The following is a 65,202-nucleotide window of genomic DNA, read 5'->3' as shown; positions in this document are numbered from 1 at the left end:
TTTGTTAATTTATTTCCATTTCTTTCTTTTTAATTCCTTTTTCTTTCACTTTCTTTCAATTGTAAGAGCCATAAAAGCAAAATGCAAATGTTGAGAATTTTTCCAGCGATGAGCTTTCTTTTACTAGTTTTAGTTCAAGAAACGTCTTCTTTTTCTTTTATGAGACAACAACATAGAAGAGAAATGGAAGTAAAGCTTCAACAGACAGTAGCTATCCTATCTAGTGACATTCAAGTTCCAGAAACCAAACAAGTGATTCATTAGTCATTCCAAGAGATTCAAACAAACATATATATTTTTTCATTTATTTATTTTATGGGTTTCGATTTTCTTAAAGAAATGAAGAATGTTTTATCCAATAGACCAGTTTAGTAGTGACAGTGGTTGTGGTTTTTATTTATTTTTTAATTCTAAGAATACAAAATATCACATTAAAACAATCGTTTCTAGACACAAATTAATATTTTTTTATTTATTTTTTAATGGGTTCAATCTTTCTTTTGTTAAAGAATGGGAGAGTGTTTTATCCAATTGGATATGGAGCAGATCCAATTAGTGCAAAATCATTAAATATACCCCAAACTTTATGCCTTTTAATAATTATACACAAAATCCAACTTAACCTCTCAGTCACTCCAATTGTAACTTTTTCTCACAATTGTACCCTAATTCAAAATTGGTCAAAATCAGTGAATAAAATATATAAAATGTGAGTCTCATAACTCATACTTGAATTAACTTAACCCAAGAAATAAGTTGGCTAAATTACAAATAACCTTAAATTCTGGCGGTTGTAACAATTGCATTCCAAAACAACTTTAATCGTTAGATACCCTAATTTTAACTTTTTATCACAACTGCATCTCGAATTCAAATTATGGCTAATATACTGTCATAATTGCATCTTGAATTCAAATTAGAGGTCAAAATTTAATTACATTTCCATCCTAAATTTAGATTTTATCTTATTTTAATAGGGAACCCTAGATTACTAGAGAAGAAATAATCAAAAGGAGATAAGTTCAAAATAAAGCTCTGCAATGGCTTCAGAATAAAGCAAAGTACTTGTAGTTTCTATTTTTTATTCAATAAATTTGTCTTAATTTATATTTGGATGCTTGGAGGTCTAAGCTTGTTTTTGTGGTACACCATGTTTTCTCGAGTAATCTAGGGTTTACACATCAAAATGAGATTAAATTTTGAACTTAGAGTTTAATTATGATAATATATTTGCCAGAATTTGCTTTATTTCGAATTCATCTCTTATTGATTACTTCTTGTCACAATCCAAAACCGTGGGCCGGACCTGGCACAAGACCCAGGTAAGCTTAAAGCCCCCGAGGACCGTAGTAAGTCAGACTCACAACATCCATTTCTTTAGACCGTCTCTAGGAACAATAAGCTCATAATGCGATGTTGTTAAGCCATATTGTCAATTCGTATCTCTGGCCAGCTTTAACATTTCACATAATTCATAGCTTGAGCATGTATTTTGCATACCATTCACATCGTCCATGATATGGGCAAACTGGTCCAGTAGTACCTTTAGAGGGACAAATAGAACTCCTCAAATTTTCTAAACAGCATATTCACAGTTTTTACATGATAAATTGTGATATAAGACTTCCTAATTGCGGAGCTCAGTAAGTATATGTTGATAGATTTTTATACATAATATTGTATAATCAACTATTATCAAAAACTAGAAATTACTATTACAACTCTGCGAAGAAAGAAGCAGAGCTTATTTGGATCAGCGATTTGTCTACCTCCTGGGAAAAATTTACGAAAGGAGTGAATTTCACAAACTCAGTGAAAACGATCACACAGGATGCATAACACAAGCACATGCCACCATATCAGCATTCATAACTAATATCACCTTCAAGTAATCACATTAAATGGAGATTGGTTAGTGGCATCACAAAACCCCTAAGAAGCCGTCCTCGCATATGGCATGTCCTCTCATACGTGTGCACGAGGGAGCCGATCACCATACATGGCCAACCGCTCTATTCCTCACTTGACCAGTCCTCGGATTGTTTTTCCATTCTCTTTATTTTTCATTACCAATAGGAGGTCACCTTGTGGTTTTGCCATATCATATGTAACGTAATTCATTAGGTGCACACAGGGGTGTCAATCTCCCATACATGGCCAACGGTCCCAGACTGTTCTCACAATCCCATGGTGATCCACTTAATCCCAATTCCACCTGCAAACAAGGCACAGTATAACCACATCGCAAGTAATCCGATCAACTCAAATAATATAGTAAATCGCATAGGAGATCAATAAGCACATTTGAATATAATTATGTAATGTATATAATTATATTAATTCTCATAAGCTTATAATATTATAATTTATATGGTGGAAAATAATGTAAGTAATTGTGTTTTATAATGTATTATTAAAAGAGTAAAGGCTTAATATCATTTGTGTGTGTGTGTGTGTGTGTATATATATTCATAAGATGTGAAATGGTCGATGCATGTATGCCAATGATTGTATGCATCATTTATTTTTACTCATAGTGATAAAAGAAAGAGCAAGTAACTTAGACTCTGACTAGCAGAAGCAGTAGACGAACTCGAACAATCTAGATAAAACATAATTATAAAGGAAACACTACATTATGTAGATGGCTTTCCTTAAATAAGAAATTAAAGAATTAATCTAAATCTTATTGATATTTCTGGCAATATTTCTGCTAAAATAGGACCTTCCATTTATCCAAATATTAACAACATATATTCATCAATTATTTCTCAGATAGCCCATCCATCGGCCAATCAATAATTCCAACATCCAACAGTAAATTTTATAATCAACTCTTAGTTTATAGATTAAAATGACTTGCAATATAATTTCAATAAATCCTCATATATTCCTACTTTATCTCAATATGGGTTACTGTCACGACCCATTTTCATGGGCCGGACCGGCACTAGGGCCCTGGTAAGCTTAAGGCCCCTAAGGCCCGTAGTAAGCCTGAATCACTAAAATTTCACTTTCTCAATATAAATTTCAAACATTCAGCCCATATAAGTATTCAAAACAAATTTCGTAATTATATTATATCTCGGCCTAAATTTAACATCTTAAACATTTCACAGATCGAGCCCAATTTAAAATACATCTCTTTTATAATACGGGCTCACAGAATTATTTCATCTACATTAATACACGACTAAAAGTTTATAAATTCTACAACTGCGGAGTTCATAAGCAGATAGATTCTTGTACATATGGCTACATAATTTAAATAATTGCTAACTCTAAAATTTATTTTCTAGTTCTGCGAGGAAAGAGACAGAGCTTTAACTGGGTTTTAAAGAATCTATTTCCTGAAAAGTTAAACAGAAGACATGTGAGTTTATTAATGAATAATAGTTATTGCACAACACATGCATTCACACAAACGTGCACATGTTTCAATCTAGTCATCCGACTAGTTATATGCTCACGCAGACAGCCACACAAATGGCATCACAACAGCACTCACAATTATTAACATCTTCACATAATCACATTACGTGGAAATTAGTCAGTGGCGTCACCGAAACCTCCAATGAGTCGTCCTTTCACATGGCTCATCCTCTCATAACGTGTGCACCAGGGAGCCGATCCCCCATATCCGGCCAATCGGTCTAATGCTCACTTGACCAGCCCTCTCATTGTTTTCCATTCTCTCTTTTCTTTTCCATACCATCAAGAGGCCACCCTGTGGTTTCGATTAAGATCCATATCATCAGATGCACACGGGGGCGCCAATCTCCCATACGACCAACGGTCTCGTAGACCGCCCTCACAAACCCATGGTGACCCACTTCATCCCAACTCCACACATACAAGGCGTAGCATTATCACAACACAATTAATCAAGTATTGCAATTAAATGCAAGCATAGCAAACAATTAATTAACATGATGCAAACACACAAGTAGACTTTCATAGTTAATTATAATTAAATAGAGAAATAGTAATCAACAACATATTATTATAATAATTGATCCATCGAAAATAAATAAATAACTAAAAATAAATAAATAATAATAATAAATAATAAAATAATTAGAAAACTTTATTAAGTTAAAGAATTAATCTAATAAACTAATTAATTTAATTATTGATTAAGACTAACCTAGGTTCTATCGAAATTTGGGCGGAATCTCCCCTAGAATTTGATCAAACCATAATTCAATAACAAATTTTCAAAGCCCATCCATCGGGCAATTCACATCAACTCATCCCATCCGCCATAACCATAATCATTCATTTAATCTCTTACTCAATTCACACAGTCCATTCATCAGGCAGTCAATCCAAATAACTCATCCTCTTTAGGCTACATACGTCATCCATCACACACACACACACACATATGCACTAGTAACTCCAAACCAACTAATCAACAAGTCATCATAGCCTTCGAGCATATTTCAACGGTATTATTAAGTATTCTATACCTAATTACCAAATAACTATACATTTTATATAAAACTTGATTCGCCATGTCAAATACAGATGCTCTCATTGGTAGTTTCTATATTATACTTACTCGTCTAAGCCTTAGATTTTAATTTCCCTCTAACAATATTTTAATAAAATTCCTAAGTTAACCAACATAAACATTAGCTAAGAATTCTCATTTCAATATCAAATCTTCTAATTATAATTAATATTCATGAAATGTATTTAGCAATATTCAATTTAATTTACTTAAATACTCAATTAAATTCATTAATTAGTTAATTCAGAATTTATACGAAAAATTGCGAATTGAGTCTTAGAGTATACCGATTGAAAACTAAACGACGGATCCACAGTCCACAAGAGGAGAGGAAGATTTTTCCTTTTTGTGCCTCGCCGGCCGGTCGCCGGACTGCTGCCGGCGCCGCGCATGCTGGCCGGAAAAGTTAGAACCGACCAGAATTTAGACACGATCATACCATTCAACTCAAAATCCACTAAGAAGTCCATTTCGATCATTGGTTTAGTGAGATCAACCCTTTAGTTGGCCGAAACGGGCTTGAAAACCGCCCCTCACAGCCGTTCATGGTGGTTCCTCAAAACTCAAGTGAAATCGCAAATCAGTGGAGGGGAAACGTTCATGTGGATGAGAGGAGTCGATTGAAACCACCCCCAGCACTTAAGTCGACGGAAATGACGAGATTTTGCCAGAAAACTCCATCACACGGTGACGCGGCCTTCTAATCGCGATCTCTCTCGATTCAAGCTCTTATCACACGAACCGAGGCCACCGAAGTGATTGTCTCGTCGAGCTCTTAAGCTTAGAGTCCTCACTTGCCAAAAATGATGGCCGTTTGGCCGGAAAACGGGAAGGAGAGGGAGGAGGGGGCTATTGCGCAATGGATGAAGAAGAAGAAGAAGATAAGAAAAACAAAAGAAAGGAAAAATGTAGAGCTTCTGGACCATTCCGATTCGATTCGAATCGATTTAGTGTAATTCAATGATTTGGCTCAATTTGCTTGATTCTCGGGTTTGGTTTGATTTATTTAATTATTTTAGTTATGTTCCTAAACATTTCCTCATTTTACTCAATAATAAAAAAACAATAATAATAATGATATTTTATTTTGGGATAATTAATTTATATAATAGTCACACATATATTTATAATAGATTAGCAACTGGAGTTCCATTTTTTTTTCGAAAATTTTAAGTGTTCTCAAATCGAAAATTCCAATAATATATTTTTTGGCTTGGGCCCAACTCGCAAAATTTGGGCTCGAATTGAGACTATGCTATACTTGTAGACCACACAATCAAATTTTCTGATTTTTGATTAATAAAAAAATTCAAAAGTTTTAAAAATAAAAATTCGAGGTGTTTCAGTTACTTTCTTAACTAGACATCAAGCAATAAATCTTTATATAACTTAATTCATTATCTTCTTAATTCATATAACATAATCCGAATTTTAAAATAACTATTACCCTTCCATCAATCAATTCTCCTTTTCTTAGATTACCTTTTTTTTTTTTTTTTTGGTCTCCAAGATAACTCGTTAAATATTTAATTTATTTCGTTACTTAATTCTTAATCCGTAATGATCACTAGCTTAAGGAACTAATTTCTCCTTAAAGAACGAATATATTTATATAATGAAACTAAGGTCCAAAATGATTTAATTATACTTTCATCCCTTTTTCATTTAATTACTTATACTCCTTACTTATTTTATGGTCAACACATCTTAAATTGATATATAATAAAGTTATGGTCCAATATAATTTCATTTCGCTTCTAATTCTCTTTTTCCTTAAATGTATATATTTCTCAAGATCAAGAATCAACTTGATATGTTTCACTTAATTTATCTAAAACTTATATCATAAATCCACACTTACTAAGATTCTTAATTAATTCATATAACCGCAATTAACATTTGCTTTAATTTGTTAAAGCTTCTAATCCAATCAATATTTGTGGAATATATAGGAAAATACCAAAATTAAATTAGCTAGCAACTAGAAATTAATTAATTTTCTAGAAAATAATCAGAATTGGTTCCAATACCCAAAACACAACACTGTCGGAAATTGCTTGGCCGGAGACAGTGGTTGTGCTCGTCGGAAAGTCAATTGGAGATGGCTGACAGAACTGTCAGTGGCGAGGAAGGGACAAATCGGCTAGCCTCAATGAGTCTCGCCGGAAAACGACAGGACCACGCTGGCGACAGAGGCATAGAAACATTTCTCTGCTGCCTCGTGGGAAGAGGAGAGAGAGGGGAGAGAGAGATCCCTCAAGCTGCGTCGTCAATGGAGAAGAACCGCAATCGACCATTCACACAAAGCTCGCCGGAAAAACAAGAAAAAAGAGAGGAGCGAGCTATCGATCGAAGTCGCAGCTCCTCTTGCTCGCAGCACTGAAACAGAAAGGAAAGGGAGAGAGAAAGAGACCAGCGGCGTTGATGGTGAGTAGGAGATGGCGGCAATTGGTTCAACGCCGGTCAGCCAAGGTGTGGCTGTGAAAAATCAAAGAGAGATAGAGAGATCGGTGCCGCTGAGAGTCAGAGAGGAGGAAAGAAGAAGAAAAATAAAAGAAAGAGAGGTTTCTGGGTTATTCTGGTTCGATTCGAACTGATTTGGTCCAACTCAGCCGTTTAGTTTGGTTTTCATTTGTTTGTAAGATTTTTCATTCCGGTTTGAAGATTTCCAACTGGTTTATAGGTCTGATTTAGTAATAATAAAATATTTGCTTTTTAAATTTCATTATATAATCCCATTGGTTGAAATATAAAAATTAATTTTTAAAATAAAAATCTATAAAATTGAAATTCGAGTTATTTCACTTCTTTTCTAGTAATTTAGGGTTTTGCTCTATTACAATAGATAAAATTTGAATCTAAGGTGAAATTGTAATTGAATGCGACCTCTAATTATAACAATATATTTGCTATAATTTGAATTTGAAGTGTAGTTGTGATAAAGTTAAAATTGGAGTATCTTAGTGGTTTAAGGTTATTTTGGGATGCAATTGTTACGATTGCCCAAGTTTTGAATATTTAATATAATTTAACCAACTCATTGTGTGGGTTAAGTTTAACTCAAATATAAATTGTATGACCCATATTTAATATATTTTATTCACTAATTCTGACCGATTTTAGGTATAATTGTGACAAAAAATTTCAGTGGATGCCTAAGGGGTTAAGTTGGATTCATGATGAAATTATTACAACATACAAAGTTTGAGGTATATTTAATGATTTACCTGCAGTTGGGTTGGGGGCACAAGAGAACTGTGATGCCATCCTAAATGCGATAAACAATGTGTTTTCAATTGTAAAATAGGATTGAGAAAATTCTTTTTTTTTTAATATTTTTTGGGTCCCACAATATGGGTTTGTCTTTTTCATATAAAATTAATGGAAAATCAATATTTTTTGGCCGAAAGGACTACATTTTGAGATGGAAGCAAACATCAAAGATATCCGAATAATTTAGCCAAAATACATGAATGAAATTATTAATTTTGATCAAAAATCAAAGACGGAATAGTAATTTTTTATTTTTTTTCTTTTATTCAACACTCATCACCAATATGACATTTTTTTCTTTTATGTGACACGTCATTGGAACGTGTTTTCAGTTCTTTTTGCGCAAAATTCATAGTTAATATTGAAAAATACAACTCCAACGGTTATAATAGATTCAGTAAATTTGAGGATGCCACAAAGTTAAACGCGTAAATTTCAAGAGCAAATTTATACACGTAGTCATTCAAAGACAGTAAATTAAACTTCTAAGAATGATAGAATAGAAATCAAACCTCTCTTAGCTGGTTTTAGGACAGTTTTTGATATCATCATTTTTATTCTGTCTCAATTTGGCAATCGAAATTAAAACAACTTATTTCAATTTTTTTTTCAGTTTTAACATGCACAAATACTAATTAGTATTGAAAAATACCAAATTAACAAAAGGTCTTGAAATTTTTTTAAGAAAATACATTAAAACAAAAAAAAAAAAACTTGAGAATGTCTTTAGTACCAATTTTTTACAGTTTCATACCAAAACTGTCAATTTTAAACCGAAATCATCACTTCCAATTTCAAGGATCAAAACCAAACTATAGTCACGCAGTTTTGATTATGGTTTAAAAACTGAAGACGGATTTGATTTTGATTTAGAAGCAAACATTGTTCATGTCTACTCTGTACTGACAAAACCTTAATGCAACAATTGAAGTTGGTCGCTACGCCGCGTTGCCATCAAACTCCGTTCCTAATGTTCTTAAGCTAGCAATGAGAAAACCATGACCGAAAATGTTGCTAGTTCTCACACACCGGAAGAAGTTCCTCCGCTTGATGATACTAGGGATCTGTTTGGTTTAGCTATTAATACCAATCCATAACTGATTGTCGGTTGCTAATAACTGATGGAGGTTGGTGTCCTGGTCAATTTTAATAACAATTACAGTTAAAGTCAACAACTGACTACTACGGTAGATTAGGATTTGGATATTGAGATGGAAAGCGAATGTGTACTAACTAGCTTTCATAACTAAGGATTGAGCCTTCTATTCTTGATCCAAGTTCAACGTATTGGCTTGTCATAAAAGGTTTATCGCTTCTAAGATCAAGATTATTTACAGATCAGAGATTTATTAATGATTATAATTATAATTGCAATTCTCAATATCTCTATACTTCTTTGAGTTGTTTTTAACTTTCAGAAGCTTTTAATTCTTTTTTCCGGATTGGGTTTTAATGTTGGAAGCTAAGAAAATTGAAAAAAACAAACAAAAAAAAAAAAAACCCCAATCTGGCTCTAAAATCCCAAAAATTTGAATTATTAGATTCACAAGATTTGGCTACAATTTCTTATCTTTTTAGGAACAGAAATTGCAGCTAAATTTACGGGATATTTTTATTGATTGAACGATTATTCCTTGGGACGAATGCAAATATTAGAGATAAAATAATATATTTACAAAAGGAAAAGAAAAAAAAATTAGTATCATGCAAATCTCAGAGACTAAACAGTAATTACCCTTCTATATATTAAAATTTATAGAACTATTTTACAAGAGTAAAATAATATTAAACTTCATGTAATTAATTCAGAGTAAAATATCTTCTTTTCAAGCTAAACATGTCAAAAGAATTCAATTGGTTGATAAATGAGAAAGAGGAAGATTTCACAACTACATCAATCTTTCAGCTTTACAGTGATACATAGGCATTTTATAAAATTTACTTGCCAATTTTCTAATCCTCTCTGCCTGGTTTGAGGGGGAAAAAACCAGAAATCTACGTCAATTAGAACATTCCTCTCCAGCATAAGATTACTTGAACTCACCTCCCTTCAGTCTCACTTCAAACCAGAAACCTCAATTACTCAAAGATAACCACAAGTAAATTAATCACCGAACATGTTTCCACTTCCATTTTTTTCTCTTTTTTTTTTTTTTTTTTTCTTGATTCCTCTAATCAATCCTCGTATAACTTCTATAACTTCTATAACTTGATGACAATCAATGAAATGATCATATTGATAATCAACAGCTCAGATCTGTATCTACCACGCACAGAATTTACTCTACGAAGAACACGTGGTGGTCTTCGCTTCTCAACAACTGGAATGAGGTCTTCATAAGCTGCATTTTGAAAAAACAGTTAGACCCACAAAGAACAGGTAATGCTGAATGAGCAACGAGCCACAGATTTCATGTACACAACACAATGCTTAGATTTGGTTTGGATCCCCAACACCTACCAGATGAAACCTTAGTTCACAAAACCCCTAAGTTCTGTTTTGACATTGAAGAACATCTGAAAAACAGTCTTAAACCAGTGTGTAGTAGTTTTAGAACTTCAATGACCAAAATATATAAAATTCACTTCAAAAAGTTTAATGACTTCTTAATATACATTCTCACCAAAATGTTTTTCTCAGGCCAAATATATAAATTTACCTGAACTTTCTACTTAACTTTATGACACTTTTAATTTTAAGAGGGTCGTACCTTAAAATTATGAATTTCGAGAACATAGTAAGTGTTAATGATCAATTTTGTAAAATTGAATGTGTCAAACAAATTAATTTCTCAAGTTGAATTTCACAAGTGTAATTTTATAAATTGAAATGTTCAATAGGTCGAAATAAAAGTTGAGGGTGACATAAGATGAAAATAACAAGTTCAGAGGTGAATACATATTCTGCCTGTTTTTCTCAAAAGCAGTCCAAACAGTGGGACTAAGCACACAAGTTACATGGAACTGCTTTTATACCTAGAAATATTCAGTTCATGTGCAAAAAGATACTAACATTTAAGAAGAAATGGATAAAGTAAGAGCACATTGCAAATGGATGAAATCTCAAACACCAATCAGAGGCAGAATGGTTTTACATATATAGAAACTGTTAGAAGTTGATGAGACTTTTAATTCGAAGGTTCATGAATCCAAATAATCAAGTTTATCCTAGATACATTACTTAGATACAATGTATTTTATTAATTAAGTTTTCAAATCTTTTAGTTTTGTGTGGTTGATTTTATTGTAATTTCTTATCAAGAAGCATCCATAAATAGATGTTTGTAAAGAAGCAAACAAATGGCAAATTTCAAGAATTCCTTCTCGTCTTCTACTCTCATCTTCTAAGTTTACTTTTTCATATTTTTCAGTTTCAACAGTGGTATCAGAGCTTTCTTAATCTTTAAGGGCTGTGTAGTTCTTTTTTTTTTTTTTTTTCCTCCATGTCAAGATATAGTTTTTTCTCCAGTTTCTCTGGTGCAGGAGCAATCCTAGTCCTACATCTTCCCCTGCATCATTCTCCGCCAGTGTTTTCTGGAGGAAACTAACAAGTTTGGGCCATCAAAATGAAGGCTTACCTACGAGCAATGTCTCTATGGGAAGTTGTTGAAACGATGAAGAACCACCACCGTTAAGAGAAAATCCAACCATTGCTCAATTGAAGAAACATGAGGAAGATTTAGCAAAAAAACCAAAAGCTTGACTTGCATTCATTCAATAGTCTCTAAAGCAATTTTCTGTAGGATCATGGCATATGAAACACCTAAAGAGGCATGGGACAAGTTGAAAGAAGAATTTGAGGGAAATAAGAGAGTTGAGGCAGTGAAGTTGTTTACTCTCAAAAGGGAGTTTGAAATGTTAAAAATGAAAGAAGGTGAAATGGTGAAAGACGACTCCTCTAGGATTATGCAACTGGTGAATCAGATTAGATTGTTTGGAGAAAAATTTGATGATTCTAAGGTGATCGAAAAAAATTCTGGTTAGATTACCAGAAAGTTTGAAGCCAAAATTTCAGCCATTGAGGATCGTTACTCTCTTGAGTTTAAAGATACCTCTTGCACTATTTCTAATCCTTATGGACGTGAAATAGCTGAAGTCAAGTAGTTGACAATACTTGTCCATTTTGTTTGAAACATGGGAATCATCATGCTCTAAGTTGTAGTTCTAACGAAACATGGTTATAGCATAAGAGATTAGATCATTTCAACCTAAACTCATTAAATTTATGCAAATTCATGGATTGTGCTTGATCCGCCTAAGATTATGTTAGCAGCGTATTTGTGAGTCATTTCAGTTTGGGAAAATGCATAAACAAGCCTTTCCAGTCAATCAGTCTTGGAGAGTGACGAAAAAACTACAGCTAGTTCACACCGGTGTCTGTGGTCCCATGAATATTCCATCTTTAAACCAAAGCAGATTCTTTATTTTGTTCATAGATGATTCTACCAAATTTACATGGGTTGATTTCCTCAGTTGCAAGTTACAAGTTTTTGACATGTTCAAGAATTTCAACGCCATGATTGAGAATCAAAGTGGCGAGTAAGTTGAAGATTCTGAGATCAGATAATGGGAAAGAATGCTGCTCCAAATATTTCACAGTTTTTCTGCAAAGGTCGGGCATAGAGCATCAATTTTCAGTTAGCTATTCTCCTCAACAAAATGGTGTAGCTGAGAGGAAGAATAGGACAGTTGTAGAAATGGCAAGGTGTATGATAGCAGAAAAGAAATTGCGAAAGCAATTTTGGGCTGAAGCAGTTTACTTCAGTATATCTCCTCAACAAATTGCCCACTAGATCTGTGAAAGGAATAACTCCACTTGAGACCTGGCATGAATCAAAACCTTCTCTCAAACATTTAAAGGTTTTATGTTCTGTCTGCTATGTTCATATTCCAAGTATAAAGCGAAGAAAGTTGGATGAAAAAGCAAAAGTGTGTTTGTTTTTGGGGTACGCTGCCACTCCAAAGGGTATAGAGTTTCAATCTCAGCACCAAGAAAGTAGTAACTTGCAGAGATTTGACAGTTGATGAAATGGCAATTTGGGATTGATAAAAAGAAAAAGTTGAGAAGGAATAAATTAAATCTGACTCATCCAATGCAGAAATTGAAAGAACTAGTGAGTTGATATTGCAAAAGAAAATGATCCCGAGTCACTAATCCTTAAAACAAAGTCATTACTAGAGATATATGAAAGTTGCAACATTGCAACTCAAAACCCACTAGTTATCAAGAGGCTGCAATGCATGAAGAATGGAAGCAAGCCATGAAAGAAGAAATTGCAGCGATTGAGAAAATCAAACATGGTTTTCACCCACAACTATGGGGCAGAAATGTGATTGGAGTAAAATGGGTGTTTAGAACGAAGTACAATGCTAATGGCATGGTCAACAAATACAAAGCAAGGTTAGTCGTTAAAAGGCTATGCCCAGTTGGCCGGAGTGGAGTGTGGAGATACATTTGCTCCTGTGTCTAGACATAATATATAAGGTTACTATTAGCACTTGCAGCACAAAACAGATGGAAAGTGTTTCATCTAGATCTGAAGTCTGCTTTTTTGAATGGCTTACTTGACGAGGAGATTTACATTCACCAACCAGAAGGTTTTGTAGTCAACGGAAGTGAAGAAAATTTACAAGCTTAAAAAAGCTTTATATGGTCTCAAACAGGCTCCCAGAGCCTGGTATGAAAGAGTTGACTCTTATTTACTCCTTCAAGGCTTCAGGAGGAGTGAAAATGAGGCTACCCTATACTACAAACATCTTTGTTTTTCCTCTTCATCTTCTTTGTGGTTGACAAAATCAGTTGAATTCATAACCTATATAACAAGTATTAACTTAACATGAAGATTATGTAAATCGGGTATCACTATTAAGAACTTAGAAAAATTGTATACCAAACACATTTTTTTTTAACTGTAATCATGTCAGAATGGAACCTATCTATAAGAGATACCTTAATCTTTACACCATACACAAGATTTTCATGGAGATAAAAATAGGAATTGAGAGTCTTATATTGTTATGTATTCAAACTATACCACTGTAAACATTACATAAAAAGATGAACTCAACCGCATTTTTTGAACTTAATGAAATTATCCATTCAAGTTATTATATAAAGCCATTACTGATGTACATCAAATGAAAGAACACAAACAACAAAAGAAGCACTTGGGACAGTATCAAAATCCAAAAACATGATTACATTCCTACGATAAAGATGTTGCTAGGTCATAAGAACCTGACTGCAGTAGTTCAGGATACAGGGCATGTACATAGCATATTATGATACCCATTATGGAATGGAATCTCTACCTGTCTCTCACTCTTTTCCAGTGACTAATTAACAAAGGAAAATTGTTGTGAATGAAGTTATAATAATTGAAAAAAATGAGTAATGTATGAATCAACCATAGCACCATTTCATAAACAAGGAGGGAAATACATTTCGAAACTGAAAAATTAGATAACATCAGATACATGCTTATACTATGCACAAATTTAATAAAAATATTTTTCATATATTTAATTTGAATTTTGATATTCCACTTTTTAATAATAAATTTATTTTCTAATATGTGTAATAGTAATTTGTAGATAAATAATTCAGGAACTTGTTATATTTCAAACTTGATTAACAAATATACTTAAATATTTTGCAAACTTTAATATACTTAAATATTTTGTAAATTTTAACTATAATTATATTAAACCATTTTTTGTTTTAAATGAACCCCTTGCATAAACTGTCGTAACCACAAATAAACTTTGCATGTATCTGATTTAGCCCCCTAATTGACAGTTACACAAAATTAGATTACAACAACAATAACTTAGACTCACACTAGTTGGGTTCGCCACTTGAATTATTTGTTTGCAATATCAACTGATCAAATTAATATTTAAAATAGCACTACAAAGCAAATTATAAACGGAAAATATTTCTAAGTACCTTTTGGAGAAAAAAATTTCAAAAAGAAGATCTCTAACATCTTTGACATATTAATTTTAAATTATTTGATAAACTAATAAACAGAGCAAAGCATAAGATACGCAATACCAACTAACTAGGGTCTGTTATATGAATCTTTTGTCCATTCTATTCATAGCTATATCCTTACTAATGTTCATGGTAGATCGTTAGCGACAATTCCCTTCAAACAGTTCTAGGTTGACCTCTTCCCTTTTAAGCAGTATCACCACTAAAGTATCACATGTATGAACTGAAACATGTTGGGTTTACATAATACATGACCATCCTATCTCAAACGTCCTTCTCTCATTTTATCTCCTACTTGTAACTTTTATCTAATATGATCATTTTTAATGTCCAACCTTATGTGACCACATATCCATCTTAGCATTCAAATTTCCTCAACATTAATCTTCTGAACATGTTGGTCACTCAATGCTCGGTATTCTCTCCCACATAGCATTGCCGGTCTTACCACCGTCCTATTCAACTTACCTTTCACCTTGTTAGATATCTTCCTAGCGTATGGTACACCTATAGCATTCATCCATTTCATCCATCCTACTTCTATGAAAAATATCATCATCTGTGAGACCCTCCTGGAACATAGAGTCTAGACATTGAATTGTTTGGACTTAGCCACCAACCTACCATCTAATCTAACCTCACTTTCCTGCTTCTTCCTTAAACCAAAATCACAGTCCATGTATTCCATCTTACTTCTGCTTAGCTTAAAATCCTTATATTCAAGAGTCCTCCATAGTTTCAACTATTGATTAATCGTTCACTAGTTTTATCAATCAAGACAATATAATCTATCAATAACATACACTAAGAAACATCCTCTTATGTATTACTAGTTAGCTCATCCATTACTAATAAATATGGGCTCAAAGCAAATCTTAAAGTAGCCCAACTTTCATATGGGCTCAAACGGACCTTCATATGCTTCAATGCCTCCTTGACCTTATTGTGTCTAATTCTACGAGTATACCTAGGGTTTCTATTTGTCACTGAGGCATGAAGGTCCGTGAAGTCCTTGTGGCTTTCATTGAATAACTGATCAAAATAGCACCTCCAACTCTCTTTAATCCCTGTATCTCCTTTTAACACCTAATGGAAATCATCTTTAATGCACTTAACTTGGCTTAAGTCCTGACCCTTTTTCTCTCTCAGCCTTGCAAGCTTGTGCATATCCTTCTCCCCCTCTTTTATTCTCAGCTTTTGGTACAAGTATGCGAATGCTTTATCTCTAATGTGCTAACTGTCTTTTAGCTTCTCTCTTTGCTCTCTTACATTCTTCAGAGGCCTCATCACTAGATGCTTTCGGCAATTTTCTATAGTACTTTCGTTTTGCCTTAATGACTTTTTGTACATTATTATTCCACCACCAAGAATCTTGTACTCGAGGCTCTAACCCTTTAGATACACCTAGCAATTCGCTTGCCACTTTCTTGAGGCAACCCGCCATTGCTTTCCATATGTCCTCCACATTAGATTGTGAAAGATTATATTCATGTAACTAACCCCAACATGGCCAATCAAGCTAGCATGTGCAAGAATTCCACAGCAATCCATCCATCCATTCTGTAATCAACCATTTCAGTTCAACCTCTTCTATTTCTAGATTCCAGCCATCCTCCACCTAACCTGATACCTAAAGCTAATGACGAATAAAAACAAAAGGATAGCATAACTAAGACAAAAGGTGAGAAACATATACAATGCATACGGGTCCTTTATTTTTATAAATGAAAAGTAACAAAAACTGTTTTCTTGGTCTCTGCATGAGATTTGTGAGTTCAGTAATTTGATTTATTTCTTTTTTATTCATTTGTTTATTGGTGAAATATGGGGCAACAGAATTTTAAGCGCATTTCCTTATATCATTTTCCTTTTTGTTTGCTTGCATGGAGATAATAAACAAGAAATTAAAGAAAAGGAGTGAGTTCTTCATCAACTGTATTGTAATTGCAGAAGTTTGTGTAAACTCAGCCATATTTTCCATTTTGGGATTAATTGATGAAACTAATCTCTTAAGGAATTGATTGCATATAATAACAAATAAAAATGCACCAATAGTTTAAGGGCTTATTTGGACTTTATCCCCATAAATTTGTAAGCAAAACTATAGCCAACATAAGAATGTATAGAACATACCCCTTTATATCTCTCCTTGTTCTTCTCCACCTGCAAGTATAATTCTAATTTCTTAGTCAACTTTTGAATAAATGAAAATAAAATATAAAAGTTGTGGAAAAAATCATCAGATATCAACGAAGTCAGACCATTAAGGAAGAAACTACTTAGAAATTATTTAGATTTCATTCTCAAACTTCATGAGTTTAATGAAAATACTTAGAAAATATTTTCTTAAGAAAACACTTTCTTAGAAATAACTTATTTACAGTTATTTGATTGTACATACTTAAAATCAATTATTATCTAGCATTTGCAGTCCACTTTATAGCATAAATTTTTCTTTCAATAAATAATTTATAATTTTTCTACCTAAAAATTGATATGTTATAAAATTTGCAAGAAGAGGGAGCAAACTGTGATTGAAACAGGTGGCTGCTGATGGAAGGGGTGGCGTTTGAGGTTTCCGACAATGGTAGACTAGTAGGTATATGTTTACGTGAGTCTCTTTTTGTAGATTATGAAAGATGTGGAAAATACTTTCCCATTCTGAAAAGTCATTTTTCTAAAAATGGCCAGGTTTCCCTTTGATGAACGCAGTATCCACCGAACAATTTATCCAAGTAACTACTCAAATATTAAAAAAGAGCACAAACTATTCTCGAGAAAAGTTCTTTTTTTTTTTTTTTTTTTGGGGGCAACACAACCAAAGCCTTAATTATCAATAAACAACCCCAAAAATTGTCTTCATGATTATTTCTACAAAAGTGGGGCTAATGTTAAGGGCTGGGGTATTGTTTGCTTCAACTATGAAGAAGATTTGTCAAATGAGCTATCAGTCCCAATAAAACAAAATTTGCATGGTGCAACAGGGTAAAGGGGAAAAGGCTCCAGAAGAAGAGGAACATTGTTTGATTCTCGAAATCATGTACAATGTGATTCAACAGTTGAAGGTGTTACACAGACTTGTGCACCAGCAAGCCAAGGCTAAGTCAGGCCGAGTGATTTCCAACTAGGCCCAAGTCCACCCTACCTCAAATGATGTAAATGTAATTAACTCTCAGCTTATGTACAAGTCGAATTATTTTTTGGGTTGGGACGGATCCCAAGCCCATGAACATATTAAACACTAATCTCCTCTATGTTGTGAGCAGCATTCTGGCAATTATTAAGATGGAAAGAGTAGACTGACATCACACCTCAATGTTTCAAACTTCAAGTATGGAAAAGCCAATCATATAGGTTCTTAATGCTTAATGAAACAGAATTTGCATCTTGCAGGAGGCAAATGAAGAAGAATCACCATTAGAAGATTGCAAGGAAAATTGCATTTATGTTTTGCATTAAAGCATGCCTTAAGGATGGAGGAGTTGATTAGCAAAACCTTCTCCTCGATATTTGAAACTTTGGTTACAAACAGACATAGTAATTAAAGGCGCAAAGGGCTGCTGTAGCCTAGGCACTAACCTCCAGAGGAAGGCGCGCGCCTAAGCGAATTGAAGCGCCAAAAAAAAAAAAAAGAATAAAATACATAAATCTGAAAAATATATTTTAAGATATCAATCAAAAAAAAGGCGAAAAAAAGTAGAAGACATGGAAACACACATAAATCCGGAAAAAATGGCAATTTGATATGTAATATTTTGAGATATTAGAGTTTAGGCAGAAAAGAGTATAATCAAAAAAAATGAAAACAAGAAAAGAAATAGAAAGCAAATATAGGTAGAAAAATTGAAAGAGTTATATCTGGATGGAATGGGGCTAAAGACTAGATTGCAAGAAGTGACTGCTAGATGAAGGAGTGGAGGTTGGATCACAAACCACATCACCGGCTTTTGTGTTGCATTTTATTTCTTATATATATATATATATATATATATATATATAAGAAATAAAAAAAAAATAAAAAAAAAAACCCTAGGTAACTTGTTCTAGAAAACAAAAAATAGAAAGGCGCGCCTTTCTCAAGCCTTAGGAGCAAAAAAGACGCAAAAAGGTGCATGCATCTACCCAGAGGCAATAGCCTGAGTGAAGTTGCCCACCTCAGGACTGTTGAGGCACAAGCCCTTGAGCCTTAAGTAAGGGCGTGCCTCTCTAATAACTATGCAGACAGAAGCCAATCAATCTATGGTGGAAATTGCACATGTGAGGTACCAACATCCATAGGCAAATGCTTCAACTTTCCAACAAAACTACATCCTTAATGGCTTAGGCAAATAACTCAACTGTTCCAAAAACTAATTATTTGCAATTAATGTCCTTCTTGATTGAAATTCAGTCCTTCACTAACATAAGTGAATGGAGAGAACACGTCTACACCTTTTTAGTTACAATAAAAATAATACCTTTTTGAGTTGAAAAAATGTGTTGGACACTAAGAAGAATGAAGAAAGAAGGCGTAAATAGCAACTGCAATGAGGTAATGGAGCATTTTGATAGGAAATACTACAAAATTTACAGCAAAAAGCTACAAGACATCTAAGCAGAAAAAGCAAAATAGCAAGCTGGAAGGTCAAAAAAGCAGAATCAGCAACTAGAAGCAACAAATTGGCAGTCAAAAAAGCCAAAACAGCTAGCTTTCAGTTACAAAAAGTACTGGAATTGGTTCCCCCAAGAGAAATAAGCACAAAAATAAGGAACTTCACATGAAGTGATGTTGAGAAGAAAATATAAGATGATTTTGCTTCAAATAACTTGTAACAAATCATAAAAAAAATGGTTGTGCTACTTACTGCAATAAAGATGCTACAAGTGTGATTCATTGGTCCCACATGAATCAAATTCCTCGAAAAAGAGCAACTAACTCATTTTTATGGAGTTGACTAACAGATAGTGAAAGAGTGTACCAACTACAATTTCCAAAGCAGCTCTAGATATATTTGTCAAAATGAGAACCAAATTGAGAATCCAAATCCTCATTTTTCAAATTGCAAATCAAGAATTAAATCATACTATTCAATGTAAATTCTCAAAAGCTGAATTATCATACTTGAAAGAATAAATAATAAAGAAAAGGGATGATGAGTTAAATTAGAAAGTCAAAAAAATATGCATCTAAAACATCACAACATTACAATAAATTATTTGGGGGTGGTTGCCGGTAAAATGGAAGTTAAATTTGGAGGTTTGAACTTATTGTCTTATGGACTAGAATAAGGAAAGAATCAATTGAGCTGATTGATTAGCCTGATTCTCTGCCAATTTGCTCAATCTAGGAACATTTTCATTTTCCCAATAGATTCAAATTGCTACAGTGAAAAAATAAATCCAATCATGGGATTCGACAAATATAAAAATCTAATAGTGGCTCTGAATGCAAGAGTTTATACGTACAAAATGGGGAAAAATAGAAGGGACAAAGGAATAACTTTACTGTACAAGATGTTGAATTTAAATTGCCTCTAGCTAATGTTGAAGAGACGAACTTTCTCATTCCAAGTTCAAAGGAAGCTTTAAAGAGTTATCATCGCTATCAACAACTGATAATGCAAAATTTAGTTTGCATCCAATTTTCAATTTTCAATAATAAGAATGCACTAATATATATCATCTATTTGCTACTTACTATAACATTTTAAGCTCATTGTTGAGTTTTCTCTAGCCTATGGAAAATGATACAGATGACAATAAAATCAAGAAAAAAAGAATCTTTAGACTTGGGTGGTATTTGATAGAGTGTTAAAAATTTAAGAACTGAATTTCAAGCATTTACTGAATAGAAATGCAGAATTCCCAAATTACTAAATTGTTTAGAAGACAAAGTTTTGGTTGTAATGAATTCAAATTTTAATTTAAATTTTTTGACTTCTCAGATTAAATGAATTTTAGCTTAATCGAAACTTTTAGGTAACATGTAGATAAGCATTATCAAATAATTTAAAACCAAAATGTCATGGAAATTTTACATTAAGATAATATCAAACACCACCTTAAAAACTTAAGAGTTATGGTCTAGATATCACACATTGAGCTTCTTTTGGAAGAACATTTAGTGGAGTCTTACAAAGTCATACATTCATGATTGTATCAAACAACAACAACTAAGACTTAATCCTAAACTATTTTGGGTCAGCTATATGAATCCTTTTCCGCTCCAGCCTATTAATCCCAAGTTCGCACTAATGTCAAGAAGTACTAAATTTTTTTGAAACAACTTTCCTCGATTTGGTTCTAGGTTTACCTCTACTCCCTTTTAGCACCCTCCATCATCAATGTAACACACTTATAAACCAGAGGACATGGAAGCCTACTAGGACATGACCAACCCATATCAGACATCCTTCCTCTGTTCTTATCTCCAACTTATGCTATTTGCACCTTTTGTCGAATGTGGTTATTTATAATCTTTTACAATACTTATCTGCCCAGAAATCCATCTCAACCTCCTCATTTGTACAATATTTATCTTGTTAATACGTTGGACATTTGAAGTCCAACTTCACTCCCACATAACATCGTAGATCTCACCATTATTCCATAGGACTTGCCCTTTGTTAGATATCTTTCTATCACATAGCACATCGTAGCAATCCTCCATTACATCCATCCAATTTTAGTTTAGAGGATTACATCTTCATATGGCATTCCACAATTCTGAAAAACACAGCACAAATATCTGAATTGCTTATCTTTGGGTACCATAAAACCATCCAATCTCAACACCTCATTCTTCTCACTAAGGCCAAACTCGTAGTGCTTGTATTTTATCTTACTTTTGTTTAACCTAAAACCTTTCCTCTCAAAAGTGCTTCTCCATGGTTCAACTTTTGATTTACTTTCTCAATAGTTTCATCCATTAGGAGAATATTTTCTGCAGATAACATTTAACATGGAACATCTTGTGTAATATTAGTTATCTCATTCATAACTAGAGTAAACAAGTAAGACTCAAGGCAAATCCCGGTCTTGCAGTTATGAACTCTTTCCCCTCCCATTGTTCTCACACTTGTCACTACATCTTCATATATCCTTAATGATATTTATATATTTACTCGAACTACTTTTTCTCCAATACCCTCCAAAATTTTAATTTCTAGCATTTGCCAAAATGGCTCTGTGACATTCTGACCTGGCAAAGTGATCCTAAAAGGGCGGGTAGAGCAAAGCTCCTAGCTAGCTTTTAGGATCGCAGGCTAACTATGGGTAGTGGAATGCAGGACACAGGAATGAATCGGATTATATATCGAACAAGGAAAAACTAATCATCAGAGACGCCTTTTGGTGGAATGGCTTGGAGAGTTGGAAGAACTCTACGGTTAAGCATACTCGCTTTACGGAAATTCTAGGATAGGTGACCTCCTGGGAAGTTCCCCATTTCACCTGCGGGACAAAACCTTGCAGGTCTTACCAATCCAGTATGGGATGGAACTGGCTTGATCCAAAGCGGATAATTCCTCTAGTGGTTGCAGTCAGGCGTGACAATTGGCATCAGAGCCGGACCACCTCCAGTAGATGTATGGTTCGAGGACGAACCACGCGGAAGCTGGTAGGCCTGTGACATCCCGACCTGGCAAAACAATCCTAAGAGGGCGGGTAGAGCAAAGCTCCTGGCTAGCTTCTAGGATAGCAAGCTAGCTATGAGTGGTGGAATGCGGGACACAGAAATAAATCAGATCATATATCGAAAAGGAGAAAACTAATCATCAGAAGTGTCTTTTGGTAGAATGGCTTGAAGAGTTGAAAGAACTCTAAGGTTAAGCGTGCTCACTTAACGGAAATCCTAAAATGGGTGACCTCCTGGGAAGTTTTTCATTTCACCTGCGGGACAAAACCGTGCTTGATCCAAAGCGAGCAATTCCTCTAGTGGTTGAAATCGGGCGTGACGGGCTTAATTGGAGGTCTTTGGAACTTATTATTATCCTTGTGGAAAGCATTAATCCTTTTGCCAAAATGGCTTAATTTCTTCATTGTTTGGGCGTTAAAATGGGAAGGGAAAATAATAGAATCCAGAGAAATTGTGCTTCTCGATATCCCTTTAAAAAGTCGTGTTTTATTTCCTCCCATTTCAAAAGGGAATAAGAAGAAATAAGTCAAATGGATTTTCTAGTTTCTACTATACCATTCAAATATGAAAGAAACAAAAGGAGTACATATACAAATACAAGTAAATTTAACTTCCTTTAATGAGACCAAAACATCTTAAAGAGAAACTTAATTTCATTTCTTTTCATTTCTTTGCCCTTACATTTTTTAGTACCCAAACCAAATGTCAATTTTCCCACAAGCAATCCAAACTGGAGAAGAGTTGGGACCAGTTGTATGAGCCCAATATCTTAAAAGTTTTGGATCTCTAAGTGTATCAATTATAGTTTTAAAGTTGCACTTCAGGTGCAAGGCACTATAGGCAAAGCCCCTCGCACCTCAAATCCTAAGATACAAGCAATGTCATTGAGGTGTAGCTTGCTACTTCTTCACTTTAAGGCCAAAAGAGGTGGGACAAAGGAAATAGCAAATTATGACAATTAATTGAAATAAATCATGTCTTCAATCCTCCTCAATTTTAAGATGATTACCATATGTGTTATATGTGTTACCATATACATACAACATACAAACATATCTTAGGATGTTTAACATATATTTAGAAAACAAAACTAGCTTTATAACCATCCTTCCATAGCCAATCAAGAACCTCAAAAACACATTCTTCAATTACAATTGTTTTTCAGCTCAATTCTTTAGAGCCTAACATACAAAAGTACTCTAAACTTTTTTATTTGTTATCACTCCAAAATTACCTTTGTCTCCTGGGCACCATTGTTTTGAAACTTAGATATTTTAGCACCCCAAAATGAAATTAGGGTTAGGGTTTTATGCGGCCCATTTGACCACCTTAACTAACTTAACCCACATACTTTAAAAAATTTTGCAAAATGCAAGTAATCACATTACTACTAGCTTGCACGTGCAAAAATTACTACTACTAGTCATATCACAGATCCTCACTAATCATCCAAAAAGATAAAAAAAAGAAGATCCCCAAACAAAACAAATCCACAACCGAATAAGCAAAGGCTCTTTTTCATCTTCTACAACGAGTAATCCTAGAAGAGCCTCTGGTATAAGGGTTATTACTAGTTCTAGATTTGAATCAATTATGAGTATAATAAGATCTACATGACCATGGAGGGCAAGGAATTCTATTAGCCGCCAGAGCCCCACAAGAGAGATAATAATGAACTCTTCTCCAAAACAAAGATCTATGATCACCTCTCTCACATTTTCTTTGTCACTATCTAAATCTATCAATCCATTATCAAACTCACCTTTCTCTTACAAATCATTGTACATAGTCAGCCATTATCTTCAATCCTTTATCATCCACTTGAGCTTTGATTCTTAAACTAAGAGTAAGAAAAATGGAAAACAAAAAGAGAGAGTTTAGAGATCGCCATCAGAGAGAGACATTTGAAACTAAATTAAGCTAGAGAGAGGCTTAATTATTTTAATGGTCACTCTTTGAGTGATGGAAAGGGAATAGAAAAAGTAGGCATAAGAGGTAACATGGAGATGCAGTTTTTTACAACTACGCGCTATAAATTAAATATAAGATGCTAGGTAAAAATTGCTTACTCTCATCACTAAGATTATTTAGGTTCAATTACAGTCTAAGCTACCATTACTATGTAGAGAAGCTTCAATGGCGATGAGTTTGACAGCAGGGAGAAGAAGACTATCGAGATTGATAGGGTGATGTCAAGCTGAAGTGGGCAATGCCAGGCTGAAGAGAGAGAAATTTTGATTTGGGTTTCGAACAAAATGGTGCATATTGATTTATTTTGTCCTTGGTTAACTTAACCCAATGCAGTCAAGTGGGGCCACATAAATATTTTTTTTATTTTAAACCCCAACCTTAATCTCATTTGGGCTGCTAATATATCTAAGTGCCAAAAATGGAATGCCCAGGACACAAAGGTCATTTTAGAGTGATATTGCACTAGGTTGATGAGTTAAAAGGTATTTTTGTATGTTAGGCCAATTCTTTACCCTATCAGTATTATGGATTATTCTAATTTACTTGAATTAGGATCATGGGTTAAAAATATAATTCTATTTTGTTTGGCTTTCAAAATTATTACTATTGTTTTATGTTGTTATAATTAAACTCATCTTGTATATGATTATATGCTTTCTCATACGGTACACCTTATGCCACTCAGGTGTTCTAGTGCCATGGCTTTGCCTATTGCAGCTTTAATAATTATGCTACAAATACTCATACTGTAACTTGTTAATCAACTTTCCAGTCTTAAAAATTTCGTCAATTTGTTGTTTCTTGTACTGAGTATTGCTCAAAGAAGTTAATGTCCCCCTCCCCCACCATTTTCACCAATAATGGACCCAACTGTATAACAAAATAAGAACAAATGCACCATCTAAGGGCGACTGCAAATTCCGAAATCAAAGAAAAATATTTACCTCTTCCTTTAATAGCCGGGTATTCTCCTCCTCAAGTTCTCTGACCAAAGACTCCAGCTCAATTGTGTGAGCCTAAGCATCAAGAGTAAAGTAAATTATAATCACAAGAATCAAAGATAAAAAGAGTTGAAAAATATTAGTATAATGGCCATAAAAACATTGAGATCTTGAATTCAATAGTTTGCTTGCCACAGAGAAAAATAAAGTCCTATCCGAGCCCAAGCCCAAGAGTTGCAGTCAAAGATAGAATTCCCATTCTCAAAATCCTATGATTCTAAAGAAACATTTATTTTAGCACTCCTAGAACTAATCAACAGACAAAATAAAAAACGAATTTTTTCAGCAATAGAAGAATTCAAAATACATTAAAAAAAATAAGAAGAAAAGAAAACCTGTTTCCGTTCCCTAGACCTGGCAGCAGATTCACGATTTTTTATCATTCTTTTCTGCTTCTGTTGGGTGGCCTTATCCATGGGAGGCTCCTCAACAGCTCTTCTTTTCTGTCTCCCTCTCCCTCCTCCTTCCGCCATGATCATCCCATGATTATTGATATCCACACTATAAGGTCCTACAGACATCTCCATCTGAGCCGGAACTCCAACCCCTTTAACGTCCTCCTCGCTAACAGCACCAGCCTTAGTCAAAAAATCCTCCAAAGTTATCCCCTCATTTCCCTCCCTCTTTTGATCGCTGCCGGATACGATCTCCTTCCACACCTCATCAACGGACTTGGACGCGCATCCAGGAAGAGGCGAGTGGTCATCGCATGGATAGGAATAAATATTTTTTAAGAGATCATCCATGGCGGTTGAAACCAGAGGGTTTTGTTCGGTAGTAGTGAACTGGTTTTGGTCCTGGTTTTGGTTTTGGAGATCGGCGAGTAGGGTGGAGAGGGAGGAACATAAGGAGGGTTGACGTGGCATATCAGAATTCGTCGATGACGTGGTCGCCATCACCTTCGACTAAGCCATAGCCCAAATCCAAAGGCTAAATCTAGCGGATTCCTAGGTTCGCATAGAATCTCTCCCACCGTATATGTTGATTGTTGGGTTTCTCCTTCTCGGTCTCCGTCTGGGGCCTGTGTTCTGCAGTTCGGCACGGAGGATAAGATCAGACCAAACTACAAAGAAAAAGAAAGGACAAATGTAATCAATAGTTGTCGCCTAGGAATTTGTTGCCATTTTTCGTACTACTTCTCTGCATAATTTATTTATATTTTAGAAAAATAGCTTTTATCCATAATCCGTAATCTATATAAGCTAAACCATCCTAAATATCCTAAATCAAAATCAACTTAGCCCTACAATGCCCAAATTTCAAATTTATGTCACAGTTGCGCTCTAAGATAAAAGAGTGTATATGGATCGACAGAACAGTAATTAAATAATTTTCAGTTCCATATCAAAATATTTGAACATATAATATGAAGTATCAATCTCGTTCTAATAGATATAGAGTTACATCCTCGTCTCGTCCCGTTTCAATAAGTATATAGTTGCATCCCCATTTGGTTTAGTTTTTCACGATAGGATGTGACATTTGCATCCCATCTCGTTCAATTTTTCACGACGGGATGAGACATGAATTCGAGTGTATGGGACAGGACGGAATGGATTGGGTGAAGAATCAATCAAGATTTTTCATAAGCCCAATGCATAAATTCATCCATGTATTTTACATAAAAAATTTTATGGCACCATCAACTTTTACTTTAAACCTATTGAATACTTTCATTTATAAAATTATACTAATTAAATATTTTAACTTGCAAAAAAAATTCTATTAAATATTTAAATTTCTAAAATTAGATCAATTATACTTATTAGATAGTTAAAAAATGTAAAATCATTGTTTCAAATATTGTACAAACCAGAATATCTTGCATATAAATGCCAAAAAAAAACACCAAAAAAATATTACTGTTAGGATGTGAGGGATACAACATTAGCAGAATTCGTAACTTAAAGGGCATACTAGTTCACTTGCAAAGTTTGAGGTGCCGCAAAGTTTTTTCAACAAAATACAGGAGTATATTTATACATTTGGTCATTTTTCATAGTCTTACTAAAATTTTTTTTTACCAAAAAAGATAAAAATATTATACTCATCAATTACAATTAAATAAAATTCATCGATATAAATTTATGTTAAAAAAAGAATAAATCAAATAATTAATTTAATCATTAATTATCTACTACTAAAACTATAATAGAATAACTATTAGTAGTTACTTTTTATTTAATAAGAGCATCAAATATAATAAAATAAAATAATTCGAAACTATATATTATTTAATTTTACGTATATTTTATGAATTTTAACTCATTATTATTTTAGCTTACTTATGAGCATCAAATAATTTATTGTAGTGGTTCGACACTAACTCACCTACGTTCATTCCAAAAATCGTCTTGAGATCCTCTACTATGTTATCTCTTTTAAAATGTAAGAGACAAACCAACGTTATAAGGAAATAGATCAGAAATGTATATCTAACTTTTAACCCATTAGATTCCAAAGGTTCTAGTCGACCTCCACTCTTTTGTTTGTTAGAGAATAGAAAACTTCGAATCAAGACATTAGAATCTCACTAAAGAAGAAGGTTGCTTGATAACATTTTACAACATAGCTTTTCAACCTAAGTTATACACAAATGTTTTTTTTTTTTTTAAAACAATCTCTAGCCTATAATAAATTACATGAATCTATATAGATAGAGAGAAATGCAAGTATAAGCACAATAAGAATAAAAAACAGATTTGAAATCAGAGATTAAGATCAGAAGTGTTCTTTAAAAAAGTTGTTAAATAATTTCTTTTCTCTTAAAAATATTTATGAAAGAATAGTGAAAAAAAAGAAATAAAGGGGGTTGCAGAGAAATGCAAGTATAAGCACAGTAAGAATAAAAAACAGATTTGAAAACAGAGATTAAGATCAGAACTGTTCTTCAAAAAGTTGTTAAATAATTTCTTTTCTCTTAAAAATATTTCTGGAAGAACAGAGAAGAAAAGATAAAGAGGGTTGCAAAGAAGAGCTTGGATGATTTGAAAATCTAAGAATGGATCTCTTACTCATGCCAACAATATTTTTAAAAGGAGAGAACATTTCTATACAAAAAGGGACTTTATAAATAACATTGGGATTTTGCTTTAATGAACAATGAGTGTTACTGACATTTAAATTAAAGAGACAGTGCATGAGTTGTATTTAAAATGATTGTTGGACCACCTTTTGCACATACACACGCAAAGCTTGGAAGTGAAGAGGCTGTTTTAGAAAACTGTGTTGCTTTACTACAGAAAATATTAGCTCTGTCAGAAACAGAATAGCTTTTGCAGAAACTCATTTAATAGTCACCAAAAATATTTCTTTCGAAAACCTTTTTCATTTAGATAAACCTGAAGATCAATGATCGAGGCTTTTTTCCTCTATGATATTTACTAAAAGTACTTCAAAAATGATTTTAAAAGATATAAAAGATATTTTGTACTTATAATAAAATTATCTATCTATCCTACAATATTTCCTAAGACTCATCTACTAAAAATATCTTCATTTTTTTTCATGATCTTTAATAAAAATCTTTGAATTGCAGGAACTTGAAATCTTTAATAATTTCAGCATTAAAATTCTGCATAAAATCACTTTAGCATATGGCCAACAAAAATTAAATGTAATTTAATTTTGATTCGTAATATTAGTTTTCGATATAAATATAAATTCTATTGGATAAACTAAGAAATTATATTATATACTAAATAAGATATATATTAAATATGGTAAGAATATATTATCTTTAAGGATTTTAATTTTATTAATAGAAAAAATAAAGGTAATTTAATTTAATTGGTTTAATATATACTATATAAAGTATAAATTAAATATGGCAAACATATAATACGTTTAATTATTTTTAATAAATTTTTAATTTGATTGGGTATAATTATTTCCTTCAAGTAACTGATTCTATAAAAATAAATGTAATTTATTATTATTTATTAGAAAATAAATGTAAGATTTATTACTTGACATAAAATAGATAATAAAACTTATTAGAAATATATATAAAATATAAAATTTTGATATAGCATGTAACTTTAGTAAATCATAAAATACATGGGAAGATTTTTTTTTCTCAAAAAGAACAACCATAAAATTAATTATATGTTTATATACTTTAACAAAAACTAAAAAAAAAAAAAGAAAATATTAAAATATAAATTTTTTTTATCAGCAGATGTAAATGTATTTGATTAATTAAACATATCTAGAAAAAATTTAGCAAAATCAAGGAACTATACTCGAGCCAATATGCCCCCAAATACACCCAATCCTACTTGAAAATGCTAAGTGAAAAAACCTGGAGAGCCTCAAAAACAAAATATTAATTTCTTTTGAGATAAGAAAAAATGAAATTAAATTCAAAATTGGATCAAATCAAAGTGCCCATGAAAATCAAAAACTAATTATGACCCAATCCTCATATATCCAAATTGAAGAACCTTTGCTCTATTATTTGATTAAAGCCACCTAACCGAAACAAAATTATAACCAAGCCAAAAAAAGTTCCACAGAAATTACTCCTTTTTTTAAGTAGATTATGTGCAAAACTATTTCTTTCTCTATTAACGTGTTTGAATTGGAAGGAAGATAAAGAACCAAGAAGACTGTCAAGCCTACTGAAATTGTACCACTATCTGCAAGGGCAATGTTCATGTTGAGAAACCCAAACTCAAGACAACTCTAGAATCTATCTCAAAGATAATTGGAATTTTGGCAAACTTTGAACAAGCATAAATCTCAACAGTTTTTAACAATGGAATAACTCAGCCACATTTAACTCTTTTGAACCAATGGATTCATAAAAAACACATAAAATAAACCCTGACGAATTCCTCAGTACACCTCCAAGACCCGCTGGTCTATGTTTTCCTAGGGCAGACCCATCTGAATATAAATGATGCTCTAAAATAATAATAATTATATTAATTATGATACTAGCTAGTAATGGTTTTTCATATTTTAGCAAAATATAAAGTTTATGGTATTATATTAGACATGAAAATTTTAATTTAGTTAATTTTAAATTGTTACAAGACAATAAGTTAATTAGTTGATAAGTAATTTTATATCATGAAAATTTGATTGTGAAATTATAATGATGTTTTATTATTATAAATATGTTATTTACTTAATAAGTTATTCAATTATAGAATGTTTATTTTATTATTTCATAAATATTTTTTTCTAATTTTTGAATCTTTTTAGATTTTTAGTAATATAATTGCTCATAATGTTATAATTTATAAAAAATATTATATATAAAAATTAAATTATATTTACTTGCAATGTATAAAATCAACGAGTATAAATAATGTGCAATGCATGTTCAAAAAATATAGTTAATAGATATATACAAACCATTAAAACTTCTACTCCCTCCGTCTTAAAAAGATATTTCACTTTTTATTTCACACAGATTAAGAAAGTAACAATTAAAGAAAATAACAATTATTATGGTTAAAGGACAATTTTATCCATATAACTTTTCTATTATACGCATCTTAAATAACACATGAGCAATTATTACATCGGAATAATGATTAAAAATTAATAAGGGTTATTGAAAATAAGATAAAATTTAATAAGGGTATAATAGACAATTTAAGGATTAACTATAATGCAAAAAAAGGAAAATAAATTATATTTTGAGACAAATTAAAAAGGAATAAGTACTTTTTTTTCAAAAACTTTTAAAGATAGAAACATTATTCCATTAATAATATTCCTTATGTTCCGTTAAACTGACACCTGTTTATTTTATTCTATATCTTCATATTACTTTTCACTTCAGAAAATTGAGGAGGTGTTAATTTTTTTTTGTTCTAACTTTAGTTTTATATCTTAGGTTCCGTTCGTTTCCGTAAAATAACTTATTGAAACACCCCGTAATTTTATTTTCAAAACTTTCGAATTTTTATTAAATCAAAAATCTCTATTTTCAACTCTATAGGCTATAAACACCAAACAATCTTAACTCGAGTCCATAGTTTTGCGAGCTGGGCCCAAGCCCAAATATATTGTCAGAATTTTCGATTTGAGAACAGTTAAAATTTTCGAGAAATAATATGAAGCTCCAACAATTAATTTATTATGAATATATATATATTATCCAAAAATCAAATATCATTACTATTTATATTTTATTTTTATTGAGTTAATGGAAGAAATGTTACGGAACCTAATTAAATAAACCAAAATAAATCGAAAATCAAATTGATTTGTCGAAAACCAGCTTGAATTTTCTGAAAACCAAGTGAAAAACTCGAAAACAAAGTTAAATCGGGTCAAACCATTGATTTGGACCAAATCGGTTCGAATCGAACCAGAATGGCCCAAAAGTCTCTAGACCCGCCTCTCTTCTTTTTCTTTTCTACTCTTCTTCTTCTTCTGCATGCGACCTCGCTGCCTCTCCTCCAATCTCCAGCTTCTGACCACCAAATCTGGCGAGCCTTGATACCAAAATGTAGAGTACATTGAGAGGAAGCTATCTGTAGGTTTGCTTCGTGGAGATGGAGCCTAAAATGAGAGAGAATGCGATTGGAAAACGGGACGCCGCACGATGAGCTTCTCCGCCGACTCTCGCCGCTTCCAGTGGATTCAGTCAGTTAGAGGACCTTCGATCGACTCCTCCTGGTCTGGTGAGTGTTTCCCATCCTTTGGTTTCGACGATGGGGCTCCAGTGGTGAAACCACCATTGATGGCGGCATTCAGTTTCGGTCGGTGAGGGTTTAGGCCAAATCGGTCATAGGATCAACGATCGGAGCATGGATTTGAATTCTTGATGGAATTTTGAGGCTAGGGGTGCATGAATTGTGAAATTCTGGGTAAGATCGGTTTTCCGGCCACCGTGCACGGCGGCCGGCGGTAGCAGTTCGGTGACCGGCTGACGACACTCTGGCGAGGTCCCAAGAGACAGAATTCTCTCCTCTTCGCCCTGATCATGGAATCGTCGCCCGATTCTCAATTGGTACGTTCTAAGACCAATTTCTCCATTTTTGGTATAAATTCTAAACTTAGTAATTATTAGGTAATTAAATTGAATTTGAACGAATAATCAATCAAATATAATTTTGCTAAGAATCGGTCAGTATAATGTAAATGCAAATTAGTTCTAAATATTGTTATATATATTTCATGAACATCAGTTTCAACTAGAAGGTTCGGTATTGAGATAAGAATTCCTAGCTAATATTTATGTAAGCTAATTTAAGAATTTTAATAAATATTGTTAGGAGAAGTTATAATTTAAGGCTTAGACAAGTAAATGATTTTAGAGCAATTAATAATAACATTGAATCATGCTTGGAGGTTAATATGAATTGTTAATTAATTAATTTGGAATTATTAAGTGTATATATGTGAGTGTGATGGATGATATATGTAGTCTGAAGTGGATGGGTTGGTTGAATTGATTGCCCGATGGATGGGTTGTGTGAATTGATTGATTGAATAATTGATAAATAAGGTTATGGCGGACGGGATGAGTTGATTTGAATTGCTCAACGAATGGGCTTTGATATTATATTGTTGAATTATGGTTTAGTCAAATTTTAGGAGAGGTGCTGCCGAAATTTCGATAGAACCTACACTAGTTTTAATTAATAAATTTATTTAGATTAATTCTATAACTTAATACATAATAAATAAAGTGCTCTAATTATTTTATTATTATCATCATTATTCATTTAATTGTTCAATTACTTATTTATTTTCATTATTATTGTTTATTATTATTATTTATTTTATCATTGTCGTTTATTGTTAATATTATTTATTTATTTATTTATTTGCATTTGAGTATGGATGTCTAATTGTGCATTGCATTCACTACAAAAAAAACGCCATTTTGCGACCGACCAATCGGTCGCAAAATGGCAAAAATCGGTCGCTACTTTCAAGTAGCGACATATTTGCGACCGACACCTATCGGTCGCAAAATCACTGGTCGCAAAATCAATTTGCGACCGATTGTCCCATCGGTCGCAAATTTGCGACCGATAAAATCGGTCGCAAATTTGAATAATCGGTCGCAATTTTTGGTCGTGGTTTAATTGCAAATTCAGTCGCAAATTTAGTTGCAAATAATCGGTCGCAATTTTTTTAAATCGGTCGCAAATAGGTAGCAAATTGTAAATTCAAAATTATTATTTTTGGTATCAAATCGGTCGCAAAATTGGAAAAAAAAATAAAAAAAATTAAATATTATTTTGAAACCAAAATTTTTCTGCACCTGTGAAAGTTGACATAAATGCATATATACACACACGCAATTCAAGAACAGTATAACAATGTAATTTTTATTGTTCTGAACAAATTAAAATATGAAATTACAAATGAAAAAAATAAAAAGGTCGAAAATAAAATCTATATATGCTGCTGCTCATCTGCAGGATCCGATGTCGGATCGCCGGGAGGAGTACCTGCTGGATGTGATGTAGCGCCAGGAGGGGTGACCAAGGTATCGTCTGCAGCATCGGGATCAGGAGCCGATCGTGGCTGCTGCTGAGACGTCGAAGCATGTCGGTCTGTAGCAGGCGCAGGATCAGAGGAAGAAGTACCAGCACCTTGCTCACCGGACAGCCGCATCACATGCGCTCTAAGCTCTGCAATCTGTCTCTGCTGATCAGCAAGCTGAGCCCGTATATCATCATCATACTGCGAGTCAGTGTGCTCCGGCTGTCGTGCTGCGCTGGCTGTAGAAGCGTGAACTGCTGAGCCAGTGTAAAACTGTGATGCCTGAGACCCGATGCCGTATAGCTTCCTCTTCTTCTCGCCCCCTGCAGCCTCGAGATAAAGCGCTACCTCGTCAATTCTTGACTCAGCTTCGGATTCATCGGTCTGAGAAGTAACAATACGCTCCCGAGCTGTAGTATAGTTCTCCTGAAAACAAAAAATTAATTAATCAATGCAATTGCAAGCTTTATTATATTGAACTTTGTACATCTTCGCAATGATTAGAGGATAAATGTAAATATTATTAATTGTTACTTACATTGACGCTCAGCGCACGTCTGTCGATAAAGGTATTACGATCGTGGTCCTTCGTGTGAGTGTATCTAAACACCTCCATCGGTGTGGGCTCACGACCTAATTCTTTAGCCTGTAATGAATTTTTATGCATGATATATTAATATATATAGTGTCCTTTTATTAAACATCAGTTTATTGTAAAGGGACTAGTTCACTTACTAATAATCGAGCTGTCTCTATAGCAGATATAGATCCGCCTGTGTGTCGCGAAGGTCCTGCTCCATCACCGCCAGTCTCACTGCGCCTGTTTTGTGCAAATATCTCCCGCTTTCTCTTGAATGCAGGATCCTCCCAAGCCTTTTGCCAGCTCTCCCATATCTCCTGAGACACGCACTGCTGCTTCTTACCGCTTCTTCTCATCCTATAGGTGAAGTCAGCGTATCGATCGGCGCATATTTTCTCCCAGGCTACTTTCAGCATAGCCGTAATGGCCTCGTCCCATATGAAATGTTTCTGCAAAAAAATGAAATATAGCGTTTAAACACTAAGGATGTATCTTGAATTGTAAACATTGAATGATGATATAACTTAAACCAAAGAGTACCTGGAACTCCTCCCAATAAAAGTCTCTCGCCTCTTGTGGTACGGCATCCCATGTGTATCCTTCTTTATGCAGCTGTAGCTTGATTATCTTCAAAATTTGCCTCGCTGCTCGAGAAGATGGATATATGCTGAAAAAAAAACAGAAGTGAAATATAATTACACCAAAGCATCACAGTTATGAATAAGTAGAAAATATAATTACAAAATATGCCTACAGAAAATTTGAATAAGTACTTACTGTCCTGCTACCAAACTGAGGGTGATACGTGGATATGATGAAGCTACAAAAGAAATGACAAATGTTATAAATTTCTAGATAATTAATATATAATTAAAATGACAGTTATGACATTTATGATTACCTTGCACAGTGGGTGACTGTGCAGCTGGTGGAGTCTGTACTGGTCTAGAAACGGGAGTAGAAGAGGAAGGAGCAGAAGAGGAAGGAGCAGAAGGCTGTGATGGCGGCAGTACTGGACGCTGAGCAGAGGATGAAGCCCCAGACGTACCTGAAGAAGGATGTGATGGCGGCAGTACTGGACGCTGAGCAGAGGATGAAGCCCCAGACGTACCTGAAGAAGGATGTGATGGCGGCAGTACTGGTCGCTGAGCAGATGACGAAGCCCCAGACGTACTTGACGAAGGACGAGGGATCGACCCTCCTCGTCCACGGGCACTGCGTGCAGAGCCACGACCTCCACGCGAACCACTGCCGGACGCGTCAGAATCAAACGCTCTGCCTCTAGCCATCTGTACTGCAGATATCAGAACCTAGATAAAATGAATTTATACAATTATATGAATTGTAGAACATGTGGTAAATACGAGTAAACAAAATGAATACCATTGAAATTCTTCATTAATAATATTAATTACATATAAATTTATCAATTTGTAATAGTAAAATTGCTGTAAGTTTTAAGTGTCTTCAATATCATCTGCTTCCTCCTCCTCTTCATCAGCTTCCTCTTCTTCATATTCGTCTTCTGAGGTACCCATGATGATTTGATCTTCTTCCTCTTCATCATCTGATGCTCCTATTTCAACATAAGATCGGCTTTCATCATCCAATCTATCTGTTAAATCTTCAACAACTTGCATCGGTTGCGTTTCAACCCTAACTTCTTGAAATGCCTCCGATACTGCGAGTGAAGAAGATTGTTTCGTTTCAATTGCATGAACAACTGATCTAGCCTTGATTTTACACACTGCCATCCAATCACATCTATCTCGTTTAAACGATGGATATGGGACATAGTACACTTGTGCAGCTTGCATTGCCAAAACAAAAGGTTCATACTTTGTATATCTTCTTCTTTGATTAATATCAACCAGATTATACTTAGGATGAACCTTCGTGCCAGCATTTGGCGTAGGATCAAACCATTCACATTTGAATAAGATTGTGCACTTCATTGGTAGGCCTGGATATTCTAACTCCAAAACCTCAACCAATTTCCCATAAAAATCGTTTGACACGTCACTGTAGTTTAATCCCTTTATGCACACACCGCTGTTCATTGTCTTTTTGCTTCTCCCATAACCCTCAGTGTGAAACTTGTAACCGTTTACAAAGTAGCCAGAGTAGGCATTACCAACCGGTAATGGCCCCTTTGCCAGATCCGTAATAAATCTGTTACGAATATCGCTTCCCGAGCTTCGAGCCTATGGGAAATAGTAATGACATGAGTCAGATTTAATAAATGTACATTACGTATTGTGTACATTGAAAGTAACTTACATAATATTTGAACCATTCTGCAAATTCCGTGTCCAGCTTTGCATCAACTGCAGTATCAGTCAAATTGACATTTTGAAGCCGCAGAAGATTGATATATTCCCTATATATGAACGAACCATATTAGCATAAGTATGATTTAACAACGGCCCACGTCAAGTCTAGAATGTTTACATTATTTATACTTACTGTACATATGGTGTGATCTCTTCGCAATTCAATAAAATATAGGTTTGAGCCGCTTGTATCTCTGCATCAGTCAATCGTCTTTTTTTTTATTTACCAATCGTACCCCCAGGGTAGGTGAAAATTTTTAGATTTCCTTCAAACTCAGATTGAACGCGATCTCCTCCGTCATCGTTACGTGGCACTCTCCGATGCTTGGTGAAAACATGTTGGTCAAAGTAGTGTGAACAGAATGTTGAAGCTTCTTCCACCAAATATGCATTGCAAATTGATCCCTCAACCTTTGCCTTATTGCGCACATTTTTTTTAATTTTCTGCAGGTGTCTGTGATTGTACAATGCTAATATATAAGTATAAGTTCAAATAAATGATGTAATCATTACAATGAGATGTTAGTGAATCACCTCTCAAATGGATACATCCATCGATATTGTACCGGTCCTGCTAAACGACATTCGTAGGGCAAATGAACCGGTAGATGTTCCATAGAATCAAAGAAGCCGGGTGGAAAAATTCGCTCCAACTTGCACATCACAATTGGGATTTCTCGCGCTAATTGGTCCATATCATCGCATCGGATAACAGTCATCGTCAATTCCTTGAAAAAGAGACTCAATTCTATCATTGCTTCCCAAATTTTTCCTGGTAATAATTCCCGGAATGCCACAGGAATCAATCTTTGCGTGAAAACATGGCAGTCATGGCTTTTCATGCCAAACAATCTGTACTTCCTCATGTCCACACATCTACCCATATTTGAACAGTAACTATCTGGAAACCTTAATGATCGTAACCATTCGCACAATAATTGCCTTTGGGGTTTATCTAAACAATAACATGCCTTCGGAAACTTACCAGTAAGTACAGTTTGCTCGAGTTCTGGTCGACGACAAATTTCCTTCATGTCTGCTCTCGCTTTTGCATTATCCTTGGTTTTCCCTTCAATGTTCATGACAGTGTTGAACAGATTTTCAAACACATTTTTTTCTATGTGCATGACATCAAGGTTATGACGGATAAGAAGTGAACTCCAGTATGGCAAATCCCAGAAGATGCTTCGCTTTTTCCACCCGCTATTCCTGCCAATTATTTTATTTACCTCATCTGCACCCAACTCTGTAACTTTCATAAGCCCCAGATCTTCAATTTCTTGTAATATTTCTGCTCCAGACTTCACAGGTGGAGGGGGTTCGACAATAGTTGTGTTCTTTCTAAAGCATTGTCGATTTCTCCTCCAAGGGTGAGATTCTGGTAAGAATTTACGATGACAATCAAACCAACATTGTTTACCTCCGTGCTTTAGTGTAAATGCATTTGTGTTTTCCATGCAATGAGGACAAGCCAATTTGCCAGCGGTACTCCACCCAGATAACATTCCAAATGCTGGAAAATCACTAATGGTCCAAAGCAAAGCAGCTCGCATTATGAAATTCTGATTGGTCGAAATATCAAATGTTTCAACCCCATATTCCCATAAATAATTAAGTTCGACAATCAAAGGCTGCAGAAATACATCAATTTTATGTTTTGGATTAGTAGGCCCAGGAACAATAACACACAAAAACATATATTCATCTTTCATACACATTGACGGTGGTAGATTATATGGTGTCACAATGACAGGCCATGATGAATATTGTTGTCCTGATTGGCCAAACGGCTGAAACCCATCAGTACAAAGCCCCAATCTGACACTTCTCATTTCAGCAGCAAACACAGGATGAATGTTATCAAAATGTTTCCACGCTTCAGAGTCTGACGGATGAGTCATTATACCATCATCATATTCATGCAAAGCATGCCATGTCATGTGTTCAGCTGTCGCCTTAGATGCATATAACCTTTGAAGGAGAGGAATAAGAGGGAAATAATACATCTTCTTGAAAGCCTTCTCTTTTTGCTCTCTACCAGTCCCTTGACCCCGCCGTTGATATCTTGGAAGATTACAAAACTTGCATTCTTTGAATTTGGAGTCAACACCCCAGAATATCATACAGTTATTACAACAGCAATCAATCTTTTCTACCGGTAGTCCCAACCCCCGAACTAATTTTTTTGTCCGATAAAAATTATCAACCATTGAATGGCCTTCAGGCAACATTTCTTTTGCTAACTGCACAAAATCATCGTAACACCTTTCTGAAAAATGGTGCTCCGCTTTCATGTGTAGTAATCGTGCAACAACAGACAGAACTGAATGATTCTTGCATCCAGGCCACAGTTCACTGTTAGCTGCACTTAGCATGTCAAACAATTGTTGTGCTGCTACGTTTGGCGATTCCTCCATATTATCCCAATCACATTGTACTCTACTCGCATCGATTACCATATCATTGCATTGATTGCCATACAGAAATTGATAAGGCTGAACTTCTAAACTTACCGGAATGGAGTGGCCTGACCCACTGGCAACTCGAGCTTCACCATGATGTATCCATTCATAATAATTTTCCACGAACCCATGTTTGCACAAATGAAGTTTCACTGTATCGATGTCTAAGAAGGCTCGATTTCGACACTTCTTGTGATTGCATGGACACCTCAACTTATTACCATCCATAAAACTGGGATTACCAACTGCAAACTGTATAAACGCCTCCAATCCTTGCAGGAACTCTTGTCTTAATATCCCATTGACCTCGAACCTCCAGTACATCCAATCTCGATTATTTTGCATTTTTTTTTCCTAATTAACAATGTGTTTATAAAGGGCCCTGTCATGTAATTGCATTAGTCTAAACCATCCTTAAAACATGCACCTAATGTAATGTTCAATTTACAACACTTATAACTAACTAAGGTTATTTCTATAATAAGGGTAACGATATTGCAAGTGTAAAATCACTAAGTTCATTTATTGAATACAAAGACTACTATAATAAAGGTAAGTGTACTATTCTACATATTGAATTTTTCGGAAAAAAATTCGGCAGCATTTCGGCATAACACAATCAAATCTCAAATACAGAAACAAATCAATAAACACTTCTATATCATACCAACATTCTCCAAAGGCAATATGGCCACTACTAGGCCTCCAATCCAAACTCATCATTCATTTAAGTCAAAAACATATTTAAGAGTAATAACGACAATAATATAAATTAAAGAAAAACACAGCCAAAACTTCTCAAGAAAGAGTTGCCAATAATTAAGAACATGTAATAACCTAAACACACAAAAAATAATTTATATAAATTCCAATTATTCTTCAAAAATCTATATTATATTCTATCAAAGAAGACTTTGAAACTAGAACGAAGTGGTTGCAGACTTTGAAATGGTCTAATAAAGTAGCTATCAAATCAGTTAATTTTGTAATAAATTCGCTTCCGAGTTGGTGAGGTAGTTAAAAAAATTCATCCTTCTAACTCGTTCAATTTCTGGTGGTTGTGCAGTTGGTAATTATTTTTATTTAAGATGAGGGGAATGGATGTGATTTCAATTTAATTTTTCTTAGTTATTAATTGATTGTAAATATCTTTATTTTTTAAGAGTGATTAAAGAACATAAGTCAGAAACACGTGTTTTTTGGATTGTTGCCTTAGTAAGTTAAGTCTCAATCAATTGCTATCATTTTTGTTATTTCTCCAACGGTAGATCATGTGTATATTCTCAACCTCAACCTTTTCAATTTCCAATTACAAAAAAAAAAAAAAAAATACTATATTTGTTCATAGACCATATATAAACTTTCAAAATATGAAATGGGTTGACGTAGTGCCGGATCTAGAGATAAAAGAAAAAGGAAAAATGAAGTTTTTGTGGGCTGGGCATCAAAATGGATCAAGTTAATTATAATAGCTGGGCCATTAAAATCAAATCACTTTTCTTGGTCTACTGTAGAATATACAGTTATTATATTGATGATGCCTGAATTTTCTTTTTTTTTTTTCTACTTCGATGTACAAATAGAAAATATTTATAATTAAGCGTGAAATAGTATTTTGGTACAATTAAGTGCGTTTAATTGGAAGTTTCCACCTGAAAATCAAAATTAGCTAGTTTTTTTTATTAGTTAAAAAAAGATATAACCAGTAAAAAATAATAAAAATTGAATGGATATTTAATATTTTGATATCATTCATTGTGTAAAATGATTTATATTAAATTTTCAGAGAAATAATACGGTGAAATGCACTTGATTCCAATATTTTCAATAATTCATATCTTTAATTCTAATTTTTCTCTTAATTTTATTCCGCAAACAAACGCATGCTAATAGATTAATTGCCAGAATTGTCAATCACAATCGCTTAAGGTAACAATAATACTAATAATAATAATAACAACAACAATAATACTAATAATAATAATAATAATAACAATCACAATAATAATAATAAAAACATTAATAATAATATTAATAACAACAACAATAATACTAATAATACTAATACTACTACTACTAATAATAATAATAATAACAATCACAATAATAATAATAATAATAATAATAATAACAATAATAATAACAATCACAATAATACTAATAATAATAATAGTATCGGTCACAATAATACCAATAATAATAATAATAATATTAATAATAATAATAATAACAACAGCATTAAATAATTATAATAATAACAATAATAATAATAATAATAATAATAATAATAATAATAATAATAATAATAATAAGAACAGCAGTAATAATTATAATAATAACAATAATAATAATAATAATAATAATAATAATAATAATAACAATCACAATAATAATAATAATAATAATAATAATAATAATAATAACAACAACAACAACAATAATACCAATAATTATATTAATAATAACAATAATACCAACAATAATACCTATTTAATCGCAACTCAACCATATACAAAATAAATTAATCGCAACCATATACAAAATTCTAACAACAATATACAAAATCAACAATAACTTAATATAATAAAAACAAATAAATTCGAAAAACAAATAAATTCGAAAAAAAAAATTTGGAAAAATTAATCGCAAAATAAAACTAACCTCAGATTGTTTCGAAACAGACTGACCGACTGACCGGAGTGCAAAGGGGGCGGGGCTGGCGGCGTCAGGCGGGCTGGAACGGTGTGAGGAAGGGCCTGTGCGGCGCTGCGGACGGAGGAGAGGAGAGGAGAAGGAGAAGAGAGAAAGAAGAAGAAAGAAAAAAGAGAGGGCGCGGCGTTTAAAGCCCTAATATTTGCGACCGACTCATCGGTCGCAAAGTTTATAAAATCGGTCGCAATTTTTAATGACACGACGTCGTTTGATTATGCGCAAATTTTGCGACCGATTTGCGACTGAAAATATCGGTCGCAAAAAATCAGTCGCAATTTTGTCTCCAATCGGTCCCAGAACTTTGGCCCATTTTTAACGCGCGAAATTTTGCGACCGATAACCAATTAGTCGCAGATCGGTCGCAAAATCGGTCGCAAATCCCTATTACAGCGGTCGCAAATCACTAACCATAATCGCGGGAATTTTAAGCGCCAAAATTTGCGACCGATGGATTATAAGTCGCAAATCGGTCGCAAACTTGCGACCCATATATGTCGGTCGCAAAAATCGGTCGCAATTTAGCATTTTTTTTGTAGTGATTACGATATTTAACTGATCAATATGTCTGCATTTAATTGCAATACTTGATTAATTGTGTTGTGATAATGCTATGCTTTGTTTGTGTGGAATTGGGATGAAGTGGGTCACCATGGGTTTGTGAGGACGGTCGATAAAGCATAGATCCTGATTACGATGAATTATGAAATTGGACCGTCGGCCGGGAAAATGGGAGATCGGTGTCCCCGTGTGCACCTAATACCATGGATTATATAGAAACCACATGATGGCCTCTCGTCGTTGCGCACCTGATAGTCTAGATTTGATCGCAGCCCGTAGGGTGGCGTCCTGTTATGAGCACCTGATGATCTAGATTGGATGGAGACCACCGGGTTGCCTCCTGTTGGTATGGAAAGAAAAGAGAGAATGTAAAAACAATGAGAGGACCGGTCATGTGAGGATTAGACCAGTCGGCCAGGTATGGGGGATTGGCTCCCTGGGTGCACACGTTTGAGAGGATGAGCCAGGTGAGAGTACGGCTCATCGGGGGTTTCGGTGACGCCACTGACTAATTTCCACGTGATATGATTATACGAAGATGTTAATGATTGTGAGTGCTGGTGATATGCTATTTGTGTGACTGACTGCATGAGCATATAACTAGTCGGATGGCTAGATTTATATATTTACACATTTGCGTGAATGTGTGTGTTGTGCAATAATAGTTACTCCTTAGAAAGCTCACCTATCTTGTTTAATTTTTCAAGAAGTAAGTTTCTCTTTAATTCGGTTAAGCTATGTTCCTTAGCCGCAGGGCTAGAAAGAAAATTTCCCTGGTTCAATAATTATTTTGCTATGTATCTATATGTATAAAAATCTATGTATATCTATCAGTTAGTGATTTCACAGTTGTGGAATTCACTTACATTTAGTCGTGTATTATCATAGACGAAATGATTCTGTGAGCCCATATTAGAAATGTGATGTATTGTAAATTGGGCCCGCATTGTGAAATATTGTAGAAGATAAATTTGGGCCGAGATGTAATAAAATCTTGATGTTTATTTTTTTAGTAATATGGGCTGAATATTTGAAATTATATTGAGATAGTAAATTTTAGTGTTTCAGGCTTACTACGGGCCTCGGGGGCCTTAAGCTTACCTGGGCCTTAGTGCCGGTCCGGCTCATGGAAACGGGTCGTGACACTGATAGGAAAATGTTTTCCATAATTTTCCGTTGTTTGGGGTGTTCAGAAAAATAAGTTAAAGAAAAATTAAGTCATTTTTTAAGAAAAATAACTTTCTATTTTCGAGAGAGTAAAATATTTTTCGGGCATTGATAAATCTTATAAATTCATATTTTTTAATTTAATAATCATTATAGTCACTACTACTGGTAACAATTTACCATCGACCACCACCACTAGCTATCATCATCAGCCACTAGCGGCCACCGATGGCTTTCATAATTTATATATATATATATATATATTTTGCATTCTTTTCGTATTTAACAATAAACTTTTTAAATTATAAAATTTCTATTATTATTAATATTCTTTATGGTCTTATGAGATAAAGACTTTAATATTTTTAACTAATTTTTAATATTATAGCCAAACAATGGAAGATAAGTCATTTGGAAAATATTTTCAAGAAAAATGTTTTCTATGAAAATATTTTTCTGCAAGTTATTTTACGAAAATAAACGAAGGCTTAGTATTTCTAGTAAGTAAATATTAATTATTTAAAGAATTGGTAGAAGAGTAATTTAGTTAGTTACACTTAGTTTAATTTTTTTTAATTGAGATGGATTAATTATTTTGCAATTCTTGTGCAAACTACAAAAGGGCCATATTTAGTGGAATAAATATAGAAATAATCATTCAAATAATATATAAATATCTGCAAACCATGGATACAATCACATCTAATTTATTCATTATTATATATATTTGAACTTTTTACTCTTAATGAATTTAAAAAAGTCAAATACATAAATTTATCTCTAAATTTTACAACTTTAATCACGTAGTACCTTGAACTATGTAAATGCAAAGTACTTGAACTTCCAAATTTTGATAACATTGCAAAAGTTTTTACATTAACAGTAGTTTTTTACGATTTTTAACTTTTATATACAAAATATTAATTTAAATTGTAATTAATATAACTTTTGAAATAATAAGTTTCACATTTTTTTATTAGTTAAACCATACCAAATATCTCAAAGTTTACGACTTATAACTTTTGCATTCTATTTGGAATTTAATCCCCTAGTATTAAAATATAATAAATGTGGGACCCACGTGAAACCCACCGTGGTGAACTACCCTAAAATAGTTTAGCTCAACCCTAATTCTTCTAAACGCACCGTTTCCAATCTGCCTCACTCTCGCTACTCTCCTTCAACGCCGCCGCCACCTGCACCAGCAGCTGGTTCCCTTCCTCCCAAAACCAAGATTTGCTTCCTTTTATAGCTGTGGTGTCCGTAGAATGCACAAATGTTCGAATAAACACTTTATTCAAAGCAGCTTCTTTGAATGGGATGAGTTATTTTGTTTTCATCGTTTATTCTTATGCAATTTCAACTCTTGTTCTTCTGCCTGTCCCCTTCATTTTTTACAGGTCTTTAGTTATTTCTCTTTCTCCTAATCAATCTTTTCCTTTTAACTTATTCATAGATCTAGTGTAATAGTAAAAACAGTAGTTTTGTCTCTCTTTGTCTATTCATGACGAAAACAGAGCAGTAGTAGAAATCAAGTTGCCTTTATCTATAGAATTTGTGTTCTTGCTCTTATTAGGGAATTATTACATCTCATAAATCAATCTACTCTTTTCATTTTTCTTGCTATCGTTGAATTCCTTTTCTTTTTTAATTAATTTTTGTTTTTTTGAGAAGTATGCAGGTTCTTAGCTCAGATAGTTGGAACTAAAGGTGTAGAATACATTTCCCCAAAACCAAGAACAAATAAGGCCAATTCTTCTTTTTTTGAAGACCTGATTTAGGGTACCTTTACTGGAGATGGAACCGAATCCAAAGAAATTTCTTCATCTCATGTGGAACAAGCATATTAGTATGAAAAACTGTATGAAAAAACGGTCTTTCCTTGGTTTTGGGAGGAAGGGAACTAGCTACTGGTGCAGGTGGCGGTGGCGGTGGCGGTGGCGGTGTTGAAGGAGAAGGAGGCGAGAGAGAGAGAGAGAGGCAGATTGGAAATGGCGTGCTAAGAAGAATCAGGGTCAAGCTAACCTTAAGTTGGGTTAGTGTCCCACGTGGGTCCCACATTTATGATATTTTGATGAGTTCGTAATTAGGGTACAATTTTTATAAAGGTTTAAAATTGAGGTGCACGAAAAGTTAAGTTCAAAATAAAGTGCAGTTGTTACGAGCCGTAAATTATAGAATATTTAGCATGGGTTACCTTTTTTATTATTTATTAAGTGTTTAATTGATCTAATTTTATAAATTGAAGTGTTTAATAAAATAATTATATAAGTTAAATATTTAAATAGTATAATTTTATAAGTTAAAGCGTTTAATGAATAAAAATAAAAATAAAAATTTACGGTGTTACAAACTTAAAGTAATAAAATTTAATGGTGAATGTATGTATTAAAAAAATCATTGCAATAAATTCATTACACTTTATTTATATGATAATTATATGAAAAAGGGAAAAATGAAAATATTAACGAAAGGAAAGTAACAGAGAAAAATAATGTTGAATTGAAAATTTTCTTTTTATATTCCACTTTTGTGTTTAAATATAATCATGGAAAGAAAATAACTTTCTTTATATATTTTTCATAATTATTTTTCTTCCTTAAAAAAAATAATTCTATCTAAAAAAAAAAGGTAACTAATTATATAAAATCAAAACTTTAAAATTATTGAATAGGTACCCGTATATTCTAAAAATTAAAAATATTTCATCCACAATCTAATTACACAATCGTTATTTGTATTGAATATTACTGTACCATTTCTTATTTTATGTAGATAAAATAACATTATAAAAGAATGATTTGAAATTGTATGGATTCAGAAATCTCGAAAATTATAATTATGTATTTAAAATTAAAAAAATTTTCCAATTTCAATAAATTTTTAAGAAAAAGAAACCTTTTACATGAGGCTGTCAAAACATAAAATGTTCATAATTTGTGAACATTGAATTAAAAATAAATAAAAAATAAAATTCGTACCCTTCAAAAAAAAAAAAAAACTAAAATTTGTGAATACTTCCCGGAAACAAGCCCCTATTTTCGATTCAAATGTTTTCCTCTAAGGGCTGAACCAAATGTTAGGTTTTTCTTCTTGCGTACATTTATCGAACCTAGAAACTCAAGTAACAATAAAATTAATTTTTCAGGCTGAACAGATGGATCAAACAAAACTATATTATAAATTAAAATTTTCAATTAATATAATTTTATAAATTAAAATATTGAATATGTGTTATTTTTCAAATTGAAAAAAACAATACTTCTCTTACAAACAACAGTGAATAGAATGAAAAGAAATCTTCCAGTTAATAACTGTATATATAGGATTTTCTGTAAATTAAGTTGCTTAAACCCATGATGTGGATAGGCTTATTTCCAGCTAATAAGTAATTATTGTGGCATTTAGCTGTATGAAATATTCTAACGTAGAAATCCAGGACACGACAGCAGAGAAAAATGATAAATTTTCTAGTTTTATGCAAAAAAAATAGGTCAAAGAAAAGCAAAAATAGGAATTAAGACATTTTTGGCAATAGAGTTGTTGTGGATAAACATATAAAACTAGTACCACTCCGAATGGAAGATCCACGCACTGAAACGTCAAAAACACAAAAGATTCCCAAGGGAGTCACTCCTCTTTCTCTTTCTCATCCTGATGAATATCAAAGATTGACAAACCAAATCGTCATTATTCATGTAAGGAAGAAGGAAAATTTATAACTGCCTTTATAAAATCTTTTGTTACATTTGGAGAGGAAACAAGAAAACTCGAAACAGCCGCTAGTTTGTTTCAGAGATGGCGGGAGGTGGTTTCGTTGCTCAAGGTGGAGGAAAGAAGTATGAAGGTGGTGTCACACCCTTTGTCATCATGACCTGTTTGGTTGCAGCTATGGGTGGTCTCATTTTCGGATATGACATTGGTATCTCAGGTAAAAGCTAGTCTTATGCAAGTTACTTTCACAACAAACAGCAATTGCAGCATTATTAAATATAGTGTGCTCTGAATTTTGTAGGTGGAGTGACTTCAATGAACGCATTTTTGGAGAAGTTCTTCCCATCTGTGTACAAGAAAGAGACTGAAACGCATCATGAAAATATGTATTGCAAATTTGAGAGCCATTTGCTGCAACTTTTTACGTCTTCTCTCTACGTTGCAGCATTGGTAGCTTCCTTCTTGGCTTCTATGGTAACTAGAGCCTTTGGTCGCAAGATCTCCATGTTGTTGGGAGGCTTGGTTTTCCTTCTTGGTGCCATCCTTACTGGTGCTGCCATGAACGTTTTGATGCTTATTATTGGTCGTCTGTTACTTGGTGTTGGTGTTGGCTTCGCCAATCAAGTATGATTCTCTCTCTCTCTCTCTCTCTCTCTCAGTGTCTCTCTCTCTCACATGCGCATAAGAATTCTTTCCTTATTAATAAAACCTAACAATTTGCAATCTTCAATTACAGTCTGTGCCAGTTTATCTATCTGAAATGGCACCAGCACAGTTAAGAGGAGCACTCAATATTGGTTTCCAAATGGCCATCACGCTTGGTATTTTGGCTGCCAATCTCATCAACTATGGAACAGCAAAAATCAAAGGTGGCTGGGGATGGAGAGTTTCGTTGGCTCTTGCAGCAGTCCCAGCTATAATGATAATAGTTGGATCTCTCTTTCTACCTGATACTCCGAATTCAATTCTAGAGAGAGGCCATCCAGAGAAGGCAAAAGCAATGTTGAGAAAGATTCGTGGAACAGACAATGTTGAATATGAATTCCAAGATCTTGTTGAAGCAAGTGAGGCTGCAAAGAGAGTACAAAACCCATGGAGGAACATTATGCAGCCAAATATAGGCCTCAACTTGTCATTTGTACCTTGGTTCCGTTCTTCCAACAACTTACTGGAATTAACGTCATCATGTTTTATGCTCCTGTTTTATTTAAGACCTTGGGTTTTGGCGATGACGCTTCTCTTATGTCCGCAGTTATAACTGGTGTAGTTAATGTCTTAGCCACACTCGTTTCCGTATACTGTGCTGACAAATTTGGGAGACGAGCTTTGTTCCTTCAAGGTGGCGCTCAAATGATTATATGCCAGGTATATCCTTATATGTTATATAAACACACACCAGAAGTGAAACCTTCGAGTTATTTCTACAAAATTTAAGCTGACATTCTGGTTTGTATAGGTTCTTGTCGGAATCATGATCGCAACCACCTTTGGAACTACTGGTGTAGGCAAATTGTCAGGTGGTGAAGCGAACTTTGTGTTGTCCTTGATTTGTCTTTATGTAGCAGCTTTTGCATGGTCCTGGGGTCCATTAGGATGGTTGGTGCCTAGTGAGATATGCTCTCTCGAAATTCGATCAGCAGGCCAAGCCATCAATGTCTGTGTTAACATGTTTTTCACATTGTGATTGGCCAATTCTTTTTATCCATGCTTTGCCACATGAAGTTTGGGCTCTTCTTATTCTTTGCTGGCTTTGTCATTCTTATGACTCTTTTCGTGTTCTTCTTCTTGCCTGAGACAAAAAATGTACCCATTGAAGAAATGAATAGGTTATGGAAGGCACATTGGTTTTGGGGACAGTACATCCCAGATGAGGGTGTGAGTGGTGGTCATCCCTTTGGAGATCAAAGTGCATGACTTTGTAATAACGTTCATTAGCACAATGCGAAAAGGAAAATAAGTAAGATTTGGATTTGTTTAATAAATTCATATCAGGCAAAAGGAAAGCTATATGGATATGTAATTGTACCGATTCTTTGTACCAATTCTTGTTTCTGTTCATGCAATGAAACCAGATCTAGCAAAAATTTTTTGCTTTCTGTGTGCTTTATAGTCCCCCACTCTTCTTCCTTTTTTTTTTTCCTTCTTCTTTTTTTTTTTTTTTTTTTTTTTTTTTTTTTTTTTTTTTTTTTTTTTTTAACTCAAGTATTCTCATACTTAAGAGGCATTAAACTATCTTGATGGGATTGAATTGCCTAGACCGAGTGGTATGTGTTGAATAATGGAAAAACAACGAACTTATGGTGATCATGATGGGATGGACCTAAAAGAAGATCCAAAGCTAATTACCATGATCCAAACATGTGGGTCTTGAGTCTTTTAATTAATTTTATATTTTAATTAGCGTAATTGGACATGTTTAAATTGAGCTTTATGTTTTATTTAATTTTTAGGGTTTCTTAGCTTATAAATATTTAGTTTTCAGTATTGTAAGACATATTATTGATAGAATTTTCAGTTGATGCGTTTATGTTAAGAGAAGCGTATTCTCTTTGGTTTTTCATTTAACTTGTTTTCAAACTTATCAAAGATAATTAATCTTTGTGGCGTTCATCTTTTCACCTTGATATCTTTGGTTCATACTTCTAGTTGAGTATTAGATCAAGATCCACAATTCCATCCAAGAAAAAATTTGTAATTTGGGAATTAGGGTTCTTAATTTGGGATTTGGGGTTTACATATCAAATCTGATTTGGGGTGTCAAGATGCCAATCTTGGGGTTTCGCATCATTTGGTATCAGAGCCTTGACTCAAATCAGGTTCTATCTATCTTTATTTTGATTCCGTTTATTTCCATTTGCTTTCAGTTGATTCAGTTTGTTTTTGTTTTGCTTCTGTTGATTTTGTTGATGGAAGCCTGGAATTATGCAGCAGAAGCAATCTAGGATCGAAAGTATGAAAGCAAACAAAACCACAAATCATACAAGAACTGACTTGTTGTAGTGCAGAATCACTTGCTGGTCTTATTTTATAATTCTTCAAGTTACCCTACAGTCTTCTGCTGTGTGATCTTATTTGATTCTATAAATTCTATTTTTCTGCGTTGGCAGAAAAATACAATATGTCTGATTCTTGAGGTCGTCGTGTATTTTTCTCTGAATACTCTCATATCTCAAGCGCGTATTCAAAAATGAATAACTTCTCTTATTCGAATGGCAAACAAACGATAAGATTAATCATTTTGTTACCCACGCGGTTAATATTTTAAATAAAACAGATTATCCGTCTTTTAATTGAAATTAATAAATAAAATTTTTATTAAAAATTAATCTATTAATTATTTAAAATACATAACCCACGTACGGTCCAAATAATTAAACCACAACAAGGACCGCAGGAATAAATTAATAAGGCTACAAATTATAATAAGAATCCATATAGGACCGGTATATTCTTATTATAATTAATTATAAATTATTGCACTAAAATTCATGATTGAACTCCTTATTAATTTAACTTTCCATGAGATAATAATTTATGTTCTCCATGTAAAGATTACATATGCTTATAAAATAAAATAAATCACTGACAATTTATTTAAATAACAGTTTTAATTTTTAAGATCATTGCTTAACTTATTTTATGTGTTGGATTAAAAATCTACCAGCAGGGTTTACACAATGAAAACTTATAAGCTTACATAAAGTGCATCATCATTTTCTAAACTGAGACATGAATTCTATCATTAATTCATATTTCACGAATACAAGTTGCCTTTGACCAATTCATTGAGAATTATTATCTCGATAAATGAAAATCACTCTTTAATGAATTAAAAAGCACAAAACAATGTATGTTTTCTCATATTAATTAAATCAAGGTTAAGAACATAAATCTTATTTCTAATCTCCTCGAGAATATGTTTTAATAGTCAATATAAAATAACCATTCTCTACTTGGTCCAGTTAGATATATACAAAATGTACTAACACTATTATTATAAAATATGCTAAAAAAATTTTTTCATTTAATGCAAATCTCCAATTAAATACATAGAAATAATTATTCAAAGAAAAAAAACATTATACTATTAGATTTGCATGGTTAATAGTATATCTCTATCATCTATTTGATTCCATTTTGCTTCTGTTTGTTTTCGTTTTACTTCCGTTTATTTTTGTTTTATTTCATTTGATTCCGTTTATTTCTGTTTGATTCTATTTATTTTTGTTTGTTCTCGTTTGTTTCTATTTTCTTTCGTTTATTTCCATTTGCTTCCAGTTTATTTATTTTCATGTTAAATCATCTTATTCTTATTCTTTGTTGAAATCGAAAATAGTTGTTGCTATATTTCTTGTCCATTTATCATCATGTTTAACAAAAGTAGTGACGTAATGAAACAAGAAGAATTTTCTATTCTTCAAGATATACAACAATGGTTTGAGCAAATGATTGTGATGTTTGAAAGAGATAGAATGGAAAGACAAGATGTACTTATTGATAACCTGCAAAGGAGGTAACCAAGGCATGTTCCTAATGCTTATGGAAATAATAATGATGAGCAGAAGGTGAGGATTTTCCACACTACATTCTCAGTAACTAGTGATAAAATTGATAGAATTATTATCGATGAAGATAGGTGTGTCAATATAGCTTCCACATACTTTGTAGAAAAACTATGATTATCTACTACTGTACAGCCTAATCCATACAAGATTCAGTGGCTAAACGAAGGTAGTGAGATAAGAGTGACTACATAAGTTCTTGTTCCATTTTTAATGGGAAGGTGCAAAGATGAGATATTATGTGATGTGGCTCTAATGAGTTCTAGTCACTGCTCCTAGGAAGACCATGGCATGTTGACAGGTCTGCTAATCATGATAATGAAAGGAACTTATTCTTTAACGAAGGATGGCAGAAAAATAATCTTATCACCTCTTGATTCACAACAAGTACTAGCTGATAATCTTTTGTTAGAAAAAAGAAAAGGGAAAGTTTATTTTTGATCAATGATAAATTAAATTAGAGCCATTAATTGAAGAGAAAGGAGGAAAAGATGTAACTAGTTGAAGAGAATTCTATTGTAGCTAAGGTGGAAATACAAAAAGAACCGCTGTCTATTGAAAGAATTACACATCAAGTCGATTCTATACTTGAAAAGGGGTTGTATAACACTTTTATGTAACCAATAAAACATGATCCTAGTAAATTTATTTATAATTGTGATAATGTTCACCTTGATTTTATTATAATCTATAGCAGGTACTCAAAAGCATAAAAATTAGCAACATACTTTGAGAAAATGAAGGTTTTGTAACTAAAAGGAGAGCACTTCTATTGGCTATGAGAGATTATTCTATACTCTTCTCAATATGGTCTTATGCAAGATAAAAAATTCAAGAACTTTCCATTTGATCCAGGAGTATGCATTAATCTAGTTGCACTTGAAGGAAGAGATACACAAACAGATTTATGGAGCAATAAAGATTTAGATTTGAGGACAAATCCTTTTCAAGAAAGAGGGTATGATGTGTGTTGAATAATGGAAAAACAACGAGCTTATGGTGATCATGAAGGGATGGACCTAAAAGAAGATCCAAGGCTAATTAACATGATCCAAACATATGGGCCTTGAGTCTTTTAATTAGCTTTATATTTTAATTAGTGTAATTGGGTTTATTTAAATTGGGCTTTATGTTTTATTTAATTTTTAGGGTTTCTTAGCTTATATATATTTTAGTTTTCAATATTGTAAGACATATTATTGATAGAATTTCAATTTATGCGTTTTATTCAAGAGAGGTGAATTCTCTTTGGTTCTTCATTGAACTTGTTTTCGGACTTATCAAAAATATGAGGAAGCTTTTTTTTTTGCTAAAAGAAAAATTGGAACGAGCTTGGTTGATTTTAATTTTTAAAAAAGTTTTTTTTTATTAAACCCATTCATTGATCTTCAGATTAAAAGTCTCTTACTTTGGTAAGAGTTTTACTTTGGAGTTGCCACCTGTTTTCATCGAAAATCCCCCCGAAGGACCCGAAAACATCCTTTTTGTGGTTTTTGATAAAATGTGTTTATTTTTTATGCGGTGCCGATAAATCAGTCTTATAAACAATTTTGAGTCGCCACCCATTGTTTAGGCAATGAGATCGTTTTTATAAAAATGCCTTCATTTTAAACCCAATTTTGTTTTAAGGCCAAATTATTTAAAAGACTGGTCAGGCGCACCAATGTGATTCTGGGTAAGGGAATTGGGTACGCCGGCCCGTTGGAAGCCGACGCCCGGAAAACCGGCCTCTATTATTAACCTACGATTTCTAATTTATTTTAATTAGAAAAGCCGAATTATTATTTACTTAAACCCAATCCAAATAGATCGGACCGAGTTCCTATTTGGAAAATTATTTAATCGTCCCAAACAAATCTAACTATCACATGGCAATTATTCAAATCAAAGCAATTAAACCAAATAAATAAAAAGACCCGCTCTTGCCTTATGGTTCAAGGCGGGCGACAAACCAAGTCAAAAATATTAAATAAAATAAATAAATGACCCGCTCTTGCCTTATGGTTCAAGGCGAGTAACAAACCGGATTCAAAAAATATATATACAGATCGAATCAAAAATTAAATCCATAAACCAATAAAAATAAAACCATACATAATTATTATTTAATATCTAAATCACACTTTAATCTTTTATTTTAATTTAATTTTATATTTGCATTCAACCAAAAATTATAAAATCTACACAAATAAATATACAAATCACATTTTAGTATTTTAAGCTTCATTAGACTATGATCTGTTCATATTTGGGCGTTCCGAGATTAGATTTTATTTTTATGCAAAATTTATATTTTTGTTATTATTTCTGGAAAAATTGATGAACAGTACTATTCATCGATGAACAAACAGTTACTGTTCATCGATCATTCCTGAAAAATTAATGAATAGTGCGTGAATAGTACATGAATAGTGTGTGAACAGTATCGATTTCTGAAAAAATTAAGAACATTTACTGTTCATCGATGGACAAACAGTTACTGTTCATCAATCAATTCTGGGAAAATTGATGAACAGCTACTGTTCATTGAACAAACAGTTACTGTTCATCGATCATTTTTGGGAAAATTGATGAACAGTTACTGTTCATCGATGAACAGCTGTTTATTTTTGTCCAGAATTCATTTTTAAGTGATTGTTACATTATTTCTTGTTCAAATGTAATTTAAGGACACATAAAATGGCCAAATATGAACAAAATATAATTTAAAGAAGCTTAAAATATTAAAATCACAAGAACATGTAAAAAAAAAAAAACACAAAAATATGTAAAGAAAAATACAAAAATGTTAAGAAAATTACCTGAATCTCAGATTGAGGATTGTAAATGGATCAAATGTCAAGAAGCTTTGTTTTCAAGGATTGATATGTTTTTTTATCTTTTAATTTTTCTTTTTATGGTTTAAATCACCTAAAATTGATATCTAATGCCAATTTTCCTCCAAATTAACTCACAAGAGTTTCTAGAGGAGAATGTGGCTGCAGGGTATTTTTTTTAGGTTTTTTTAGATTGTGAAGTTGTGTAGAGTTGTGTGAAAATTGTGAGAAAGAGATGAATTTATAGAGCTAGGTTATACTGTAGCAAACAGTTACTGTAGCACACGGCTACTGTAGCACGCGTCTTTTTTTCTTTTTTTTTTTTGTTTATTATTATTATTTTTTTATTTAAATCCTTGGATTAAAAGACTTCTAGATGGCATTGACCCATTCATCCTCGTATCATCATCGGATCAAGCGGGGCATAAAAAACACGCGTCAACAGTTTGCCCCCCCACTTTAGCATTAATTGCATAAACGATTAATGTTAAAGTGGCCCACTGACGCGCCTTCAATATTGGGCTGAATGAAGTAGCTGTCTTGATCATCTGGTCACGTCCAAAGCTCAGTCTGATCGGCTTTGTTAGCTCCGGATCGGTAACGACCTCCAAAACTCAGTCTGATTGGTTTTGAAGATACCTTCTAAGCTCGGTCTGATTGGCTTGAAGGATTTTGATTTGAATTGATTTGATCATCTGGTCACGTCCAAAGCTCAGTCTGATCGGCTTTGTTGGCTCCAGTCGGATCGGTAACGACCTCCAAAACTCGGTCTGATTGGTTTTGAAGATACCTTCTAAGCTCGGTCTGATTGGCTTGAAGGATTTTGATTTGAATTGATTTGATCATCTGGTCACGTCCAAAGCTCAGTCTGATCAGCTTTGTTGGCTCTAGTCGGATCGGTAACGACCTCCAAAACTCGGTCTGATTGGTTTTGAAGATACCTTCTAAGCTCAGTCTGGTTGGCTTGAAGGATTTTGATTTGAATTGACTTGATCATCTGGTCACGTCCAAAGCTCAGTCTGATCGGCTTTGTTGGCTCCAGTCAGATCGGTAACAATCTCCAAACTCGGTCTGATTGGTTTTGAAGATACCTTCTAAGCTCAGTCTGATTGGCTCGAAGGATTTTGATTTGAATTGACTTGATCATCTGGTCATGTCCAAAGCTCAGTCTAATCGGCTTTGTCGGTTCCTGTCGGATCTGTGACCAACTCCAAAGCTCGGTCTGATTGGCCTTGAAGTCACCTCCGAAGCGCGGTCTGATTGGCTCAAAGGATTTTGGTTGTGTTGATTTGATCGTCTGGACACGTCCAAAGCTCAGTCTGATCGGCTTTGTTGGCTCCAGTCAGATCGGTAACAATCTCCAAACTTGGTCTGATTGGTTTTGAAGATACCTTCTAAGCTCGGTCTGATTGGCTCGAAGGATTTTCATTTGAATTGACTTGATCATCTGGTCACGTCCAAAGCTCAGTCTGATCGGCTTTGTCGGCTCCCGTCGGATCTCTGACCAACTCCAAAGCTCGATCTGATTGGCCTTGAAGTCACCTCCGAAGCGCGGTCTGATTGGCTCGAAGGATTTTGGTTGTGTTGATTTGATCGTCTGGACACGTCCAAAGCTCAGTCTGATCGGCTTTGTTAGCTCCAGTCGGATCGGTGATCAACTCCAAAGCACGGTCTGATTGGCTTTGAAGTCACCTCCGAAGCGCGGTCTGATTGGCTCGAAGGATTTTGGTGATCATCTCCAAAGCACGGTCTGATTGGCCTTGAAGTTACCTCCGAAGCGCGGTCTGATTGGCTCGAAGGATTTTGTGATCATCTCCAAAGCACGGTCTGATTGGCCTTGAAGTTACCTCCGAAGCGCGGTCTGATTGGCTCGAAGGATTTTGTGATCATCTCCAAAGCACGGTCTGATTGGCCTTGAAGTTACCTCCGAAGCGCGGTCTGATTGGCTCGAAGGATTTTGTGATCATCTCCAAAGCACTGTCTGATTGGCCTTGAAGTTACCTCCGAAGCGCGGTCTGATTGGCTCGAAGGATTTTGGTGATCATCTCCAAAGCACGGTCTGATTGGCCTTGAAGTTACCTCCGAAGCGCGGTCTGATTGGCTGGGGAGGATTTTGTATTGAGATTGTCCTGATCAACTTCGTAATACATCATCATTAACCAGGAAAAGGATTGACTCGATCCGCCGAGAAAAAGATCCAAACAGCTTCGTAATGCATCATCACCGATTGGTCATTGAGGTTGTCTTGATCAGTTTCACAATACATCATCACTAATCAAGAAGAGGATCCAAGCAGCTTCGCAATTTGCAAAAGAAAAGAGCAATTTCTATGTACAAATAGATCTTGCCTTTGTTAAATGTTGGAGCATCACATGCCCCCATGCATTAACAATCATAAACTTTGACATTTGAAATTTTGCATCAGGGCAAAAGATAATATTTTTGCCCTCAGTCTGGAATTCCGTTCCGAGACAAAAAATATTGTCTTTTAAGTAAACCTTGAAAATTTTATTTTTTATCCATTGCAAATTTTTTTGAAAACTTTATATTTTTTTATCCATTGCAAATTTTTTCTTTTTTTTTTTTGAAATTTTAGCAAATTTTCAGGTATACCCTTCCTGATGCAGGGATGAAAGAGTACTTACCTGAGGGCAATTTGATAGAGTTGATGATTTTGCCCCCTGTGTGACGAGCCGCACATTGACTCCAAATTGCCTAACGACTTTGATTTTTTTTTTTTGATTTTTGATTTTATTTTTGTTTTTATTTTATTTTATTTTATTTTAATTTTTTTTTATTTTATTTTAAACTTGCTTTGTTCCTGCACAAAGAAAACAAAACCATAGAGACAAAAAGAGGTGCCCCACTCATTTGCAAGAATGGTCCACTTTGTTAAAGTGGGCATAAAGGCCCAATTACTTTATTCCAAAATTGGCAAAAGAAAATAAATGAAAGATAGAATTGACACAACATGAGAGTTACCGCTTTATCGGGATGCCATTTTTCCATGTGCCGCATCTCCGGATGTTTCCACCGCTAATTTTCAATCCAGTGGGGCCCGTTCACACCCTATCACCAACCGAAAGCAGATGGTAGCCAGTTAGTGATGAGCATCATTTCAACCCCGTGGGGCCTTTTTCCCTCCTATAACAAGGAGTTCCGTTCTCATTCTCTGTATTCCACAGCATTTGAAACAACTTTTCTTCCATCTTGGATTCGAGCTTGTTGTTTCTTGCTGTTGAATGTGTATACCATGAAGAACCGTCAACCTGGGATTTGGAGATTTCCGTCTTCTGACAGTTGTTCGTGATATGCAAATGTATCATCGTACTGTCTTCATGATGATCATAGGGGAAATAATGTGCTAGGTCAGGGATATTGCCCTTCACATTATCAACTTTAATGTTCACCATCGCGGTTGTCCGATATTACTGCAAGCCTGGGCTCTAGACAAGTTAAGCCTGATTCTTCCAGTCCCAACTCGTTTGATTCCAACCTATGGCCCCTACTAACTTTCAATCTCGGTCTCGGAGACACTTCGATTTTGGAGATAACCCTACAATTCGGTGGACTTGTCCTTGGTGGAGGATTAGACTGGTCACGACCGGAAGTATGAACCTCAATTATGTGTTGTATGCCAGTCTAGACCGTTCCATGGTCTATTTTCCCGACAGGATCAGCCGTCAATATGGGGTGATACAGCGTGTGCCCAGAACCCATAACTTTGAGAGTGGTCTGATAACACCGTATCTGTTGACCAATTTGGCTGACTGTTGGCAAAATCAAAACACCATGTATTTAGACGAAAGAACGAAGCAGGACCCTGTGACACCCGCATATGTCAATTGGTTCTTTACCCCATGATGATGCTAGGTTCTATGAAAATTGGCATTTGATGATAGCCCCTACTAGAATAAATGCCGTTGTTCTATGATCAGGCCATGAGCTTTTATTCAATGTATCTGCTCTTCTTTCCATTAATGATTCCGATGACTCTGTCTTTATTAATTCCTGCACACATGGACAACACCAGACAACAAAGCTTTTCTTTCGAAATTATTTGCTGTGTTAGTTATTTGGGCCTCCTGCCCTTGGGTTAATAAATGAAAAGCTCATAAAAATGAATTATTATTTAAAGACAGAAGCTTACATATGGGAATAAAAAGAATGGGGTGACTATTTATTATCTGCAACATTCAAAAAGAGATGAACATGCAACTCTCTTATGTATAAAAACATTTTTTATTTTTTATTTTTTTTAAATTTATTCCTATAATCACTTTAAAACAACATGAGCCAACATAAAAAGTATAAAAACAACATGCAGTCATGCAAATTATATGAAAGTAACATAACAAAATTTGCCTCGCAAACTATCAATTCTCCCACACTTGGCTCTTTGCTTGTCCCTAAGCAAAAACATTCATCTTTCTTTTCATGTTGATCATTTTTATTTTTGCTCGTTGATTTAGACTTCTTAAGTAATCTACCAAAGATAAGAGATTTGATGTCTTTTATGAACTAAGTAGTGTGACATTTAAAATCGTCAATATAGCTATACAAAATCTAGTCATTCAAAATATGAGATAAGCAATCCTCCTACCTTAAAATGCACAATAGGAAGTATTTAGGACAATTTCAGCACACATGTTTTGTTTCTCATCTCAAGGTATTTTAGGTAACCTATTTCTCTCTTACGAAGTGGTTGCATTTTATGCTCCGTACCACATTTTCTTTCTTTTTTTTTTTTTTTATATAGAGAGATGTGGGAATGTAAATAGTAAGCGGTTGCATTTTATGCTTCCGTACCACTTTGTTTAAAACGGATTTCCGTTATTCCCTCTATCATTTTTTGTTTTTTTTTTATTTTTAAAATACCCTCATCCTTTATTGATTTGAAACACACAGGTATTATGGCTTTAGTTTCCCTTTCCTTCCTATTCTTCATTTAAGTTAGGATTCATGCTTCTCTAAGGTCAAAGATAATGTCTAGAAGATTAATATTTACCAAAGAAAAATTTTATGTCATACTTTAATACCTAAGTTCATAAAAGCATTTAAATCTCTTGGTCATGGTATATTATTCAAGACTTCTATTTCAACAAGCAAAATACAAACCAATCAACATGTAGAGACTAAAACATTGAACTAAGGCAAAGAAGTTGACTTTTTTTTTTGTCACACACTTTTTTTCTTTTTTTGTCAAAATTTTTTTTTTAAGTGAAATGAAATGAAAATATAAGGCTTTTCCACACTTGAAAGACACAATGTCCTTATTGTGGGAGAATACATGCATAAAACACATAAAATGCACATGCATAAAACACACAAGAAAAAATGAACAACAAAGGACAGAAAATCCCTAGGCCTCCCGAACCTGAAGGTGACAAAGTGAATTCAATTTTTTTATTTATTTTTTATTTTTTGATTTTTTTTTTTGAAAATATTTCATCCACTTCCGTTCCATACGTGCTTGGTTTGCCTGGATCGTGTGCAGTTACTGTCTCATGCAAATTCTCCTGTGATTGTTGTAAGGCATCCACTTTACTCAAAACTTGTTTCCATCGAACGGCTTGTCTTCTTCTTTTGCTTGAGAAGATGATGTGACTGGTGTTTTGCCTTTCCTTTGTCTTTGCACTTGCACATAGGATCTTTGCACTTGCACATAGGATGAGAAACGCAGATATAATGTTCTAATAATCAGTATGGAAATAAGATCTCGTTTTTTTTTTTTTTTTTTTTTTTTTTTTTTTTTTAACGAATGGACCTAAAATTCGACATGAATAACATAGCAATTATTTACTTTGCACTAAAACATTTCGGGCATTATCTGTCGTCGACCTTTCCTTTTGGATTTTACAGTCGACTATTTTCTCTAAGTCCCTAACTTTTGCCTTGGAATGAAAGAATTTCCAAGCGGGATATTTTTTATTATTATTTTTTGTTTTAACTTTTGTGCCTTGACTTTTGCCTTGGAACAGATGGTCCCAAGCAGGATACAATTTTTTTTTGCAATCTCACACTCATTTTCAAATAATGCCAAAAATGTGAAAATTCAAAGGAATCTCAACCCCTTATAACTCCCTTTTCTTTTGGGTATCAATTCACTATAAACAATTGCATTATGTTATTCAAAACGAATTAGAGATCCACTCTCAAAATCAAGATCAAATGTCCATACCAAAAATTGGCTCTTATTAATGTATGGCTGAAACAAAAAATATTAAATGATGCATGAATGTCACAACATATGTACAGTTTATAACACATAGGGAACGGAGTTGGGAAATGCATGGCTTCCAACCTTATTTCTCCCACACACGAATTCTGTTGGTATAAATTTCGACATCTGTTTCGTAGGAATTGGTCTAATCTCGACAACCAACAGGGGGTTTTGAGATTGACGATATAAACTCTCGGAAATGAATGTGACATAACAACAGCAAACAGAATCGGATACACCTTAGGGGAAGTAACTAAGGTTTTTCAACTATATGCACTGGCTTTAGTCTTATTGGGCTTAACAAAGTCTGGGTTCCACAAATAGGATTCGGGCTTTGTTGGGCCTACTCCTTTTGACGCACCTTTAAGGTACTAGGCTTGCGGTTGGTAGTAATGTTAATTCTCGGATGGATGTACCTAAAACGCAAGGTTTAGGCTGGATCCACCGTCAAACTTAACACCAGTACCGAAGGGTGATATGGGTAGAAAATGATGAGAAGAAAGAAATGCGGTATGAATGCAAGAACCTAGCAAAAATAAAATAAAGGAAAGCAAATAAACAAACAAGGACGATTAAATAATTTTCCGACGGCTTTCTAACCAATTTTATTTCCAATTTTAGAAAACATAGGTTTTAGAGTTAATTCCTAATCACAACCAACTAATTAAAAATAATCGGGGATTAGTGGTTGTGTCCCCAGCAGAGTCGCCAATCTGTTTTCATCGAAAATCCCCCCGAAGGACCCGAAAACAACCTTTTTGTGGTTTTTGATAAAATGTGTTTATTTTTTATGCGGTGCCGATAAATCGGTCTTATAAACAATTTTGAGTCGCCATCCATTGTTTAGGCAATGGGACCGTTTTTATAAAAATGACTTCATTTTAAACCCAATTTTGTTTTAAGGCCAAATTATTTTGAAAGACTGGTCAGGCGCACCAATGTGATTCTGGGTAAGGGAATTGGGTACGCCGGCCCGTTGGAAGCCGACGCCCGGAAAACCGGCCTCTATTATTAACCTACGATTTCTAATTTATTTTAATTAGAAAAGCCGAATTATTTATTTACTTAAACCCAATCCAAATAGATCGGACCGAGTTCCTATTTGGAAAATTATTTAATCGTCCCAAACAAATCTAACTATCACATGGCAATTATTCAAATCAAAGCAATTAAACCAAATAAATAAAAAGACCCGCTCTTGCCTTATGGTTCAAGGCGGGCGATAAACCAAGTCAAAAATATTAAATAAAATAAATAAATGACCCGCTCTTGCCTTATGGTTCAAGGCGAGTAACAAACCGGATTCAAAAATATATATACAGATCGAATCAAAAATTAAATCCATAAACCAATAAAAATAAAACCATACATAATTATTATTTAATATCTAAATCACACTTTAATCTTTTATTTTAATTTAATTTTATATTTGCATTCAACCAAAAATTATAAAATCTACACAAATAAATATACAAAATCACATTTTAGTATTTTAAGCTTCATTAGACTATGATCTGTTCATATTTGGGCGTTCCGAGATTAGATTTTATTTTTATGCAAAATTTATATTTTTTGTTATTATTTCTGGAAAAATTGATGAACAGTACTGTTCATCGATGAACAAACAGTTACTGTTCATCGATCATTCCTGAAAAAATTAATGAATAGTGCGTGAATAGTACATGAATAGTGTGTGAACAGTATCGATTTCTGAAAAAATTAAGAACATTTACTGTTCATCGATGGACAAACAGTTACTGTTCATCAATCAATTCTGGGAAAATTGATGAACAGCTACTGTTCATTGAACAAACAGTTACTGTTCATTGATCATTTCTGGGAAAATTGATGAACAGTTACTGTTCATCGATGAACAGTTACTGTTCATCGATGAACAGCTGTTTATTTTTGTCCATAATTCATTTTTAAGTGATTGTTTACATTATTTCTTGTTCAAATGTAATTTAAGGACACATAAAATGGCTAAATATGAACAGAATATAATTTAAAGAAGCTTAAAATATTAAAATCACAAGAACATGTAAAAAAAAAAAAACACAAAAATATGTAAAGAAAAAATACAAAAATGTTAAGAAAATTACCTGAATCTCAGATTGAGGATTGTAAATGGATCAAATGTCAAGAAGCTTTGTTTTCAAGGATTGATATGTTTTTTTTATCTTTTAATTTTTCTTTTTATGGTTTAAATCACCTAAAATTGATATCTAATGCCAATTTTCCTCCAAATTAACTCACAAGAGTTTCTAGAGGAGAATGTGGCTGCAGGGTATTTTTTTTAGGTTTTTTTAGATTGTGAAGTTGTGTAGAGTTGTGTGAAAATTGTGAGAAAGAGATGAATTTATAGAGCTAGGTTATACTGTAGCAAACAGTTACTGTAGCACACGGCTACTGTAGCACGCGTCTTTTTTTCTTTTTTTTTTTTTTGTTTATTATTATTATTTTTTTGTTTAAATCCTTGGATTAAAAGACTTCTAGATGGCATTGACCCATTCATCCTCGTATCATCATCGGATCAAGCGGGGCATAAAAAACACGCGTCAACACCACCCTCTTTAGGAAAATTCTTGAATTAATCGATTCTTTGTAACCAACTAATTCAATTTCAGACCAAAGACTAGATAAGGGAGTTAGGTACGGTTTCCGGAAGGTGTTAGGCACCTGAACCACCTAGTTGAAAATCGGCCTCCTTCGCTGTCCATTCATTCACAAAATAGTTAATAAAACTAACTCTAATTGAGATGTAAAAGCTTGTTATGCAATTTCAAAGAATCATGGCAAACAAGCATATAATCTCATGCATAGAACATAAAATTAAATCATCCAAAGAAAGGGAGAGGAGAAAAGAGTTACAACCAATCTCCTAATTTTACAATCTACCCTTTTATCCCATTAAAATCTCCCAACCCTTTAATTTATTACAAGCAAGCAATAATAGGACCCATTAAGGTCCGTTACATTGAGCATCATAAGAATAAAGCACTAACTCAAACATAAAGAGTAAAGCAACAAACATAACAAATATACATGACAATGAATCAAGCAATAATGTCAAGGAATCAAAACAAAAGTTAGCAAAATTAATAAATGTTGGTTAGTAGAATGAATATAGCATCATAATGAAAAAGCATAAAGTAAATGGCTTAGAATTTAAATGACAGAACCTAAATGAACTGAAAAGTAAATGGCGGAATAATAAAGCACTATTATTTAAGTTAGAATGGGATTTGAGTTTAGAAATTTGTTGTTCATTATGAATGATAAACAGCTGTGACCATCACTATCCATTTTCATTCTTTATTTGTTAATCTAGACCAAAAATGAGTATGCACTTTAACCAAGGGTGCTTGAGGCTTGGCCTGATTGGATCCCAGAATTAAAGCTAGGTTATTGATTTTATGTTATTGAGTTTTGGCAATGAAGACCTGAGCGCCACTAGAAGTGGCGTGCGCCACACGTAGTGGCGTACGGGTCTTCTACTGATTAGAAAACTCAAGAAAATAGCTTTAGAAGCTGTCTGTGAAGAAGTGGCTCGAGCCATTGCCTGTGGTGCCACTATGTGTGGCTTGCGGCACTACTACACAGACAACTCTTTTCTTGGTTGATCACAGTTTTCCCTTACAACCAGACTTAAAAGAGGTGTTTTTAAACACTAAAGAAAAGAAAAAGATGGAGAAGAAGGTTTAGACTCTCAGTTTACCTTGTTTTGAAGAAAAACTTAAGATTGGATTGAAAATGGCAAGAAATACCCAACAACTTTGTTCTTTGATCAATGATCCAAGATTTGTTTGGTTGATTAGTGTTTTAAGAAAGGTCGATTGTAAAACCCACTAAAGTTCTTTAAAGAAATCTATTATCCCTTAAACCCAATCTATAAAACTTGTTATAGATTTAGGTTAAGTGAGTTTTTAAGAAAAAAATGCAATAGTTTGGCTAGGTAATCAACTATCCTCCTTTTAACACATTTCCTAATGCCTTATTAATAGGCAAATGGGGAATGTTGGGCTTAGGTGGCAAGTGTAATTGGTGGGCCCCAAAAAATGAGCTGGGCCTATTTTTCACAAAATCATCCCAGGTGGCATGTAAAACGAGGTAGCACACCGGGATGCATTACGGGAGCACCTGAGATGCGTTTTTGGGCCCTATTTCAATGTGGACCCTGAAAACATGAAAATGCCCTGACGGGTCACAGTTCTTAAACTCGAATAATTGGTCCGAGAATCA

At 33.8% G+C, this 65,202-nt stretch overlaps 1 protein-coding gene, 1 long non-coding RNA gene and 1 pseudogene across 3 annotated transcripts; 2 read left to right on the top strand and 1 right to left on the bottom strand.

Moving 5' to 3' along the window:
* Positions 1-13,139: 13,139 nt before the first annotated feature.
* On the bottom strand, positions 13,140-26,464 carry LOC149491839 (G-box-binding factor 4-like). Its single transcript, XM_089717008.1, has 4 exons — positions 25,709-26,464; positions 25,317-25,388; positions 16,920-16,949; positions 13,140-13,602 (listed from the first exon to the last, which is right to left on the bottom strand). The coding sequence occupies exons 1-4, from the start codon at positions 26,267-26,269 to the stop codon at positions 13,537-13,539; spliced, it is 729 nt and encodes a 242-aa protein (XP_089573134.1). The 5' UTR covers positions 26,270-26,464; the 3' UTR covers positions 13,140-13,536.
* Positions 26,465-44,784: 18,320 nt separating this feature from the next.
* LOC119371512 (uncharacterized) lies at positions 44,785-45,894 on the top strand. Its single transcript, XR_005179134.2, has 2 exons — positions 44,785-45,045; positions 45,327-45,894. It is a non-coding gene; the product is annotated as an uncharacterized LOC119371512 (long non-coding RNA).
* A 1,413-nt stretch (positions 45,895-47,307) lies between these two features.
* On the top strand, positions 47,308-49,455 carry LOC149491838 (sugar transport protein 10-like; annotated as a pseudogene). The gene is made up of 4 exons (XR_016319260.1): positions 47,308-47,576; positions 47,661-47,983; positions 48,096-48,724; positions 48,816-49,455. The product of XR_016319260.1 is annotated as a sugar transport protein 10-like (transcript).
* The last annotated feature ends 15,747 nt before the right edge of the window (positions 49,456-65,202 follow it).

Source organism: Jatropha curcas, unplaced genomic scaffold (assembly GCF_041381405.1).
Source record: "Jatropha curcas cultivar XTBG-Jc1 unplaced genomic scaffold, XTBG_Jcur_1.0 HiC_scaffold_449_pilon, whole genome shotgun sequence".
Classification (NCBI taxonomy): Eukaryota; Viridiplantae; Streptophyta; class Magnoliopsida; order Malpighiales; family Euphorbiaceae; genus Jatropha; species Jatropha curcas.
This window is presented reverse-complemented; position numbering and strand designations above follow the sequence as displayed.

What these genes read in the sequence shown, in the direction of transcription:
- LOC149491839 (XM_089717008.1), bottom strand. Translation starts at nt 26,269, where the DNA reads ATGGCGACCACGTCATCGACGAATTCTGATATGCCACGTCAACCCTCC. An exon ending in GGTCTAGGGAACGGAAACAG is followed by an intron (nt 25,389 to 25,708) that starts GTTTTCTTTTCT and finishes CTTGATGCTTAG; the next exon opens with GCTCACACAATTGAGCTGGA. An exon ending in CCCGGCTATTAAAGGAAGAG is followed by an intron (nt 16,950 to 25,316) that starts GTAAATATTTTT and finishes TTATACTTGCAG; the next exon opens with GTGGAGAAGAACAAGGAGAG.